The following is a 72,089-nucleotide window of genomic DNA, read 5'->3' on the forward strand; positions in this document are numbered from 1 at the left end:
AAAGTTTGCTAATATGTTGATTTTGTAATATTGTTGAAATATTAAGTTTTAATCATAATAATTGATATTGTTATAAAATTATTGAAAATGTGCATTTTTGGCACTTTTTAAATATTTTACCACTAATTAAAATTGAACATTTTCTAATAATAGAAATAATTTTTAAAAATATAATTAATGTATTTTTAAATGACTTTTTGTAGAGTCATTTTTAACAATAAATCGTCCTTAAAATTACAACTGATGTTTTTTATTGATTTTTTTTAAAATATACAAATAATTTAATAAGTTTTTGCTAGTTTTTCAAACATAAAAGTTAGATGCCCGTGTGTGGATACATAAAAGTTAGTCGTACAACTTTACTGTAGTGATATTGTTCACGTAGTTCTAGGAGTAAAAGTTAAATATTCTTACTCCTGATTTTTTAATAGTCTCTTCACACTCTTTTAAAAATTATATTATATTAGTGTAATTTGATTTTAAAAATAATTATTATTATTATTAGTGAAAATAAAAATATATTTATTGTAACAGCGTTTAAAAAAAAACAAAAAACAAGAGTTTCTTTCTTTTACTTTTTCTTTCTTATCTCCATTTCTCTGTCTCTCCATATTCTCTTCTTTCCCTCTCTCTTAATTTTCTCTCCCAATCTTCATCTATTTTAAAATCTGATCAGACCACGTTGTAGCTAGCGAGTTAAAGAACATTTCTACCCGATCAGATTTTTAAACAGAGTAAGTTCATTTTTACTCTAAATATCCTTTGTTCTCTATTTTTCCTTAGGATTTAGTCATCAATCTTGGTGGGTCTGTTGAGAAGTTTAATCCTCTCAACTTATTCTACTATATACTGAATTTTTGTTATGTTTGGATAATTTGCATTAGGTCCATAAATCTTGAAGCTTATCCAAACGGTGGGAAATAAAATTCTAAAAGTTGCTTAGAAAGCAGTAAGGGAAGCTAAATTTAATTTTTAATAGCACCCTAGTATAGAAGATCTGAATGCGGAAGGGACGTGGTCCCAATATTCAATTTTCTTGCAGGGATGTTGTGTGTTTATATATTAGGTTGTTTGTTTATATATTATTTAAATTTGTAAAAATATTATATTTTGATGGTTTAATATTTAAGTGTTGTTCTTTTATGTTAATTACACTTTTGAATGTTGTGGATCACTTTTTGAATGATATTGTATGACAAAATGGTATGAAATTGAATTCATACATTGGGATAATGTATGGACTGATGTTTGTTGCGTATTAAGTATTGATGCCTATGTGGTAACAGAGATCTCCGATCTTCATTGAAGATCTAAGTCACATAGACTAAGATATCAGGTGGTGAGAAGCTGATGGGGGAGTTCATGCACACCGTGACATATGAGATGCACGACTTGGGTTGTATTGAACTTACTCTGATCATTTCTGATAAATAATAAAAAATCAACTCTTAAAAGAACAAAGATGAGACTAAATACAATAATAATGACAAAATAAATTTGATAGAACAAAGATAAAAAAAATAAACTAATAATATAAAGAAGACAACTAACACTCTAACAAAGACTATTACAACAACTATTTAATTGGATCAATTAATTTATCATGGACCAGCCTAATGCAGATAAGGACAAAATCTTATATAAAAAAGGTATATAGATTTTTTAAAGTTTGTTAATATGTTGATTTTGTAATATTGTTAAAATAGTAAGTTTTAATCATAATAATTGATATTGTTATAAAATTCTTGAAAATGTGCATTTTGGAACTTTTTTAATATTTTACCACTAATTAAAATTGAACACTTTCTAATAAATAGAAATAATTTAAAAAAATCTAATTAATGTATTTTTAAATGACTTTTTGTAGAGTCATTTTTAACAATAAATCGCCCTTAAAATTTTAACTGATGTTTTTTTATTGATTTTTTTTAAAGTATACAAATAATTTAATAAATTTTTGCTAGTTTTTCAAACATAAAAGTTAGATGCCCGTGTGTGGATACATAAAAGTTAGCAGTACAGCTTTACTGTAGTGATATTGTTCACGTAGTTCTAGGAGCAGAAGTTAAATATTCTTACTCCTGTTTTTTTAATATATTATATAAAATTGTATAATATTATAATGTGATCAATGTGAAATAATTTTATATTTTGAGTTTCAATGTAATTTAATAATATAAAATAGTTTATTGGTTAATCTAGAATGATATATATATTTTATGAAATTTAATGAAAATTTAATATAAGATTAAAACAAATTAAAAAATATAATTATCCTATCGTAACTCTCATATATTAAGGTAAATGTATATTTTATTATAATATATTGTATTCTTTATATTGTACATTATTGTACGTAGAAAATATAATTAATTTATATCTAACATAATTATATAGTTATATCTTTTTTAGTTTTTATTTTTTATAAGTTCTTATAGAGAATTAATAATATAAAATATTTTATATATACAAAGCTCAATTAAATTTTAAATCTCTAATAAATTTGAATATTTTTAATTAAATGTTGATTAAAAAAATTATTAAGTATTTTAAATTTTTTTTATTTAAGATTTTGTGTTTGATCTTTACATTAATTTGTTTGATCTTACATTCTGTAATTAATATTGACATATTAATTTATTATTAATTTGTTTTAGATAAATAATTGATTTAATATAACAAATGATGAAATATTTTATTTTTAAATAGAATTTAAAAAAAAATACAAAAAGTTTAATTATGTTATTTTTGCTTTAATTTCATTAATAATTGGGATAATTGAACATGTATTAGAAGAGTCTTAACATGTAAATATTTTCATTTTTCACAACAACTCTTCTTTCTACAAAATAAAGTTTAGAATAGAGAAATAATGTCAGTGTTATTCATATTTATGTAAAAGGGGATATTAAGTCCTCTTTGTTTAAATCGAAAGACTATTCACAAGAGACAATAACCATTTATATCAGCTATTTGGATCCAGTGATGTGTGTAGAAATGTGAGGAAGTAAATATCTGTGAATAGCTAGTGATGCCTAACACGAAAACTTTATAAAAAAAAATAATAAAAAAATAATATCTGTGAATAGTTAAAATCATGTCTCTCTCATAAAAAAACTGTAAAAAGACAGATAAACATGAATAATTTGTTTAATTTATCTCAAATTTTGACAAGCTGATGAAAACAAAAAAAATCAGATCATATTATAAAATAAAAATATTAAATACATTTATAATAAAATAAAAGATATTATATATACATTAATAAAAATAAAATAAAAAATTATATACATAATTCATTATGTATAATATAGTACATAAATTTTATTATATAGTTAATTATAAATTCCATAAGGCACTACTACTAGTCTCCTACTGAGTTAGTCCCCGGAAACGAACTGAGCTAGGAGACCACAAAATAGTTAATTATAATAATATAATATAAATTATATAATATAATAATAAAATAAATAATAATAATATAAAATATTTCTATATTTATAATAATAACAAATATTATTAATATTAATAATATAAATTTTTAAATAATATATAAAATTAATTTATAAAATAATAATAAAATTATAAATAATAATATTAATTAAAATAAATTTAAATAATGATAATAAATACAAATTAAATAAAATAAAATTATTAAATAGTAATAAAATTAATACTATTTTATTTTATTATATTTATATCAAATATTTAATAATATTATTATTTATTATTAATAATAATAATAAAACTATAATATAATAAAATAAATATAGTTATTTATATAATTTTTTTATATCATATTATTATTTTTATTAATCAAAAAATAAATATATAAATTAATTAATGAGTTTTTTAAATATAAAAAAATTATAATCTTAACCTCTTATTAATTAAAAAAATTAAAATTTCAATCACACTCAACTCACTCATTGTAACTCACAAATTTATTATTTTTATAAAAAAATCATATTTAATGATAAGAAACTCATGTTTTTTTTAAATAATTATTCAATTATAAAATTTAAATTAACTCAATTTTATATAAAAATATTACTTCATATTTTATTATTAAAAAAATTTAAAAAACAAAGGTAAGTTTGTAAACTTATATTTTACACCTTTAAAAAAAATTCAAAATTTATTCACAGCTATCACACCACTCAATAAACTTTTCTCACAGATCCACTTTAATATACTAAATCCAAAGACACTCATTTTCTTCACACATTCATCTTAAATCCTCACACATCCACTCCATCATATTCCTATACATTTACTTCCCAATTCAAACACACCCTAAGAATCTACAAATTAGAGTATTTGGTCACGACGATCAATCTGAATGTTGTCGCGGATAACACAATCAAAATTACAAGCTTCATTCAACATGAAGGTGTTAACAACATAAAAAAGAACAATATTGTCACCAGCACAACAATTGTGTTTGAGAAAAAAAATAACAAGTGTATCAATTAGAAGAAACGTCAAGAGTACGCAATGAATTGTGATTAGAGATTATAAATTTAAGTCACCTCCTCATCATCAACACATCCAAACGAAAGTAAGCAACTAATCTGACAACATATTACCTTTGTCATAATCGTGAAAATACACACAAAAAAATGACAATAGAGTACAACAATATCAAGCATGCGATCGAAATTATGAAAAAACTTTTGAAGTAGAACGAACGAGATGACTGTAAAGGTTAGAAGTGAGGACAAAGAACAAATAAAGATTTTAGGTTAAGACCATGATCATTGACTTTGACTTAAGGATGAGAATGGAAAGAATATTTCAATTATTGAAAATTCAAAAAGAGATTTGATTGCTAGAGACCATAAGCTAAATAAAATTATGAAGAAATTAAGTAAAGAATAAAGTGAGACTTTGAAATTGAAGGAGTTGATTAGTGAGAAAGAGAGAATAAGTAAAAGAGTTTTCGATGAAATGAAATTGGGAAGACTTAGGTTAATTAATAAAACCAGAACTATAAAATATAAGACCAAATATTTTTTTTTGAAAGAAAAATAAAATAAAGATATTTTTTGGATATTTAATATAATAATTTTTTTAATAGATGTTCAGTTGGTTACACTCAAATGTTCTAGTTATTTATAAGTTGTATATAATTATATACCGGAGTTTAAGAAAGGTGTTTTGGAAGTTATATAATTGGTTTCATTGTATTTTTTTTAAAGCACTCTACACCTCATTATACATTTTATCAAACAAGTTAGTGAAGCTTTTATGCAACAATATTTTTAAGAATTCAAACCCAAGACTCTTATTAAAAAAAACAAATCATGCGTAGATGTTACATTAGAGTTCATAATTATCCAAATATGGCAGATCATGATTATAAGTTGGTAAACTAATCATACAGCGATGAACACAATCCTCGAAGAATAAGTGCATAGATTATTCATTTCTTAATATACCTCACGCAAATTTTAGAATTATGAAATAAGAAGAAAGTGAATTGAATTTTTAATAAGTTAAAATAAACTGTTATATACAATAATAAATAATTTGATTCTTTGATAATAGAGAGAAAATATACATAACAAATTGATAATTACAAAAAGTTGTCATTCAAAGTTTAGAGAGTTTAGAAGAGACCTACTGAAACCATTGTATTTGGAAAAGGAATTCCAATAATTTTAAGAAACTAAAATAGAGGATATTTGAATTACTTGTAATTGATTTTTTTAATTTTTTTATAGGGTAATTAAAATATTTTATATTTCCTTTTATATAAAGTAACTGAATCTTTCTTTAAAATAAAATTATATTTCAAAGATATTGATTTAAAAATAAAATTTTAAGATTAAACTTTATAAACAAAATATAGTCAAATTTAAATATCTAAGTTATATAGAAAAATTCATATATGTGTATATATGTATTCATATATGTGTATATAATGAGAAAGTGACTAGTTGTGAAATTTTAATTTTCTCTTTTTTTAGTGAATTTCAAATTTCATTATTTTAGTTATTTGAAATATCTTTTAAGAAAATCATAAATTTCATTTTTTAGTTTCCTTAAAAAATTCAAAAATTTAAATTTATCAAATAAATGAATTAATTTTTTAAATACCTCATCTAAACGCACTATATAGTTTTTTTCATAATTAAATAAGCTGCATGGTTCTATGATAGCAATTGATGAGAAAAATAGAAAATCAGGCTATTATTATTCTGACATATGTTTTACAGCATGCAAATTGGATGGAGCCATTCATGGGCTTGTCACCTCGAACAGTAGTCACATATGGGTTTCTTTTTGCACTTCTATTTCCTTAACCATACTTCCTAAATTTTTGTAATTCTTTTATATAACTTTGTCTTTCTCTCCTTATCATAACATTTCTAATAGGTGTCATTTATGAGTAAAATATTATTTTAGTATAATTTTTACAAATATAAATTGTTTAAATGGATCTCATTCTACCAAATCGCACTACTTCTATGCATCTGTAACTGTATTAGTTTGGTTTCAATCAGTCTCGCAATAAACCACATTTTTATAATTTTTTATTTGCCTTTCCATTTTTTATAACTTAAAATATTAATATAACTATTGAAGCATTGTATTTTACTTTTAAGACCTATAAAGACCTTTTTTTTTTTTATCTTAATCAAAACCCTATTATTATAGTATTATATCATTATATCATATCAACTTGTTGTAATTAGGGTTTGTTGTAAAACTTTGAACTTAAATTTAAGATATCTACATAATAAATGTGCTTATGAGTCTTTCATATTTTTTTTTAGTGTTTCAGAATTTTAAATCCCAAACTGTAGTCTTTTGACTTATGGGTTTTAAAACAATAAAGAATATTCAGTTCCTAAGGTTTTGTTCTCCTATGTTCCTCTTCTAAACACTTGGATAATAATTTTTAAGAGAAAATAATAATAATAATAATATACACTTCTTTATAAATTAAAACTAATCTATTCTTAAATTAAACAAAAAAAATTTACACGTTGATTTATTCATAAGTTATTTTAATTTAAAAAGAATAATTTATTCAGTTTTCCGCACTGAATTTTATTATAGAAAAACACCACCTAAACCGTATTTTAAAAGGTAATTTTAACCCAAAAAAAATTCATTAATCGTATTTTGAACCACGACTTTTTGATATAAATTTTTTATTATAAAACAGATTTGATATTTCAAAATTTCAAAACAAAATCATATTTTAAAACACAATTTTGTTCATATTTCACAATTTAATTTACCCATTTTTGCAAATTTTTTTAAAAGTCCCTAAAAGGTAAAGAAAACCTAATTTATCTGTTATACTTCTATACCTCAGGAAAATAAAACAGCATCGCATATTCTCTTCCTCAGTACCTGGAAATAACAGTAAAAATCAAACCTAAACTAGCAACAAGAACTTGTGCGATGTTGTTTATTTCTTCACAAATTTTTGAAGAAAAAGAGTAACAAGATGGTATTCATGAATAGTAACGAAAACGTGAATTAAAAATGAGCATAAAGGAAAGAAAACACATTCAAAGCTTACATTACTAGAATAAAAAAAAAGTAAGAACTTTTGTTAAAAAGAAAATTAAAAAATAAAATACCTTGACAAGTAATCGAGTATATTAAAAGAAATCATTGCATCTTGTCTTTCCATGTCAAGTAATTAAAGAGACTACGCTTATTATCCTGAACAGCAGGTGATATATTTTCTACGATGACATTACCGTCATGATCAATTCTGTAAGAGACATCAAGTCCCTCCAAAATCAGGTGATAAACGATTTCATTGGAATTTATACCATTCTGCTCTCTTTCATGTACTAATGTTTCATTTTGGTGCTCATCTACATCAGAAGCATCGTTTTCTTTCTTAAGTAGTGCATCATGTGGCCGATTGCGTTGACTCAATGACCGAATATCCCATGAAAGAACCTGCTTTATCAAGCTTTGGAACTCACTTGGTGATGCATACAATGACTTTTTTTCCTGTAGTAAACGAGAAATAAACCCATATGAATTGGCATTATAGCAAGAAAATAATGTATTCAGAAACATACACATTATGCAATAACAATATAAAGCAGTAATTAAAACTTCAGGGAGTTCAAGATCTGAATAATTTTTAATAATTTCACTTCAAGATATTTTCGGTCTTTCTCTCTTTTAATTAAGGGTCCTATTGACCAACAAATATAACTAGGGTCTGATGACTTTCTCTCAGACGTTTTGTAATATAAAGTGAAAAGGGCGACCCAATGCATGAGGCTCCCTAGTCCCAACAAGTGGGGTTAGGAAGGATGCAAGTGGAGAGTTTGTTCCAAGGATTTGAACCCGAGAGTTCTAAGTCAGAAGGTAGCAGGAATCTTGCTGTTGCACGACCATGGCTCATCCTCATTTTGCAATATAAGCTAAGTAAAAACAAATACTAAAAAACGGTTGCAGATAATTTTGGACTAAAAATGATCACAAAATGCATGTTACTTTTAAGGCCTTTTAAAAAAATGTTAAAAAAACTTAATAAGAAGCTAAAATAATGTATAAAACGCTAATATTAGCAAGTAAAACCCATACTAAATAACTAAGTACAATGTTAAAATTGAAATAGTGAGAGTAATCAAAAGCCAAGACTAAGTATGGTAATCAGAGTCATTTCCCTTTAATTTAAAATATGTACACCCCTGAAGAAAGTTGAAAACATGAAAAGTTGAATTATATACTGATGGGGTGCATCCATTCTGGCTAACAAAAATAATTTTCAAATAAATAATTAATTGAGGCTTCGCTAAGTTTAGTCATTACAATTTCAAGCAAGGTCACTTCAGGTTCAGCCCCTGATTTTCTTTTTCCTTATTTTTTCATTTGAGCCACTTAATTTACCATTTCTTTTCAATATGTTTGGTTTTGCATTGAAACTAGCTAACAAACGTATTTTACCTGAAGAATAGTGATGTATATATTGGCAACCTCTATCAAACAATTGTAAATGTGACATATATATAATAATATATAATAATGTGATGTATTGACTCTAAATCATGATTATCTAGTAAAGAGCACAATGAACTGTCTACTAGAGAGTGTCTAGTAGTTTTAATATTAATTAGACCATCTACCACTTGTATTAGATGACATTTTGTCTTGACTGTCTTTGCAGTTTTCTGTTATTTCATTTCCTTAGTTCTATATAGAAAACTCTATATATATGCGATATACAAAATATTAAGAACGTACTTTGTGTATAGAACCTTATGTTATAATACAGTTGTTTTCTTTCGTTATTGTTCTTGTATTTTTTCCTGTTATTGTTGAACGAACCCAACAATTGGTGTAGTCTAAGAGGAACAAAAGGAAGAAAATCAAGAAGAGCAAGGTTTAAAGGCATGGTCACCATGTTTGACATTGAGAAGTTTTCTTATGAGAATAACTTCAAATTATGGAGGATTAAGATTGAAGTTATCTTGATACAACAAGAATGTGCTGATGATATAAAGGGTGAGGCATACATGTCAACGTCATCATCTCAAAAGGAGAAGATTGACATGATCAACAAAGTCAAAAACCACATAATTTTGTGTCTTGGATAAAATGCCTTTAGGGAAGTCGCGAAGGAGATAATTGTTGCGTCAATGTGGACCAAATTTTAGTCATTATATATGACAAACTCTTTGGCACATAGACTCTATTTAAAGCAACAAATGTATTTGTTCAAGATGACTGAATGAAAATGATGGTAGAGCAACTAACAGATTTTAACAAGATTCTAAACTATCATGAGATCATTGAAGTGAAGCTCGAAGATAAAGATAAGGCTTCACTGTTTCTTAACGCTTTGACGTTTGGAAAGGAAAAGACCATTCTCTAGAGGAGGTTTAGACCTCAATTTGGACTAAGAAGCTACATAAGCTTCAAGAGTCTAACGGAGATGATAATAGGTTGAGTTTGAATGTCTTGAAGTCAAAGAACAAGAAAAGGAGGGAGGTGAAAGTGAGGAAGTCAAAGAATTCATTTGATGACAAGGTAGAGGGCTTGAGTACTATAATTGCCACAAGAGAGGTCATTACAAAACAGACAGTCCAGAAAAGGAAAAGAATTAGAGGGGTAGAAACTCTCATTTCAAAAGTGAATAGCTTGATGTTGCAGTAGAATTTGATAGCTACGAGTTTGTGAGAGTGTTAGTGGCATTAGTGTCAAATACACAAAGAAGTTGGGACACAGGTTGCACTCATCACATGCATCCGATGAAAGAGTTCTTTGAGACCTTAGAACTGAAAGAATGAGATGTAGTTCTTCTTAGAAACAATTTAGTCTATAAGGTGCAAAGCAGATATTGCAATATTTGAGGAAGTGTTCAAAAGCTCAAGACAATTTTTTTTGTCTATTAGTATCTTTATCTTATAGATTTGTCAACCACATTGAACAAGGTACTATAAGGATTTTAAAGGAGCATCTAGAATTGCTAAGGAGGTAAAACAGTGAGAACGTGTGCGTCTGTGGCTAGTAAGAAGATGCAAGATAAGACAAAATTTTGGCATCTAAGATTAAGGCACATTAGTGAGAGAGGTTTAGTGGAGCTGGGCAAACAAAACCTCCTAGGAGGTGATAGTATGGAGGAGTTGGAGTTTTGTGTTCAATGCGTACTTGGAAAGTCTCATAGATTAGAGTTTGAAATGAAACTAGTAAGTATATATTCAGTAGACCGTTTCAGTATGCTTATGCAAACTTGTGGGGTCCAACACGAGCTCAGACTCATGGTAGAGGGTCTTATTTCTTCACCATCATAGATGATTACTCGCAGAGGGAGTGAATTTATATCTTGAAAAAAAAAAGACTGAAACTTTTCAGGGATTCAAGGGTGGCACACCATGATTGGTTATCAACAGGTAACCAAACTTAAAGTGTTTAGAATTGACAATGGATTGAAGTTTGTATTAGAGTAGTTTAAAGAGTTTGTATCATGATCATGAAGAGCACAAAAGACCGTCTACTAGAGTGTCTAATGGTATTAAGATTAGTTAGACTGTCTACCATCTACCACTTGTAATACTTCGTAGTTTTCAATTATTTTGTTTCCTTAGTTCTATATATAGAGAACTCTTTGTATATTTTACATTGAGAGCATACTTTGTGTATAGAATCTTCTATTATAATACTTTCATTCTTGTTCTTGTGTTTTTCTTGTTACTTTAGAACAAACCCAACAAAGAATATTTTACTTATTTTCCCGTATTAACTTAAATGTTCATATAATTATTATAATTATAACAAGGTTGTATATTTCATAAGAGTTGTTAAAATATCATTTTTCTTCCGTGAAAAAATGTTAAAGAAGCAAGGAGCTGTTTTGCAATCATTTGGAAAAGCAATTCTATTCTTCTTAAATGAAAACAAAAGTACGGAGTAAACATGATGCATTTAGTTAACAACTCACTGCCATTATCCAGCAATTTTCGAGAGCTGAAGTGAAGTCCTCCGAAAGGCTAATAGACGCTACAGAAAGCAAGTTATCCTCCTGAAGAAATACAAATTTTTTAAGATGAGATATTTCATTAAACTTCTATAAAGAAATGTAAGAAAATATAGTATTGCTCAAGTAAATTTCATTGCTGATTCTAAATGTACACCATAGTATGAAGCTTCAAAATAATCAGAATACAAGAGTACAATAGTCTCATTACCAAGTAAAAGGTAGAGATGATTTATTATATATTATTTTTCTCAAATGGGAAGATTAAATTTGATATCCAGCTAACAATTGTTTAAAGTTACTTGCAGTAATTGAAAATCAAATTGTTAAAATATGTTATACATTAATTAGAAAAACCAAACCTAATAAGCAGTGAAAGATATAGCTAAAAGGAAAACGGAGCATTACTGTCAACCAATTTGGCACTGTAGCTTCTCGGATGCTGTCACAATATGGTAGGTAAGGCTTGAGATCAAGCACTGGCTGTTGACAAGATTCGGAAGTAACATGATTATGCATTTACTTAAAAACATAAAATTCACAGCTAAACAAATACCAATATAGTATTCCACTAAAGTTAAGTTTGCATAAAAAGCGGGGACTGAAAATGGAGGCTTACAGTTCCATCAACCAGATCCACACCAGAGAGCAAAACCATATTTCCCTGTACAGCCTCTACCTACAGTATAAAATGAAAGTTACAAATTAGGTCTGTACTTTTTGTTTATTTGAATACAAAAAACGAAATTCTAGGGAGTGGATGGAAAAGGGAACAGAGACAACATGAGAAAAAAGATTACATTAATGAGACCCTGCACAGCCGTGACACAATGTACTGTTTCTTTTAAAGTATTACCTTGAAAAGATATTTATATATACCCTATAGTTTGGGTGCACAAGAAGTAATCACGGAGAACTAAGAATTTCCTAAACACATAATAATAAGGGTGAAATTCAATTTCCTATCAGGAGTGTAGCACAATTTCAATGTGTCACTATCATTCCATGATCTGTGGTTCATTTGTTACATGACTGATTCATACTTCTTCTCATCCACTCTTAAGCAAAATGACATGTGACAGTCACATGTTCATTACACAAATCATTGTTGTTGCTTGGCATCAACCTGCCTCAAAACATTGCAATTTTCTGATGAATATCCTTGTCACGTGCATTTTCAAAATGTAAAACAGTACTATATAGTTTCTTAACAACACACCACACAGAATTCATACTTGGGGCTAGGGGGAATAACCATCATACATACTACTGAAACTATCAATTCATAGATAGACATTGAGTCACTTATTTCATAACATATGCAATGACTCCAGCAACAAGGGTGTGAAATCCGATGCTGTCTTGGGAATGAATGCAACAATTTAGTAATGCTAAGAGGAATCACAAAGCAATCTAAAGATAACAAAGGATAAAGTGATATTTTCTGAGACACACTGATTTGCTGGTCTCCAATATTCAACAATATGCATTAAACCAGGGAGATATCAATCAGTGGAAATGTCATTTGTGAGAAGAATTATCTTAAGTCACAAAACCAACAAGTGTCCTTACCTTCGCAACTGTGAGTCCGATGGGGCATGGACGGTGTGGGGATCGTGTGGCAAACACTCCCTTTCTTCCACCCTTCAGTCTCGGAACCCTCACCTATTCATCCACCGATCCATATGAAAAGACTTCTATAAAACAAAAATTAACATGGCATAGCTATGACAACGTAGATTAAGGTTATGTTTGAATAAACTTCTTTTTAAGTATTAATAAAGAAGCAAATAAAAACATAAAATGAATTAATCTTCTCACGTATGCTAATTTTGACTCATGCACTTAAGTCTCATGGAAACTATCACGTCTAACTTTACAAAAACTAAAAATACACAAGTTAATTTTGGGTCACGTCAGAATTTCAATTCATTATTTCTTTTGATTCAACTTAAAATGACTAAACCTACTACATTTTCTTTAATATATAATAAGCACTCAGAAGAAGTTATAAGCTAAGGAGATGTTCATGTGAAAAGGGCCCAAATTATTAGTTGAAACCAGACGCACACACCTTGGCCTTGAACCCTGATTTAGACGGATGCTTCCACAGCTTCTCAAGATCCGTATTTAAGTGAAAAACATACAGAATCCAGCAATGAGAATATTCCTCCAAACCCTCAAGCGACGCCGGCGGAACGCGAGTAGTGTTAAAAACCAAACACGCCCTAGCAAGTGGCACGAGTAACGGTTGCCTCGGCGTCCCGTTCCTGGTGGAGAAGCAGGAGTGGACGATACCGATTGGCATCATGGGATAACAGGTGAGATTTAGGTTTTGAGATTGAGGTTGCGATTTTGTCACTTCTTCTCTCAAGGCCTGCAAATACCGGAGTCATGAACGCAATTAGGAACGCATAAAGTAGTTGGATGGAAGAGAGAGGTGATAGAGACCTGTTGAGCCCTGATTCGGCCTTGCCTTTCGGAGGCGCATTTCTCAGAGCAGGACTTGAGAGATGTCTCGAGCTCCTCGATCTTGGAGTTCAGATTATTCCATTTTCTCTTTAATGCGTAGGCTGCAGAATTCAGTGAGACATATGAGGATGGTGAGAGAGTGATTACAATCGGAATTGAAATAGCTTATATGTACCAGAGATGGTAATGGCGGTGAGTGTGAAGGTTATGGCGGTCACTGTCAACCATTTTGTTTCTGAAACGTTGCCGCGCATCACTTGCCAGCTTCGGGTCAAAGTAAAATCACTTCACTTCTATCTCCTACATCTGAATTTATACTCAAAGGCAGATGTTGGTATCTATCTGAGTTTTTGTTTTCTTTAAATTTAACTATAATGTTCATATAAGTTTAGGGAATTTTTCTGATAAAAAAAAGTTAAGGGAATTTTTACTCTAGCAATAACAATCAAGTGGTCTTTCAAAGCACGAATATTCTGATCGAATGATTTAAAACAACTTTTGTTTAGAAATTTACATATTATGTTACTAAACAAAAAATAGTCATATAATAAAAAAAGTAAATTAATAATTCAAAACAATTCAAACTAATAAATATAAATAATTATTATTATTTTCATCAAACTAAATAATTTATAAATCCTTATAACATTCATAATAAACACATTTTATTTGTATCTATTATCTAAACTATATACTGATATTATTTTAATTATCTTTTCATTTTATACATATATCACTTCCTACGTCTCATAAAGAAGTACATCTTCTCATCTCAAAACTTAGAAACATCATATTCATATTTTATTCAATTTGTCACATAGACATTTAACAACTATATAAAAATATTTTGTACTTGTCACAACATTCTCTTCAACACACTTGATAAAAATAAAGAACATTATTCATTTATTATGTGAAAAGGTAAATTCGCATGACTTATAAGACTCGATTTTTTTTTTAAGCTAAATTATAGAAATATAGAATTTCCATTAAATATCAATACTTGAAACATTTATATTTTTAAGTCTAATAACCGAATATAATCACAATATAATCAAACATAGTTATAAATCATCAAACTGAATCCAAATTGTAAAACAAATTAAATACATATTGCATTAGCCAATAATACAATCACAATTCTTTAATCATTTCAAACAACACTCATAATAGCAAATATTAATTAAAACAAAAATTTAACATAGTTTCATCCAGTATTTCATTGACAGTATAAATTAATCTACAACACAATATCAAATAATCTTTAACCATACAATGTCTTTACATTAAAATACAGTTAATATAACTAAGTCACAACCAAACATTTCAATACTTCACTGTAGACTTCTATAAAACATTTAACTAACTTTTCTTACTTGACAACAAGTGAGTATAGCTAAACTTCAATAAGTCTTGTTAAATATAGAAAACTCAAATATGCTTTGAGAAAATCCTAAACATCAAATTAAATATATTGCTATGACCTTACACTATAAGATAAGAGATGTTATTTTTTTCCCAACAAACTCCACTTACAAGAGTTCTCTAAGCATGCAAATCATTCAAATGTAAACAACAACAAAAATGAAATAAAGAGTAATTTATTCGAATCCAAATTGTGATTAGATTATCTTTTATTATCTACTAATTTCACTAGTGTAAAGTTATAGTCTCGAAAAATAATGAGTAGTGAAGTCACAATTATAAAAAGAAAATAAATTTTAAAAAAGTTAATATTTTTTCATAAATAAAATAAAAATAATAAAATTATTTTATTTATAAAGGTTTTAACTTAATTACTAATAAAATATTTATAGTTCATCACACTACTAATCTTCAACATAATTTTACTATCTCCTTGCATAAATCAATTAATTGTTTGAAGGAAAATTAGGCACAATTGAACGATTTTTATATTTTTTAATATGAGTAAAGACTTTATGCATATGTCTATAAGCCTCGTTTGTATTGAGGTGAAGAAAAGCTAAGAAAAATGAAATTTCACTATTCACGTAAAAAAAATACAAAAATCGAAATAATAAAATGTAATAGAATATAGAAATCAGAAATGGAAAAATTTTAGATGTTCTAAATTTTTTCGCATTGTTGGGAAGAAAGTTGTATAGGTATATATTTATTTAATTAATTAATTTTAATTTACTTTTTTATCCTTTTTCATTTTAAATTTAAATTTTTATTTAAAGTAAAATTACAATTTAAATATAAAAAATATAATTAAAATTATAAAAAAAATTATTATAAAATAACATAATTAATTATATTGTATATATATAATAAATTATGAATATAAATAATACTAATAAATGTATTTTTTAATAAAAAAGAAATAAATTTATATAATAATTATTAATTAAAAAAGTAAAGATAAAATATAATAATGTTATTTAATATAAAAATAAGTTATTGTCAAATATTTATAATTATAAATATTTAAGTAAATTTTAATTAAAAATAATTATAATTTATAAATAAATAAAATTAATTTTTAACAATTTGTAAATATATGAATAAATTTGTAAATTTACATTTTTATCAATTAAAAAAATACAATTTCAATCACATTCATCATATCACTCACAGATTTTCATACACTTTTTTCACATTTTTCACTTTATTTACCTTAAATCAAACATTCTAACTTTTTTTACACTTTCTCTTCAAATCATTTCAAATCCACTCCCTCATTTTCACTGTCTAATAAAAAAAAAGCATAAAAGTAAAAAGTATATTCATTTGTATTTGTGTAATTTACTGTGCTTGTTCTACTTAAGTAAAAATAGATTTTAGACGTTTATATCTTATATTATAGTTTGGCTTGGATTACGAGGCAAAAAGTGAAAAAATAAATTACAAAAAATAAAAAATAAATAAATTTAAATTTGTGTTTTATTTTTAATTAAACGAATAAAATACGTGGTTCTATTTTTATTTTATTTTTCTCTTGTTTCACCTATTTTTTTTTCAGATTTACTTCATTTTTAGTGATATCTATTTGCTATTTGCTGTCCCTTAATTTACCAACCTAACAAGGGTTTACTTTATAGTTATACAAGTATAAAAGATAATGATATACGTGTCACAATTTTTTATTACATTTTAATAATTTTATAAATTTTGAATATTTTAAATTAATTTATTAATATTATTTGTTAAATTTAGTATTTAAAATATTTTGTACTTTGTATAAGTAGATGTTGTATAAGTTTGGAATTATTGATATAATTTTGTTATTTATTATTTAAAAGATGTTACTTTAACAATGCACATGAAAATGAATCTTTATAATTGTTATGTGACATAATATAATTATAAAATTATTTTAGTTTCTATTTGTAATTTGGTGTATATCTATCAACATATTTACATTCTTATTGTTTTGTTATGTCCAGTTCGCGTTGATAAACTTGTGTTTCTCTTCTTTAACTAATAAATGAGTTGACTTTAGAGTTATATAATATTGAAAATGAAAGAAGATCAGTAGGTTAGAAAGATGAGAAGAATAAAATAACCACATTATGTAAACTCTAAAATATAATGGATATGTTTTATTATTTAGTGAAATTTTATGAAAAAGTTAAATATTTATTATATCACTCAATTCTAATTTGAGATATTTAAATTTAATAATATATTTTAAAGTTATGAGATTAATAAGAATTATTTATTTTCAACTTTGTACTAATTTATGGAATTTAAGGAAAGATGGGGAAAAAATGGCTAGAGAAGGAATATAAAAGTTAGAGACAAGGAGAAAAGATAAGACTGGGGTACCCAAGACTCGCCTAGAGCTTGCCTAAGCCATTGAAACGCGTTGAAGGACTCGCCTATGCGAACCAATATCACTCAAGCAAAATCACTCCAAAGGTAAACTTGCTCTCTGAACCAAACTCGTGCAGCCTCGCCCAGAACTTGCAGGCTCACTGGAGTTTGACAACAAAGTTGGTTTTTATTTTCTCTAATCTCGCTTGAGTGAGCCATATCTCACTTGAGTGAGATGTCATTTAACACAAACCCAATTAGGTTAAATAAGGGCGGAAGGTTGAGAGAGATGTGTGATCCAAAAAGGGAACCAAACGAAAGAAACCTTAAGATTGTGTTTGGATTGAGGAGTGGAAGTGTGAGGATTTGAGAGAGTGAATGTGTGAGGATTTAAGAAAAAAATGTGAAGAAAATTAGACTCTTTGGATTAGGATATGTCAGAGTGGATTTGTGATGAAAGTTTATTGAAATTTGTGAGTGATGTAATGGTTGTGAGAATATTTTTATTTTTTCTAAAGGTGTAAAATGAAAGATTACAAATTTACCCTTGTCTTTGAAAAAAATAATCTAATATTAAATATTTTTGTGTAAATTTGAATGAATTAAAATTATTAGTAGTATAATTCAATATAGTTCAATAATTAATTTCTAAAAAAATACGAGTTACTTAATGAAAAAATAATTTACATGTAAAATTTTGAATATATATAAAAATTGTCAATTATTATATAGAAATAAGTAATAAAAAATGTATAAATTTTAAAAATATAATTAGAAAATAATTTTGTATTAAATGTTAATTTACATTTGTAATAATAATAAGAATTATATAATTTGTTTATTATAAATAATTATATACGTTTGTCTTATATGAAAATTTTATTTTATTATTAAATATTTATAATTATGATTATTTAATTTTTTTAAAATATCAATAAATATTTTGGTTAGTTAAATTGATGAAATAATTAATATTTGTATTTTTTTAATTAATAATATTTAATTTGTATTATATTACATGTATAACATAATATATATTTGATACAATATAATATTAATAATAATGATAAATATGACTATATTATTATGAAAAAGTGAATATATTTAAAATGAGTTGAATATTTACATATATTTATAAAATAAAATTTCAAAACCAAATCACCTAACGATCCCACCACCACTGCCACGAAGAATCTCAAACAAACTACAAAATACAACAACTACAAAGCAAACAAAATCCTAAGCAAACAAAATCCTATACAAATTAATAAATCAAGGATGTAATGACTTTTGCGCATGTAATATGTAATGATTATCACTAATTTTTTTAAAATAATTTATTTAAATTCTTATATATTTTGATTGATATTTATTTATAATATTTTATTTTTATTGAGATTGTATTATATTTTATTTTTAAAGTTTAATTTTTTATTCATGATTTTGATATTTATATTTGAGTAAAAAAAAATTCTAAGCATCATACCTAAATGATAATTTTTAACCTATATAAATGATAGAAATCAATATTTATAAGACAATTTTAATAATTTTGTATGAAAAAATTAATATGAATAATTTTTATATGTGTGAGAATTTCAATTAAAATAAAATATTATATATTTTTATTCATTGAAAATACAGACGACTGAAAATGATTAACTTCAATCTCAATTTTCTCCATTGAGTGAACTAAATTATTTATACAATTTTAATTTATGTCTTAATTTTTATTTAATAAGATTATTATATTTTATATTAATAAATAATAATAGAAATGATGAATTATTAATAATGAAGATTTATAGTTTTTAAAAATTCAATTCCATTAATTGTCTTTATTGATAGTTGTGATTACGTTACAATTATATTTCAAATAAAAAGTAATTATTAAGTGACCTAAAAATTAATTGATTTTGAAGAACGTATTTAAGATTAGAAGCAAAAAATGAATGAAAAGACACCTTTAGTTTGGACCGACATCATCGAATCTGTCTGAATGGGGGAAATAGTATCGCGAGTTCATGGTGTCAATCTGAGACAGCTTCATAGTGTTTTTGCGTTGGTCTTCATTATTTTCGCATTGCAAATTCAGTGTTGGGTTCGGATAGAAGCGAAAAAAGAGCTGGAGGACGGATGTGCATGCAAAATCCCTCCTCTCTCTCCTTTGGATAGACGGATGAACGTGGAAAACATCAAGTTTGAGGTATTTTTTTTTAAATTTTCCTAGAAAATTAATTGTTTTAAATTAAAAATATTATATTAAAAATATTTTATAATATTTTTGTAATTTACCAAAAAAATACAGTCCCAAAAATAAAATAAGATAGAATTACTACTATTAAATACTAGCGGAACAGGTATTTTTAAATTTTTTTATCATAAACACGTGTATTTATATATATTTTTTAAATATTATTATAAATTTGTACTGTTTTATTTTAATATATGTAAAGAAATATCGTGCTTTGAAATAAAATTAATAAAAATTAAATTTAGATTCAGTAAAATAGAAAAAGAAAAATAAACGAGTGTGTGTATACCGAAAAGAGAAAAAGGAAAGAGTGAAAAAATGAGAATGAGATTGTGACTGTTTCTTCCTGCACCTCCATATCTTCTTCTGTCACCTCCATACACAACATGAAAATACATTTTTATCCTTCTTGTGTCACCCCATAGAATAGTTTCCGGATTATGTAATTTGGAAACTCATTTAAAAAAGACTTCCGGACTACATAATCCAGAAGCTAAATAAGACTTCCGGATTATGTAATCCGAAAAGTAATCATGCATTGAAAAAAAGGCTTCCGGATTATGTAATCTGGAAGCTAATTACAAATCTGAAAAATGACTTCCGGATTACGTAATCCAGAATATTATAGAGGGGCATTTTTGGAAATTTAAAAATTTATGGAGGTGAGAGAAGAAGGTATGGAGGTGCAGGAAGAAAGAGTCTGAGATTGTGTGTTTTCAGATAAGAGAAAAGAAAGGGGAAAAAAGAAGTATTACTTGCAATAGATACATTGTTTAAAAGATCACTGATAATTTTAACATCAAGAAAAATTATTAAATATTAAATTGATAACTGTCATTCTTTGAAGAATAAATTAAAAGAAATAAATTATTAAATTAATATATTAAACTAATTATCATTTGTTTATGGAAAAAAAATAAAAAAGTTGTGTAAAAAAAAGTTTATTAGGAGAATCTATTATATATTGTTATAGATTATAGTTAAAAAATATTTAAAATATTTATTTATTTTCTCTATTTATTCTGCGTATGAGATATTATTGAAGAATAAAAACTTAAATGCAGCAGTTAAAAAAAGTTAGAGCGTTATTCATATTATATGGGAAGGAAATAATTATACTATTAAGTTATTTCGGAAAAGAGATGTGGAATAAAGAATTCCTCTTTAATGGGTTTGTTTTATAAAACTACTTTAGAAGTTAATTGGGGTTATAAGTTTGATAATGTTCACTAATTGAATTTTGACTGTTTGATAATAAACTAATGGATAGATGTAAATATCATCCTTAATTGATCTATTGAGTATTAATCATATTTTTTTTTAAATTTTTGAATTATTTTTAATTTGAACCATCTAAAAATTTAAAATAATACAACAAATATAAAAAAATATAATTATTAAAATAAATATTCAGTATTTTAAATGTTAAAATTACTCTTGAACATCTATTATAAACACTCCAACATTGTATTAAAACATATCAAAAGAATAAGAAAAAAATGTATTATTATAAAAAAATAATGATGATAAAATTTAAATAAACTATAAATAACTTGTAATGTATAAATTATTAAAATAAACCATTTTAAGAGATACTGTAAAATTTTGTTGTATTGATGAAAGTAGTTTATATAAGTTAATGATATCTTATTAAATAGACTTTATATACAAATTGATATGTATATAAAGTCAACATGAATCTTGGAAAAATAAAACCTCGCTTTAGTTTTTGAATCTTGGAAAATCAAATCCCCCTCCGATCCTCTTCTTGTTAATTCAAAATGAAAAGCTGTTTTTGTTTTAGAGGCAGGTATGATATTTTGATAGTGGAGTGTAACTCTTTTTATTTTACGTTAGACCTCAATTTTGTTTTGTTTTGGACAGCACACTGAATGCAGATCAACCCATTGCTGTACCACGCCGTTTTCACTTTTTATGTCATTTTTCACAATTTGATTTTCCATCACTAAAACTAGAAGATAAATTTTGCAGATGATTGTTTCGAGCAGAAAGTGAAAAACACCGCAACCTCGCAAGTTCAACCATTACGCATGGCGAAAGATTGTTCAATAGAAGGACCAGTAAAAGAGGAGTTCACTTACCAAGCTGGATCCGCTCCCTTCAAGAGTTGTCATGCTTCTACCATTGTTGAGGTCATGGATACAAAAATCTTTGCCCATCAAAAAATATTTTATCGATTTTTTTTGTCAAATGAGCCCAACACCATGTTGTTCGACTTTTGTAGGTTGATAAGGATCATTTTTTGGTTGCCTATTTTGGGGGTTCATTCGAGGGGGCACCTGATGTCAAAATATGGGTGCAGACTTACAAGGTAAAATGTACGCGCTGTATCCCCAAGTCTTTCAATTAATGGGAAACTGGGCGTTCTCATATAGTTATGCTAATTTTGGTGTCTGATTTAGGGGGCTTTTACTTCTCTCTTTCTATATTTTACTGTTTGATTACAAGCTGTTTGCTTTGCCTGGCAAAGTCTGCATGTTGTAATGTAGGGTTGCTATTAAGTAGTTTTACAAATGTGTCTAAAGAAAGTGGTAACAAATTTTGATTTCTAATCTGTTTGTCAAAAACTGTCTTTATAGTTCCACATCTGTAGGAAGGATGTACTGAACTCTAAATTTTGAATGCTGCGCTAACTTTCTGATCACAATTTTGGTGGATAGAATGGGAAATGGCAAGCACCTGTAATTGCTGATGAACAACCAAATGTTCCTATGTGGAATCCGGTACTGTTCAAACTTCCATCAGATGTGCTACTTCTCTTCTATAAAATAGGCCAAGAAGTTCAGAAGTAAAGTTTATAACTTGTTGTCCTCGTACATCTATTTTTCACTTGACATTCGTTGCTGCAATGTTCGCATACATGGTTGTTGTTGAGACAGCTAGGTTTATCATTCCTCATTGGCTGATTGGCATGCATTTATGATTTTTTTTGGTCCAATTTCACTATCCAACATTATGGACCTAACCTAAGTATATTTGGAAATTTCCATGATAACTCTTTTTCCTCTTTCGTTTTTTCGTCTGAGTAATAAGTCTTTATTGGAATTTTGATAACAACATACATATTTCTAATTATTAATTAGTTTAGTAAGTCTGACGAGCATTTTATCACCTTAAGTGAAATTCATGGATGGTGCGGGCTTTTGATTCAGACAAAACTGTGCTGCATAGAACAACATAAACTTTTTCATGCATATTATTGTTTTTCCTTAGTAAAATCAGTGAACTGGGTAGTTAGATTAGAATCATATTGTTACGCAAGGTTGGATTTACTTAGGCTATAACAAACTTCTAGAAATGGCAATTGGTGTGGAAAGCATAGTGGTAAAATTAATGGCTGTGGGATATAAGTGAAGAAAGGGGAAATGAGAGGGGAGCGAATCAATTTTGGGTAGTCTTGTGTGGTGTTGTCGTAGGGCAGAGAAATTTTCCTTCTCTGTTTTGTTTTCTTTCACTATCAATTGCCATAATTTATGCATATTACCACTGCTCTCTGAGTACTAGTTTTTTCTATTAATCTGCAGTAAATTCAGTTCCTATCAGATATATTGATAGAATAGTATAAGAGATGATTTTCCGCGTGAAAGTTCATATTTACAGATAAAATCTCTAATTGGTAAAGAAAAAGATTATAAATTCACATGGAAATATTTCCATGACATATATATCATGTTGGAAAGATATATTCATAATTCATTGTAACCCCATAGTAAGTCGCTGTGCTGCCATTAGATTGAAATCTTTGAATGATGGCTTTGTCTGGACTGAAGATGTTTATCTAAGAAGTTGTCTCCCCCCTTCCCTCCCCTCCCCTCCTTCACCATATAGGACTTTAAGTAATTTTAAGTATATTATTTGTCTTTCTCTTTTAATGAGAAGTTTAATTATTTCAGGTGGAGTGGATTTGTGAAACGCTCATATGATAAAGGCATGACTTGGACAGCAAGGGAACAGCTTCCTCCTGGTATATTAGGACCTATAAAGAATAAGGTACATCAGAATCTATTTCACTGAACTTTATCAATAGCAAGAGGTTTGAAATTTGTAGTTATATTAAATTTATTCTTCACTACTGATTTTCCTTACTTACTATTTGTCAGCCCATTTTACTTGAAAATGGTAATTTAATTTGTGGATCATCTGTTGAAAGCTGGAACTCCTGGGGCGCCTGGGTAGAGGTGTTAACTGAATTCATCCTAGTTGAGCGGTTTGTTTCAGTGATGGTTAGAAATGCTAGCCTGCTGACATTTATTACTTCTTGTGTGCAATAGGTAACAGAAGATTTAGGCAGGTCATGGAGCAAGCATGGCCCAATCTACATTGAAAATAAACCTCTGAGTGTGATTCAACCAGTACCTTATCAGACTGCAAACGGGAAACTGCGTGTTTTACTTCGATCCTTTGATGGCATTGGTAGAGTATGTATGTCAGAATCATCTGATGGTGGCAAGACTTGGGGATATGCAAAACCTACTCAGCTCCCCAACCCAAATTCAGGTCAATTTTGTGAACTATATTGCTTTCAAACTTTTGCTGCATAATTATGACAATTGTCTTAACTGAACAGTAAGAACTAAGTTGATCATGGATAACTTCAAATTTGAAGTGTTTTGCTACACCTCAGTATCCCTTCATTCTTTTGCTACTTGTCTATGTTGTGCATTAATGACACATCTGTGTTACCTTGTTTACTAGGTATTGATGGGGTTAAGCTTAGAGATGGACGCTTATTGCTGGCTTATAATACTAAATCGAGGGGTGTGCTTAAAGTGGCACTCTCTAAGGATGATGGTGATTCTTGGTGCGAATTTCTCACATTGGAGGATACACGGGGAATGGAATTCTCTTATCCTGCTGTTATTCAGGATAGTGATGGGCGAATACATATCACCTATACATATGATAGGACACAAATTAAGGTACAAACTATTTTTTTTTTATGGTAGTTGATTTTAAATTGACGGTTTCGGTTATTATTATCATTGGAAGATGTTGAGTTTCCTTTTGTGAATTAATCTGCAATTTGTTTCCTGCATTTCCTCAAAATATTAACCCCTATCTTCTTCTTTTTTGGCAGCATGTTGTTCTTCGACCAAGTTGACGTGGAGTAAATGGTTTCAATTTCGAAAACGCAGAAACAACCAAGTTTTTTACTTAATCCATCTACATTATCATATAGTATTCTTTGTTCAATAAAAAGCTAACTAAAGTTTGGTTGTTGGTGTTTCCTTTTATTCAAAGTATGAAAAGAAATTAATAATCATTGTCAGCTATTATTTTATATATAATTTTTTTTAAAAAAATATTTTGATTTTTAAAAAAATTGAAAAAATTAATCTTCTGAAAAGAAAAAACACAATTATATTTTGAGTTCTTTAAAAAATATGCAAAACTTAGTCCTAAAAACGTATTAGTACTTTTTCATCCATTATATTTTAATCCAGTTCCAGCTAATGAAAAAAAGACTATTTTTGCACCCTTTAATTCATTTTAAAAATTTCATTGTTTAGATAACATAAACTTGTAATATTTTTTTTTGTCAATATTTGGAATTTAGTGTAAATTTATAAAAATAAAAATGGTCATATTCAATAATACAGGTTTTGTGCTATCAACGTATTTTCTGTTTGTTACATAAAAATAATACTAAAAACTGGACAAAAAGGAATTAGTATTCTTTTATGATTAATAAAGGATAAAAAAACATTTATGTTTTGTTTATAATTAAATTTTACGTAGTTTATTTAAGAACTATAAAAAATAATTGTAACCTACTGGAGTAAAAAAACAATAGTGTATAAAAACGTATAAATAGTATCATTGAGATAAGTTACATATTAGGAAAATATAAATACTTTATTAATGAATATTTTCTTTCTCTCTCTAAATTTAAGTGTTATAAAATGAAATAAAAATATGGAGTAATTAAAACAACCTTTTTTTTTTGTTTCTGAGCTTGTGATGTGTATGATATCAAACTTTTTGTAAAATTCGGCGAGTTTTTGGTGGGTGAATTGTTGACCGTAATCAGTGATGATGACATGAGGTAGTCCGAACCGGCACACAATGTTTTTCCAAACAAAATTTTGGATATTTCGTGCGGTAATGGTCGTCAAGGGTTTGACTTTTATTCATTTAGTAAAGTAGTTTATGTCTACCAATAGAAATTTACATTCTCCTTTACTTGGAGCAATGGTCCGACGATATCCATCTCCCACTTCACAAATGGCCACGGGGAGAGAAAGTAATGAAGATTCTCAAGTTTTCGGTGAGATAGCTGCCATATTTTTGGCACTTAACGCATTTCTACACAAATTCAGTGCAATCACCTTGTACAGTCGGTCAATAATAGCATGTTCGTAGAATTTTAGATGCCATCGTTCGAGCTCCTGAATGAGTGTTGCATACCTTCATGTATCTCTCGCATGACATAGGTGGCTTGCTCGGGAGTGAGACATTTCAAGAGTGGATGAGTGTAACCCCGACGATAAAGGTCTTGATCTATCAACAAAAAACGGGCAGTCTGTTGTTTCATTGTTTTTTCTGAATATGCTTCGCTTGTCCCGTCAATTAGGAACTACTTGATGGGTGTCATCCAATATGGTTGAATATCGGTCGCCATACATTCTTCCGAGCCAACACTAGGTTTGACCATGGTTACGTAAATTATTGATCGAGGGAGTCATTTTTTTCTTGTGGTTGCTAAGAGGGAAAGTGTATAAGCTCGGGTATTATGTTCCCGACGGATATGCTAGATTGTTACTTCATCAAATTTTGCAATCAAGCCTTGCACAAAATGGTAATACTGTTGCAAGAGAGTTTCTCGCACTTCAAATTCTTCTTTCAGCAAACTGACCACTAGTTGTGAGTCGCTTTTACATAATAGCTTTTTCACTTCTAAATCAATAGCAAGATTAAGACCAAATATGATAGCCTCGTACTCGGCTTGATTATTTGACGTATTGAATTCAAACTTCAAAGTTTGTTCAATAAGAATATCACCTGGTCCTTCTAACACTACTCCTGCACCACATGATCTGTTGTTGGAAGAGCCATCAACATGTAAGATCCACTCGGGGTTCTCTGCCTCAGCCGGCTGGGGACTGAGCTCAACTGCGAAATCAGCTAAAGCTTGTGATTTGATTGCCCCATGGGTTGATATTAAACATGAAATTCTAATAATTCTATTGCCCATCCTATCATTCGTCTAGCCAAGTTTGGCTTTGTTAGTATTTTCATAATGGGGTAGTCGGTTCTGACTATAACCCGATGATTCTAAAAGTACATGTGCATTCATCGTGCGGTTATCACTAAGGCCAGGGCAACCTTCTCAATCATTTGACATCGAACCTTCGCGCCGTGAAGTACTCGGCTAACAAAATAGACCGGTTGTTCCTTTGTTTCTACTTCTTGAACTAAGAGCGCGCTGATTGCATCTTCTGACACAACAAGATAAACAATTATTGGTTCCTTGGCGATTGGCTTTGGAATGACTGAAGGAGTCACCAAGAAAGTTTTCAATTGGAGGAATATACTTTCGCATTCGTCCGTCCATTGGAATTTAGATGCTTTACGCAATAAGTGCACAATAGGCTTAGTTTTTTCTACAAGCTTCGATACGAATCTTGAGAGGGTTGTGAATCAACCGATTAGTCGTTGGATTTCTTTGATATTGCGAGGGCTACGCATCTCAGTGATTGATTTACACGTCTCAGGGTTGGCTTCTATACCTCGATGGGTAAGCATAAAGCCTAAGAATTTCCCTCCTTCTACTCCAAACGCACACTTGTCGGGATTGAGACGCATGCAGTGGTTGCGGAGAGCTTGGAAGACTTCCTGCAAATCTTTAATGTGCTGCTCACATGAGTCAGACTTGACGACAATATCGTTCACATAAACTTTGACATTTCTCCCAATCATGTCTTGGAAGACATAATCCATCAATCCCTGGTAGGTAGCTCCAACATTTTTGAGGTCGAATGGCATGACTTCATAGTAGAAGTTGTCAGAATTAGTCCTAAAAGTTGTTTTCTCTTTGTCTCTTGGATGCATTTGGATTTGATAGTATTATGAGAATGCATCAAGAAAACTGAGGATATTATGTCATGTTGCTCCATCGACAAGTCGATGGATGGTCGACAGGGGATAGGAATCTTTAAGACATGCTTTATTAAGGTCAATATATTCTACACACATTCGCCACTTACCATTGAATTTCTTAACCATGACCACATTGGCTAACCATGTGGTATAGTGTGCTTTTCGGATGAAGCCAACCTTCATCAACTTAGTTTCTTCCTCGCCCAACTTTTGTTTTTTTTTTTGGTTCTTGGTCTGGCCTCCTTATAAATAGAGAGGCGATGTGAGATGATGTCAGGACTTACCCCAGGAATATCAGCGGTTGTCCAAGCAAATAGGTCGGTATTGTCAAACAATGTTGTGTTGACCATCTTGCGATCGTCCGGTTTCAAAGATGTCCCGATGTATGTTTTATGATCGTCATCACGAAGGGGTAAAGGTTGAAGGTCTTCACCTGCCTCCATGCGGGCATCGTCGAGTAGATCTACGAGTGCAACCATATGTTCTGTCGATCTCCTATCTCGAGGGTATCTCTTTGAGGATCGGCTATGCCTTCTGGAAGACCAACTGTGCAATGATGTTTTATACAACCATCTGGTAGGTTCAACTCTTAAACTCGCAACATAACATTCACGAACGGTTTTTTGATCCACATCAATGTAATTAAAATCGCGAGTAAACTTGCAAAAACGCACGATTCAACGATCCAGGAGCCAAAAACGAGTTGACTCGCATGGCGAATTGGTGCTGGAGCGGATCGCACCGCGTCGCCGCGGAGCTCACTACCTCGCTACCTCGGAGGCCATCTCCGAGTCGCCTCGCACTGTGGCGCGGCACACCTTAAACCCTAAAAAAAACCCTATTTTGTTTTAATCTGATGCAGCCTGGTGCGGCCCAATGTGGTCAGTGCGGCCCAATGCGGCCAATGCGGCCCAATGTGTGTTTTTTAGAGTGAAACCCTAAAAAATTAAGAAAACCTAAAAAAAATAACAAACCCTAATCAGCACAGTACCTAATGCACCCCATAACTTCATTGCGACCGATCGCGACGCCACCGTCGTGAACGTGCTCCTCATTTCTTCTCTCTCATTCTCCATCACAGTCCCGTGCTATTTTTTATTCTCCAAGATAGTTCCTTCTATTATGGATTCAGGAGGTGGGGACAGTACAAAAAAAGAAATTATAAAAAAAGATTGGGGGTATTTCTATTGATGGGAAATCAAGAAACGTGAAGTGTAAATATTGTGAGAAGATTTTAACTGGGGGTATCTATTTACTAAAGCATCATCTTGCATGCACTTCAAAAGATGTTGGAGCATGTCTTGTTGTCCCAGAAGAAATTAAAAAATTAATGTTGGGTACTGTTTCTATGCTACAGCAAAATTTAATAAAAAAATCTATGTTCGGAATAGACTTCGAGTCTACAACAATGGTATTCCATTTAATGTAGCAAGGAGTGAAGAGTTCAATAAAATGGTTGAAATGATTGCCAAACATGGTCTTGGAATTAAGTCACCATCATACCATGAAATCAGGGTGAAATATTTGAAGCAACAGGTTGAAAAAACCAATCAAATATTGGAAGAACATAGATTATGTTGGAAAAAATATGGTTGCAGAATAATGACAGATAGGAAGAGAAGAACCATACTTAATTTTCTTGTAAATAGTTCAAAGGGGACTGTTTTTTTGAAGTCAATTGATGCTTCTGACATATCTAAGACAACTGACAAAATTTTCAAGATGACGGATGATGTTGTTGAAGAGGTTGGGGAAGATAATGTAATGCAGATTGTAACTGACAATGCAGCAAATTACAAAGCAGCTGGGGATCTCCTAATGCAAAAGAGAAAAAAAATTGTATTGGACACCATGCGCAGCACATTGCATTGATTTAATGTTGGAAGATTTTGAGAAGAAAAACCACTCCATCAGGAGACCATATCCAATGGTAAGAAAATCACAGCCTACATCTATTCAAGAACTAGTCTTATTTGCTTGTTGCACAAACATACTTAAGGGATAGATTTAATAAGACTGGCTAATACTCGTTTTGCCACTTCTGATTTAACTTTGGGATGTTTAAATGAGAATAAGAAATCACTTATTAGGATGTTTACATCTAAGAAGTGGTAATCTAGTCAGTGTGTAAAGACTAGAGATGGAAGGCTTGTTGAAAATTTGGTATTGAATAAGGGATTCTGGTCAAATATTTTGAATTGTTTGAGGGGTGTTTTTCCCCTAATTAAGGTGTTGCACATGGTGGATTCTGATGAAAAACCAGCCATGGGTTTTATTTATGAAGAGATGGACCTTGCTAAAGAGAAGATACAAAGTCTCTTCAGTGGAGTTAGTAAAAGGTAAATAACTAATTACCTTTCACTTTTATTTCATTCCTAATCTTTTTTAGAAATATAAACTTTGTTTCTATATTTATTTATTTACTTTTATCTTACTTAGTTACACTCCGATTTGAGAAATCATTGATCAAAGATGGGACAACCAATTGCATAGGCCATTACATGTTGCAGGCTATTATCTAAATCCCATATTGCATTATCATCCGGATTTTAAAGCTGATTATGAGGTGAAACGGGGAATGTATGAATGTTTAGAAAGGATGGGAGGAGACATTGATGAGATAACTAAGATTGATGCCCAAATTGAGGGTTTCAAGAGCAAATCTGGATTTTTGGGTAGTGAAATAGCTCAATTGCACTCAAAACAAAAACTCCAGCACAGTGGTGGGAACAATATGGTGATGCACTTCCGGAACTACAAAGATTTGCAGTTAGAGTTTTGGGTTTGACTTGTAGTTCATCTGGGTGTGAGTGCAATTGGAGTGCATTTGAAAGGGTAAGCATTTAAATTTATGAGTTCATTTTATAATTAGAATTTATAAAGGGATAAATTTATGATGTTATAATTATTTAGGTCCACACGAAAAAAAGAAACCGTTTACACCAGAAGACCATGAATGATGTAGTCTTTGTGATGACTAATTCAAGATTGATGAAAAAGAAGGATGTTAGGAACACAAAAAACTACAACATTGATGAGCTTGCCTCTGATGAAGAAGGGACAGTGGAAGATAATGAAGCAAATGATGTTGAACTTATGGATTATTTGGATGAAGTTGGAGAAGTTGAACCTATGGATGATTTGGAGGTTCCTCCAATTGCTGCGGATGATGAAGGTCATGGCATAGATAACATTAATGAAAATGAAGATCTTGTAGAAGAGAATGATGATTATCCTTCAATCAATATGTATATGAAGGATTTCCTTGGATAGTTTAATTGTATTAGATATTTATGAACTTAGTTGTTTTCTGTATGAACAATTTATGATTTATGAAACTGTTTCAAGTTGGGTTATGTATTAAATATTATTTTTCATATGTTAGTAACTCTTACGAGTCGAGTTACGATCCTTGAGTTATGATCTTTTAGCTCCTTCCCGATCCTCGTACGAGTTACGAGTTTGACTACATTGATCCACATGGATCGTCACGATATCCTTGGCCGTGGATGGGAATTTCATCGCCAAGTGGGGGGTGGAGACGGTCGTTCTTAAATGGTTAATGGACAAACGTCCGATCAGTACTTTATATGAAGTATGTGAATTAACCAATAAATACCTGATTTTTATGGTTTTTTTGAGGCACTCTTCTTCGCCGAACGTAGTATATAAGTCAATATATCCTCTAGTATTCACTCGCTCTCCTGAGAATCCAACAATCTGTTCATCATATGACTGAATGTTTTCTTTTGGGATCCTCATTTTCTTGAAGGTTTTCCAATAAAGAATATCTACCAAACTGCCTTGATCTACCGGCACTTTGGTAATTGTGAACTTATCTATCTCCACAGTTATCACCATAGGATCGTCTTGTGTTGGATCTATCGCCGTGAAATCATCATCAGTGAAAATAATTGGGGGTATCCGTGGTCGTCTTTGGGTTGACGTGGAATGAACTGATTGTATGACTCTGAGATGCTTCTTTGTAGCTGAGTTGGAGCACCCGTTACCTGCGAAACCTCCAACTATGTAATTGACTTCTCGTTGGGGACACCGAGTGACACCGAGCCGACTATAGTGTTGATGACTTATTGGACTCGACGTCTGGTTTGATTGCTCCTCTTAAGGCTTTCACTCCGGGGTTGGATCCTTCTGATCGGGCTTTCACTTCGTCTCTGCCTTGGCGGTCACTGATTTTCATCACGACGACGAGAATTTCCACCCCCGGATCGCTCGAATTGTCCTATAGGGGGATACCGATCCTTCTGTGGTGAGCGATGTGTAGTGGTGTCCGTCTTTATGAATCTGCGGAAGTTGCCCGCTTGGATAAGCTCTTTGATTTTATCTTTTAACACCTGACAGCCTTCGATCGTGTGGCCATAATTGCGATGATACTGACAATGTTTGCTAAGAAATCAGGATCCGCGATTTTATTTGAATCGGTCGGTCCGACCTGGTCCCGGTCAATTGCTTGTATCTTTTTCTTTTTCTTTCTCCTTGTCAACACCTTCAGCTTGATGACTTCTATGGTAGTCAACATGCTCCTCGATCTGCATGAATTTGGTGGCTCGGGTTCTCAGTTCATCCATATTTTTTGTTGGTCTCTTAATTAAGCTTTTTGTGAATCGTCTTGGGCGGATGGCTCTGACCAAATGATGCATGACTATCTCAGGCATCAAGTTTCTGATACCCATGTATACCTTACTGAATCTATCCATGAATGCTCATAAAGACTCACCTTTTTCTTGCTTCACATTAAGGAGGGACATAGAAGAAGTATGATGTGAGCGACACGTTGCGTACTATGTGATGAACTTTGTTGTTAAGACTTTGAAGTTCCCCACAAAATTGGTAGGGATAGGTGGAGCCATCATAGGGTTTGATAGTTAACCTTTTCCACTTAGGAGGAAGTTGTGTGTCAATAATTTCATATGTGAAAGGGTGCCCTCTCAGATCCTCTTCATTGTTTAGAGAAATATTGTTTCGGGAACTTTGGTGGGTTTGTTGAGTCTGGATGTTATGAGGAGTTTGACGAGTTGGAGGGTGCAACGGTGGTGCTCTAGATTGATGGGTTTGTTCCTCCCCGTTCATGGCCCTCAATTCGCCGTAGAAGGTTTTTGTTTTGTTCCTTCAGGAATGATATATCCTCTTCTTGTCGACGTCAGTCCTCGTCATTTTTCAATTGATCTGCCATGCTTTTTTTTGTCGAATCTCCTCCATTTGTGCCTAGAGGGTTGGATCATCGCTATCTGCTCGTCTGCCATTCGGTCGTTATTAGCGTTGTTCCTTGTGGACACCATTGTGGTTGGGGACGACTTGTTATTGAAGATTGAATACTACCTCGGCCCCACGGTGGGCGCCAATTGTACTTGTATGAACTAAGGGGCTTAGATAGTACCTGTGGTTGGATGCACAATTGTTTACGTGTCAATGGTCTCTAAATCCCTTTAAGTCTCCTTCCTTCAACTCTGATGTTCAGTCGTCTGGTCGGGGTACCTGCGATTGCACTCCGACACTCAAGTCAGTGTTATGATATAAGTATATTTTAGTGAATGGGAAAAACATACCTTACTACTTTCACAAAAGGTTCTATTTAAAGTGCCTGGTTCATGGGCCTGGATCCTTATGGGCTGGATCAGTTGTTAAATGACGTGCATGGTGATTCCTTCATATCTGAGGTGTATCTTGCAGTTTATTTTGTTATATTAAAGATATTTTCCGTATATTTCAGAATGTGGATTGACTCATTCAAAACCGTTATGTTGTTGTTGCGTATTTATTTACTCTTTTCTTTTATGTTATTTGACTCGAACGTCTGGTTACAAGACCGAGACAAACTTATTCGGTACCTACCGGTACAAAACAAACTCATGAGAATAAATAAGAGCATAAATTTATAAGAACTTACAATTTAAAAAATAGTACAAACTAAATAGCACAATCACATAATTTTTTTTTTTACTATTATATATTCAAACATAAAATAAAATATAATATTACGAATAAATACAAAAGTAAAAGAAAAAATATTTATACTATTATCATTGTTTCATAATAATAATCTTTTAGTTTAGAAACTAAATACTCAAAATAAAAATTTGCTGTTGGGAAATTGCATCTGCTAAAAGTCTACTATTTTTTCAAACACTCATCCCAACAAAACGAGGGTTGTCTAGAGATGAGAGACCAAAATAAAAGAAAAAAATTACCAATAATTTAGAAATTAATAATTTTCATTTATCGAGAAACTCAATTTTACAACAAAATATTTCGTCATTGAATTATATAGTACAAAATTTTTGTTTTCAATTGTATAAACACAAACATGCTTATCGTGTGCAGTAGATTGCAGAATATTTTAATGAACATGCATAGTGACATAGTAACATTGAGCATTCAATGCATAAAATAAAATGAATGGGTTTACGATTTCATTTGAAAATGTGGAGGGCTGATATTTAGTGAATTCCCAAACTGAATAAAACAAAAGAGTTAAAGAATTTTTTTTATATAATATTTATTAATAAAAAATTTAAAACAAGTGATGTGATAAAATATATATACACGAATATAGTTTTACAGTATGTAATTTCTTTCCCACATTCGCTACAGTTTTCCTTGAAGGTGTCAGTAAGAAGAAGCGTGGAAAGTGGAACCATGTCCTTCTTTCTTACCTTTATATATTTGGTGTTCATAAGCATGGTTAGCAGAGCTCACTCCTTTTCTGGGTATGCAAACGCCTTCTTCCCTCTTTGAATCTTTCATTCAGCTAAAAAAACCATTATTTGATTTTGTTGATTTCATAAATTTATTATCTAGTGTTCTGTATCTTTTCTGGTTCAAGTACATGATTATTTTTATGTTGCTGCTATTTGCTTATATCTACTTGATACTATGCGTTTCTGGTGTCTGCTCTAAACTGAAACTCAAGTGAGAAGCAATTAAGTCTCACGGTGAGTTCTTCAATAATCTAGTAGTTTGATAAGATGAAGTTGCAAACTTATGCAGGCCAAACTCTACAAATTCAGGTGCCAAAGGCTTAAGAAATAAAACCAGTGGCTACATAAAAGGGCCAGTTGTGGAGGAGTTCGTTTTTCCTGAAAGATCAACTCCTTTCATCAGTTGTCATGCCTCTACCATTGTTGAGGTGGTAAATTACAACATAGTTTTTTTATCTGTTCCTTGTTTTAATTAATTAACATAACATATTATATCTATTTTAACCTCTGTAGGTTGGGAAGAGACATTTTTTGGTTGCCTATTTCGGGGGCTCCTCTGAGGGGGCACCAGATGTAAAAATATGGCTGCAGACTTATAAGGTAGATAGTTAATTAACTCATCATATTTACATTGCCTTTTATTTTTTTCTACTCATAAGAGACTGGGCACACTTGTGTAGTCAGAATTTTAATGTCTAACTTGAAACCTAAAAGTCGTGCTTTTTTTTCCAATTTTTCCTGGTTTAGTTCTCCTTTTTGGTTTGTGCCTACAGTACATAAGGTCTATGGATTACTCTGGCGATCAAAATTTAGTGGCATGTTGGAGGTTCTACTTGGTTATCATCAAAGAAAATGCTTCTTCCTGTAGAACTGAAATTAATAATTTATTTAGTACATTTTTTATTTACAGAATGCATAAAAAATGTAGCTTTGAAAGTACATAAATTTCTAAGGTGGAACATGTGGATACTGAATAATATGATTTAAAATCAGTAATCATTCTTGTATAAATTGTTTCCTGTTCCTATCATTGTAATATTGGGGGCATACTTAGCTCTGAAGTTTTGACAGCTCGTTTTGGTTTGTGAATTCAAATTTTGTTGGTAGAATGGCAGATGGAAATCACCCATAATTGCTGATGAAGAACCAAATGTTCCTATGTGGAACCCTGTACTGTTCAAACTTCCATCAAATGAGTTACTGCTGTTCTACAGAATAGGCCTGGATGTTCAGAAGTAAAGCTTTCAAACCTTACAACCTTCTTGTGTGTGTGAGTGGATGTTTGTTTTGCTTGCAGCCATTTTCTATTTGATGGTAAGATAAGATTCCTTTTGTGAAGAAATTGCGGAACAATTGAGCTTAATTTTTAGAGATATTATCACAATTGGAAGGAGTAAAACAATTAGCACAGCATCTCCCCATTTTCTGAAGAAAACAAAACCAGAGGGAATAATTACTTTATACACCATCAAACTTGTTCCTAAATTTCCTTTCTTTTGTACCTATGTCCTGCACAATCGAGATATGATCCCCAATTTCGGTAAAATGCTCTTCCTTTGTAAAGAGGGAAGTGTATCCTTTGTTGTTATACAAAATTGCAATTATAAGAATATTTCCCTCCTATTTCGTTATTCTGCAACATCCTACATAAAGTAGGATTAATACATTGACTATGATTCCACACTACTTCAACTTGATTTCTTTGTGTTTTCATGGGTGCTTTTGTATCTTTTTATTTTTAAGAATCTGTGAAATGTTCTATTCAACAAGGAAAGTTAGAGAAAGTTGCATTCCAGTACCTAAAACGGAATCCCTGTAATAAAAAAAAGTTGGGTTGAGCTAGTGATAGCACCATATATCATGCAATGTCTACATTCCCAAATATGAATATGTGACAAACAATCCATTAACTAACATGTTTTGGTACACAATCTCTCTATGTGGTGAAATCAATATTGAGTACTGAATATAAATGGAATCCCTGTAATAAAGACGTTGGGTTCAACTAGAGGTAGCACCATGCATTATGGAAAGTCTACATTCCCAAATATGAATATGTGACACTCCATTGATTGAGATCCATGTTTTGCTACTCAATATCACTCTGTAGAAAAATGTAGGTAACTTTAAATCGGTATTAATCTTTTCAGTAATAGATACCACCACGATTTCTTTTAGGAAATGCTTATTTTAAATTACAATGAGTTGTAATTGAGGCACAGAAAATCTGGAAATCTCTTCATTTGAAACTTAAGTTTTATAGCAAATAATTGTTTTAAAGATGAAATATCAATTCAATATTAATCTTAACATGTTTTTGCCTTCTTTACTGAATCAAGCGTTTTATCTGGATCACTTTGGTAGTCATCGTACTCAAATGTATGAGGCTCTAGTTAATTTCTAACAAATGAGAAGAATTTGGTTGTTTAATTTCAGGTGGAGTGGATTCATGAAACGCTCAAATGACAAAGGAATTACCTGGACAGAAAGAGAACAACTTCCTCCTGGTATATTAGGACCTATCAAGAATAAGGTAAAACTAAAACTACTAAGTAATATTTTGTCTGCACCTTTGGCCTTGGGGTTTATAACTTAGTCAGGTAAAATTTATGTTTTTGGTGCTGAAGTGAATAACTGTTTTTCAGCCTCTCTTGCTAGAAAATGGTGACCTACTCTGTGGATCTTCTGTTGAAAGCTGGAACTCATGGGGAGCATGGGCAGAGGTGTCTAATAGAACTAATTAATTATGGTCATGTAATTGCTTGCAGTTGATCTTGATTAGCTGGTTAACTTCTATAGCTTTGGCATGATAGCAGGTTACAACAGATTTTGGCAGGACATGGAGAAAGTATGGCCCAATTTTCATTGAAAACACACCTCTTGGTGTGATTCAGCCAGTACCATACCTGACTGAAAGGGGAACACTGCGTGTTTTGCTTAGATCCTTTAATGGCCTTGGTAGAGTTTATATATCAGAATCCTTTGATGGTGGCAAAACTTGGGGCTATGCAAAGCCTACACTACTCCCCAACCCGAACTCAGGTTAATTTCCAAACTATTCTTGATGCTTGCTTAAGTATTCAGGTGGACAACAAGAAAAAGTTGATCTTGAACTGCTCTACTTCTGAAGTTGTTGAGTTATTTTCCTTGTTTTTTCTGTGATACACATGTATTTTACATCCTCATGCATGCATCAGTAGCTCATTTAAGAAACTTCTTTTGTTGCATTAGGTATTGATGGGGTTAAGCTGAGTGATGGCAGAATATTGCTTGCTTATAACACAATTTCAAGGGGTGTGCTTAAACTTGGCCTCTCTGAGGATGATGGTGAAACCTGGCACGAGGCACTTACATTGGAGGATACATTAGGAATGGAATTCTCATATCCTGCTGTTATCCAAGCTAGTGATGGACGAGTACATGTCACCTATACATTTAATAGGACACAAATAAAGGTACACCTTAAAATTTGTATAGTGAGTGTAAAGTTTTTTCTGTTGATAGCATTATTCTGCAAGGCCCCTGGCACTCGTTTCTTGATATGACTAACCTTATTTTCTTATTTGCATTTTGTACAGCACGTTGTTGTTAGGCTAAGGTGATGCATGCCAGCTTGTTTTTTTGTAGCCAAGCAGAGAAACACAAGTTCTTCATGTCTGCAACCTATTAATAAAATTAAATAGAAATAATTTTTTTATACTAAAATTGTTATCCTTTTTTTATTATACCAAGAGCAAATATTGTATTTTGCTGTAATATTTAACTTTTGATATTTTATTGTTTGACAACTTTCTCTTAACGGATTATAGGAAAAAAAGTTGTCATAGTTTTATGACACTAATAAAAAATAATTTTTTGTAACTTTTATTAGATATAATACCGTAAAAAAGTTATATAAAAAGTAAATTTTGTCATCCGAGTCGATAATTTATAATTTTATGTTAAAACTGAACAGCGATTCATATTTTTAAAAAATATTATATTGTATTGATTTTGATTTATATAAAACATATCAAATGATTTTATATTGACACAAAATTTTGTATATATAACCTATGTAAAAAGAAATTTTAATCTAACGGTGTATTTAAAAAAATATGATCAGTTAAAAAATAATGAATGATGTAATATTTTGTAAGAGTTCTACCAATAATTTGATTTTATACTTTTATTATTGTAGAGTGGGAAAATAAGAAGAAAAAGTAAAAATATGATATTATGATGTTAAAGTTTTAAATATGATTGGAGCGCAGCAAAATAATGCCGTACGGGAGTTTTGTTCTAAATAATTTTACTTTGCTTCCCGTGAAACTATTGTGTCTTCATCAAGTAATCAACTCATCAACCCTCTTTCTAGTAGTACTTCCCAACACACACGGGCCTAAACCTAATAAAGGTTCTTGATTCTCTTAGAACTCCAGTTATACGATTAAGGGGCAATTTTTTTAAGTTAATTCAAATTCTAAAATTTCAAAATATAAACATACAATTTAAAAATGGAAACAAACAAACCTTACACCTTTTGTTGAAGGGTAATTTTGAAATTAAAAGATTTATGTAGGTGCAGGGAGAAATTGGCCGATAGAGGGCTTGTTATAAACCATCCAATGGGCCTCATTTAAGGTAGTTAATAAAACAAAACCTACGAAAAAAACAACAAAAATGCCTCCTTATGAACCACGTGATGGGCCTAGGCCTATAAATTGAGTAATTTAAGATGACAAAAAAGAGGAACAAAAAACAAATAAAGAGGCCTCGTTATGATTCACAGATGGGCCTTGAGAAATGATAGGACGACGAATAAAGAAAAGAAAAAAACAATCAGAAGTTTGTGGTTGAACCTAAAATTCAACGCCTCAAGCGAAAAAGACGTAAAAAATCATTTAGTTGAAGAAACATACGTAAGGGAACTAAATTTGTGGTGGTCAGCGTGAGACCAAACTCAGACCACAGAAAGAGGGACATCTAATCCCCTAAAAAATAAACAACGAGGAAATATAGAAAATTAAAAAGAAAGTCTTAACATTATTTATTGATTTTTTTACACGTAAGTCAGGGATATATTTGTAAAAAAAAAACATGAAATTAACATTTCCTATACAACAAAGAGGACTGACAAAAAAGGTGCAGATAAAACGATTGTCTTCCTTAGCTTAAAATTCATTCAAGAAATTTATTACCACGCCCTTTGCTTGTTTAAAAAGAAAGAAAAAAGTAAAATTATTTTGTAAAGTTAATTTCATGAGTGTTAGAATTTGGATGGTTAGAAGAATGAGAGGCTTAGCGTATCTTAATGAAGTTGGTTTTGAATGTTTGATTAGGAGGAAGAAAGAGATTTTGGACGGTGTATATAAGGAAAAACGAGATGCGTGACAGTGTGAGATGTTTCTTAGTAGAGAGAAGACACGTATAGAAAGTGAGAACGTGAAGTAGTAGTGTAGCCATGCAGTGTTGTGTCGGTGGCATTTTTTCAGGGGTTTCCTCCGTTTGCTTTTTTTCACATTTGCACCAACCCACTTCACGTTTTTGCATTAACTGCCACGTACTTGTCTCCCTCCCTCTCCTTGATTGGTGGACTTTGACTCCACTGTTGTTGGTCGTTTATTTAACGTGGGAAAGATCTTGAATGAAAAAGAATGTGAGAAAAGGATGAACCACGAAAACAGAAAAAATGTTTATTTATTTATTGGTATTAACAGAGAAGGAAAAGTCAAGGGCATGGTAGCAGCAGTTATGTTGTAGCATAAATGCATAAGCCTACCCTATCCTACCACTCATGATAGTTTCGGAAAGAAAAAGCCTTACAAATGTACTAACTGTTATGTGCATCTCTCTCTCTTTTTTACTCTTTCCCTTCCACCACCAAGCCACACACTCAAAGGAATCAACATCATTGCCCTGCTTTTCACTACTTTCTCACCTCAAACTTTCTCCTCCATTCACCTTTTTTAATCTTCTTTCTTTATTCCCCTTCTTCGCACCACCCTCCTCACTGCTCTTTCTTTAAATACATCCCTATTTTACCATATTTACAGTTTCACATCATGTAACCAAACCTTTTCAAAATATCACCCTCTCTATCTCTTACTTACCCTTAAATCAGGAATCACCTCGTGCATCAAATCAAAACTATAATATAACTCATTTCTACCCCACTTTTATAAATTTGATGTGGAAATTTCATAATACACACGCTTTCCGGATTCCACAAACATCTAAAAATGATTCTTTACAAAAAGCTGCACATAGCAAAAAATCTGTTGGTTTTATGATGACTCTCTTAATAGTTGTTAATGGTGGATTTTTATCATAGTTTATGTTTGGTACTGTATGGAAATATACTTTTCCTGCATGCAACAGTCATTAATTTGAGGAAAGCTAAGCTATTTAACTTTGGGAGGTAAGACTAATAGAGTGGGTAGCAGGACATGGTTCAAATTAATTTTGCAGTATTTATGAAAGTTTGGTTTCAAATTTTAATTTTGGGTGCTGAATTCCCATTAGGGCATGCAAACAATGAGATTTGAGAAAGAAAAACAGGGAATTGTGTGTGGATGAGGGTGAGGGTATAGGAATAGGACAAAGACAATGATTATGAGGAAATTTCAAAGAAGCTACCAAAGAATTTCAGATGGTAGTTTTGTACTTTTTCTTGTTGGAAAGTGGCGACTGATTGTCACAGTGCTGACACCAAAGGATTTTATACAAACAAACACCTGGGTTTAGTTTACCACAGTAAATTCTCATTATTATTATTAAATTTGTTATGAGATTAGAAATAGCCAAAAATATATAACTTGATTTGGAAGAGAACAAGTGCATATTGGTTTTATTTTACCAGATTTTAATATTAATAAAAAGTTTGCTAATAACGAATATAGACATCGAATTAAATGAATGGTCCCTCAATCTTATCTAACATTTTTGAATTTGAAATTGATTCTTTTGATTCTACATGTTATAGCTTCAGTCAAAAAAAGTTATATGGAGAATATCCTCATATGTTTATACAGAGAGAAAAGTAATACTATAAAAATATAAACATTATAAGACTTTGCTATTGACAAATATAGATACTACATTAAATTAATCATACCTCGATCTCCAACATTTGAATTTGAATTTGATACTTGAGATTCCTCTGTTATATATTATATATAAAAAAATTAATATGGTTATATTTAATGAAAATCACGCATCAATTAAAAATAATAATATTTTATAATATATAAATAGGTGTAAATTTTATTTTATTAGTTAATTTTAGTTAAATTTAAAATTTACTTGTTAATAATATTTAAGAAAGATTATTAAAATTTTAAAAAATAACGTGTATAATAATTTTTTTGGTCTTTAAACTTTTTCAAAATTTAACTTTTAATATCTAAACAACTATTTTTTATCATCTTTGTCTCTGTTTATTTTTCTAATATATTTTTTTTTGTTAATAGTTTGTTTTTGCTATCAAATAATCATTAAAAATAACGTAATGATCATGTTAATTGTTCAAAAAATGTATTATGCTATTAGTGGATCGGACAAACATTAATTAAGAAGATAATAATATAGAAATTAAAATCCATAAAAATAGTGTTTAATGATTAAAAATAATTTTTCAAGTAAAAGGTTTGAAAATATATTAAATTCTAAACAAATTATAAAATGATGACATTGAAACACCACAACAAAATATTTAAATAAAAACTAATGTTAGAGACAAACTAATTAATTACTATTTAACTAAATTAAAGATTATTTTATAAATTAAAAAATATTGATATCTAAAGTAATTTTTATTATTAATAAAAATTTATAAAATAGTTTATAAAGTATCTAACCATTAAATACTAAGATTTTAGCTACTTATTACTTTATATTTTAAATTAGTCTTTATTAGTCTTTTAGAGATTAATTTAAAATATTAATAATTAAATTCTTGGTAGTTACTTTATATACTAATTTATTATTTTATAAATTTATATTAATAATATAAATCACTTTATATACTAATAATAATACTTAATTTAGTTAAGTGAATAATTATTTTTAGTCTCGAAATTTGATTACTAGTGACTTTTTTTGATAGTGTAATTATTTCTATAATAAAAATAAATAAAAGTACGGGAAAGTTAGGTATGTTTCAAAATATAATTTAAAAATTACTCTTTGAAATAATTTTATATCGTTATGTAAAATAAAAATCAGTGTAAGATAAAATTGTTGGCTTTTATAATGATTTTGTAGCATAAGTTTATTAAATTTTTTCGTTTTCATAAACTTTGTTAAATTTTTCAAATACTTTTATTAATTTTTAGAATAAAAAATTATTCTATTGGTTCCTTTTTAAAGTTTTGTTTAAGATTTTCTAGAGAAATTCTTAAATGTAATAATTTTGTTGGTTTAATAAAATATTTATAAAATTTTCTATTTTATTATTTTTTATTTTCATATAATAAAATTGACAATCAGATAAAAAAAATTAAAAGAAATTACACTTAAAAAGAAAATGAAAATGATAAACGAGGGAGCATTAATTGTAGTTTAGGATTAAGTATAAAATAGGTTTATACAGTGGTGTGATAATTAAACTTATTTTAATAAAATTATTTTTTATTATTTAAAACTAAATTATATGTACTAAGTGTTATAAATATTTATAAAATAGAATTATCTGATACTTAATTTAATGATGGTTCAAGTCAAATCATGTCCATAATTTGCTGCAGTTAAGCTGAACTACTTAGCTATAAAATCATAAACACGAGGTTCTTGCAACCTGTACAACTGCAATTCTAAATCATTTATTGCTACAACTACTACAAACCACATTATTTAAATTTGGACTAGAGAATGGAAAATAAAAATTATTTAAATTAGACGATTTTTTTCTTATTATTCATAGATTTATAATATACTTATTTATTATTTATTATTATAATATTTAAAAATTTAAATATTAATAGAATATTTATGACATAATAAGTATATTAAAAATATCACTAATTTATAACATAAATATGCATAAATTTATTATATATATTATAATCGATCTTGCTAAACTATCCTCGTTTCATTTTTATTTTCTTTAAAGATAAATACAATTTGAAAAATTGACTTGAAATTTGCATCTTTGTGTGTAGATAAGAGAGGAAGGCAGATCCACGCTCCACTCTTAATCCAATTATAACATACATGATTCACATAGACATATTTTTGGATTTAAGTAAAATTAATTATTTGTAGACCTATAAAAAAGTTATTTATATTTTTCTGAGATTTTATTTATATATATGTGTGTAAATTATCCTTAATTTATATTTATTGAAAATTATATTTAGATTTAAAAATAAAGATATTACTAAAATAATAGCATTGACTACAGTTTAGAAAATTAGCATTTATTTACATTTAAATTAAGCAAATTTAATAAAAAGTTGTATAGAAGGCCTACTCTATTCAATTATTTCAAGAGAACACCCACCAGGAAGGTGACATTTTCATTATCACATATCTTTTTCATAATTATAAAACTATAAATATCTTCCTTATAATTTAAATGTCTTTTTTGTTTAACACATGTTTAATTAATTATAAATTGATATTAATTTATAATTATAGACATTTTTTCTAACTATCTTTAAATTAAATAATTATCATAATAAAATATATGAATACAATACTTTTATAAGGAAACTAATATTAATTTTGTCTTTTCTAATTTTTAACTGTTTCTTTTTCTACACATGTCTAACCTTTATTTTTGTCTTTTTTTTTATTTTCTGTAAAATGACAAACATCACAAACAATTGATTTGTTATATTTAACCAAAGAAAAAAAAATATTTAACCAAAGAAAATTTAGTCATTATAACATCAATACATTTGTCATAAACATGTCACAATCGAAAATGTCAAAGAGTTTCTAGATCAGTAACACCGACATTAACAATATTGATGGTATGTGCATATTTGATGAGTTTGATTTGAAGTTTTCAATATGACGAGATCGTGAAAATATAAAATCTATTTTGCATCTTAGCTGAACCAATTATTTTCAAGGAGTTCTTATCCTGAATGTGACAACATTAGACTTAAAGGTAGAACACAAAATAAATTATCAATCAATTTTGCTACTGAAAGTCGATTACAATTGAAACAAAGAATATACAAAACATTGTCTATCAAATGAATTTGATTGAGAAAAACATGATTTAATGACATGAATTTGATTGAAAAAAACATAATTTAATGATTTTTTTTGTACTGGTTAGATTGATATGTGTTTAATTAGTTAATTGAATATTAATGAATTGTGGAAATATAAGTATATATAAAGTTTTAAAACACTAAATTACCTATTTTGTGTGCTTGTGTGTTGTTTTCAATATGTGATACACATGCAAATGATTTATCAAAATGATATTAGTAGAAAAATAAGTCAATAAAAGGGAAAATTTACTTCTTGTATAATTTATTTTCTCGAGACATGTATGTATTTATAATTCTCTCTACCCAAATAAGTTTATTTTGAAGTGACTTTACAATGTACCCTAAATATTATACACGCGTTTATTTTATCTTGTGATTAATAGTAGTAATGTAACAGTTAGTGGGGTATTTTATAGATTATGTGTTGAATTATGGAATGTATGGATGAAATATTCAACTTTTAGTGATAATATAAATCTTATAAATAAAAGTATCAATTGGTAAAATAACGAATATATATGTCACTTATTCAAATGTAGAGTCAATAGAATTCAATGGATATGCATAACACATGTTAGTTATTGGTTCTGATGAAAATTATGTAATATTTTAATGGTCAGATATACCTAAAGATATCACATATACCTAAAGATGCATTATTATAAAATTATTAAATAAAATCAATTTTTTTAAAAAATAATTAATTATTATATTAACTTAAATTAAATGTCAATTTAGATACTCAAAACATTATTGATATCTAAATTAATTTATATCATTGGTGAATAATTTTTAAATTAATATTTAATTAATTACCAAAGTTTTAACTACCAAATTTAGAATATAAATAATTACTAACTAAATTTTTTTAACTAATTTAAAAATTATTTATCAATAATTAATTTAAATATCAATAATTATTTTAATCTTTAAAATAATATCTAATTTAATTAATATAAAAATTAATTATTTTTTTGTCTCTTAAATTAATTTATATTTAATGGTTTTTTTTAATAATATCACATGCATATAACATGTATTGTGTTGTTAATATTAATATAAATAATGAAGTTTGCAAATAGCTTCTTTTTTAAATTAAAATAAAAATAAATACATAATTTACAATATTAAATTTTATTATCATATTATTTTAAAATATAAATATATAATAATATAACTTAAATTATTAAATCTTATATTATTTAAAAATATAAATATATAATAATATAACTTAAATTATTAAATCTTATATTATTTAAAAATATAAATATATAATAATATAACTTAAATTATTAAATCTTATATTATTTAAAAATATAAATATATAATAATATAACTTAAATTATTAACTCTTATAAATTAATTTTTAATTAATAATTATAATGGATAATTTAATATAGGTAATGTTACTTTTAATTTATCTAATTGAATAAATAAATAAATTGATCGATTCAAGACTTAGAAAGAAAAGAACTAGTGAGAGAGAGGTCAGAATTTTAAATCTGCTTAATCATGTTAGGCAAATGTAGACGAGAAATGAAACTAAGGAACTTTTTATCAGCCACGATAGCAATTAAAGTATCATCTTTGTTCATTTAATAAAAAAAATTAATTATATAAAAGATATATCAACACCAATTAAAATCATGAAAAAATATTTTATTTTATTTTTAAGCTTATAAAAATTATTTAGGTTTTAAGTAACACTTTATGAGAACTTTCTATACAAAAAAAAAAACACAAGTAAAGTAGAAAAAAATAAAATATGGTGAAACCTATAAAATTTTATAATTTAGTATTTATACTGGCATAGTCGGACGACTCTGAGTCGGTCAGAAGTCTGAATCATCTGACTACACATCCACAGGAAGATCACGTGACAATATGTGGCCGACCGACCCATAAAGACGAGTCATGGGTTGACCAAGTCAATAGGGCTAAACCATAATTAAGAAGTAGTTTAGAGCAACCTTAAACACGAACCAATCTAGTCCACCATCGAAGGTCCATTAAGGTAATAAAAATAGGCTCAAAATTCAAGAACCAAGTCTGTCATTATCTACAGTACTCTGACAACCGAGTATCGACACCCTAACTGACTTGATCGTCGGTGTGCCTTCTTCAGGTACCATTCGAGCCTGTGCTACGAGACGACCAAGAGAAGAAAGAAGAAGCAGGAAACCAAGTGCGGAGACGACTAACTGAGTGCAGAGTCGAAGCAATCATTCTCTAGCCCCAATACCCGTTCGAGAAAAGTATTGTTCATTAAATAAGTGACAATCACCCTAAATTTTTTTCTATCTTCTGCTCCCAACTTAACCAAAAACAACAAACATTTACATTTCACATGTTACTTTTTGTGACTAGCTGAAAAAAATCTTTCAAAAATAAATTGTTCTTATTTTATATTTACCTACATTTTCTGGATAATCTTCCCCTTTCAATCTCCCCTTCAAATGAATTTTATCTAAAAAAAAAATTAAATAAATTTATGAATAGTATCAATAATGAAAAAAAGTTTATATGACAATTTGAATAGTTCTTTGTAAATTTTAAAAATGCATGCCCTGCAATATTTCATTTTAGTTTTAGATATATAAAAGAAAGATTTAAAAAGCTAAATAATAGTTTGATAAACTTTAGAACATTTATATTTAATAATGTCCCCATCACTTTTACTTAGTAATAAATAATATAGCATAGAACATAATTTAAAAGTGAAAATAATGGATTTATAAAATATTTAAAAAATGATTCCATATATAATGTAGTTTTATTTAATGAATTTTTGTTGTGACAGCAATATGTTTCCTTTATTATTTGGCTGAAGGTGTCCTCATATTAAATATGGTACCTAAATTCATAGATGCATTCAACAATGGATAAGTAAAGGGAAATGATGCAATTATGAATTTAGTTGAAAGTAGTTTAGGTCTCAATTTATATTGAATGCATTATGGATCTGTAGGTCCTATAAAAATGAATGAGAACGACAATGATATGGCTAGCTTCCAATGTAAAGATGGTCTAAAGTACTAGATGCGCATGGCCATAACTTTACTCAATGTTCACTCCACTCACTTCTTAAACTATCTTCAACTCTTCAGCCAAATGCTATTTGCAAATACAACTTAGCTCAACTTCCTTTATTTAAGAGTTGTTTATTCTCCAAAGTGAAAATAATAATTAAGGTAAGAAGGAATTTGAAACTACTTCTAAAAATTTCAATACCATGACAAGTCCAAAACAACAAAATCAAAATTTATCACCTTCTGTTCTAATATATCAAATAACATTAATAAAACATAATATCATAAGTTTATAGCATTAAAAATTAAAAAGGATATCTTTAATTCTAAGTTGCTTAACATTCAAAATCAAATAAAAATAGTTGAAATTAAATATAGGGAAGGTTTCTTTATGTTTACTTTTTAAAATGTTTTTAATAAAATAAGAAGATTTATGTTTTTCAAATATGTACTTTGTTTAATATGTTAATTTTTTAAAAATATTTTTTTAATAGTTACATTATGTATAACCTTATTAAATAAGTGATTTTAAGAAAAACTATTCATTTTAAAAATACTTATTTTTACATTTAAACAAACTACCATAAGGATGGAATGTGAGTTGGTATGCAATCTGATGCAAAAAGATGCACGATGATTAGACATTTATGTTGTATTTGGATTAGGGAGTGAATTTGTGGGAGGGAGAGAGTGAATTTGAGAAGATGTGTGAGGTTGTTTATATTGAGGGATATTAGAGTAAGTTTGTGAGAATGATTTATTGAAGTTTATGAGTGATGTGATCGTTAGTAGAGAATTTAAATATTATTTTAAAGATGTAAAATTTAAGTTTACAAATTTATCCTTGTTATTAAAAAATATTTAAATAATAAATTATGATATATATATATATATATATATATATTAGTTGAGTTAATTAAATATTTGTAATATATAATATCCATAATTCTCAGTATATTTTAATAAAAAATTAAAAAATATAATACAAAATAAATTTGTATTTAATTGAAACAATATTATTAAATATATTAAAATTTATGAAAATAATAATAATTATTATATAAATTTGTTATTTTATAATTATATATGTTTTTGTTGATATTATAATATTATTTTATGATTTTTATTATTTATAATTATATGTTATTATTAATAGTATAATTAAATGTTTTTGTTACATAAATTTATATGTAATATTTAATATATTAATTTTGTATATTTATATTTTATATTATATACATATATAATTATATTAATAATTATAATAGTAATAAAAAATAATTAATATTATTAATAGTTTGAATAATCACTATATTTTAAAAATAATATATATATATATAGTTGTACAGTGAGTGCATGGAGAGTATGTGAGTAAATTCATTGAAGCTTACGTGACACCCTTTATAATATTTGGATTGAACAGGGGAGGGTGTGAATGTGTGAGGTTTATTTGGATATATGGATGGTAGAGTAGATTTACGAGGATGAATTATTGAAATTTGTGAGTGATGTGATAGTTAGAAGAAAATTTAGAAATTATTTTAAAGATGTAAATGTAAGTTACAAATTTATCATTATTATTAAAAAATGTTTGAATAATGAATTATAATATTTTTTTTAGGTTTGAATTAATTAAATTTTTGTAATATATAATATCCATAATTACTTGTATTTTTCAATTAAAAATTTAAAAATATAATATATATATATATATTTGTACTAAATTGAAATAAATTTATTAAATATATTAAAAATTATAAAAAAAATATTTATTATTATATATTTATTTTATATAATTATATATGTGTTGTCGATATTATAATTTTATTTTATTATTTTCATTATTTATAATTATATGTTGTTATTAATATTATAATTAAATATTTTTAAAAAAATTAAATAAATTTATGTAATATTTAATTTTGTATATTGTATATTATAATAAAATACATCCAGAAGGATATTTTGGTAAAATGCAATAATCTTACATGGAATCAGCACAAATATCTTCATTTGTGTGAAGATTGAAAAACCACTCTCACCCTCTCCCCATCCACTCTCCCACTTTCAAAATCACTTAAACAAACATAAGAAGCCTCCCTCTCTCCTTCCTCCTCATACGTGGAAATAAACATAGATGATCGAAAAATGAAGTCCTTCCTCTCTCCATCCACACTAGCCCCTCCAAATCAACATAACCAAACATCTTTTCCACCTACTCGTCAGTCCTTCCTAACATGGCCTCAGTAGAACCAATCACAACATTAGAAGTTAATCTCCATAATCTGTAACTCATATAGACTAAAGTATGGGCTCATTTGCTTTGTCGCACAATTGGCATTAATTTTTTAATATTTTATTATTTGTATGTCCTATATAAATCAATATTTTTATTTATTATTTCATTAATATCATATATTCACAAGTGAAACTTAATTTTTATTTCATGGTTTACTTTAATTTTTTTTAATATATTTTCTCATTGTTTACTTATAGTAAATAGTAAATTTGTACTCTTTTAAGTTTTTTTTTTATAATTTTTATACTTGAAGTAAATCTCTATTTTCATGAAATATATTCAAATTTAGTATTAAAAAACTATATATATATATATATATATATTTTTAAAATAATTTATGTGAGCCGGTTTACAAAATCTGCAATTATACATAATAGGTCAAACTTATTAACATGCAAGTCTTATGGACTCGGTATTTTTTACAAGCAAATGTAGAGTTGGTGCACATTCTCTTTTCAATCAATTTGTTATTTTATGAAAATATCTTAAAAAATATGTTGTTTAATTTTATGGAGGAAATAAAAAAAAATTAACACTAATATATATGTAAGAATTTCGCATGTAATAGTCAAAATTCGTAGATAAATAAACTTTACCTATAGATCTGTATGTAATATGGGTGTAGATAATTTACCTACGGACTGTGTATCCATGGAAAACGGAAACAGAAGTTTATTTTCAATTATTATTTATATCTATTTTTAGGATTATTATTAACAATTATTATATATGCTATTATAATTATTATTAATGTTAAAAATAAATTGTAGCAGATGATGGTACTCGAAGTCAAATTTCTTGAATGACCAAAGAAGCTTTGACTATTACACCAATCAAATTTTTTTGTCATGTTAAGATTATTATTATACTTAATAATATAATTATCAATATTAATATAATTAATAATATAAAATTATTAATATTATTCATATATTTAATTTCATCATAGTACTAATTTTATTATTAATATTATAAATAATAATAATATTATTTTTATTAATATTATTTATAGTATTAATATTAATATTATTAGTATTATTATATTAATATTATTAATTTTATAATGTTAATAGGATGGTTACTTATTAGTTATGAATATTATTTATAATTATTATTTACTATTATTAGTTATGATATTATTTATAATTTTATAAATTTATATTATAATAATATTTTTAATATCACGTATATAATTATTATGATTAATATTATTTATATTATTAAAAAATTTAAAACTATTAAGATTATTTATATTCTTAATATTATTAATATTGTTAATAAAAATATTTATATTAATAATTAATAATAATTTTGAATTTATTTTGGATTAAATTTGTGTGTAAAATTTGTGAATAATGTAAAATTTATCTACAGATAGATATATGTGAGTAATAATCTGTAAGTAAAGCTAAATTTATCTACGGATTCAGATTCATGGATAATATTCGTAGGTAATTCTGAATTTATCTTTGGATTTTGATAAGTGAAAAATATTTGTAGATAATGTTGAATTTACTTACGGATCAAATCAGCGGATAATATATATAGGTAATGCTGAATTTACCTATGGATTTAGGTTTATAGGTAAAAATCTATCAATAAATATGATTTTTTTTAGTTTAAGGAAAATTTTATTTTCTCTCTCTATTCTTCTACTTGTATTTTTCTTTTGTCTTTTCACTCGGTTTCATATAATTTTATAAAACCAAAAGAAATAAAAATATTAAATAATTTATATTTTTAAATAAATCTTATTTTGAGGTTTAAGTTTAAACAAAGTTTTATTCCAAAAAAATAATAAGTGAAGCACCAACGAAGGAATCAGGAAACCATTCTCAAAAGCCAGTAAATGAGACAATGACATAATGACATAATTGGTGAGGTGAATAAAATATTCCATAAAGATTTAGTGAAGGGGTATTGGTTTTATATCCTTGTATGGTCACCACATGAGTTTTAATTTCGTTAGTATCTACTACTCAACATTAATGGTAGCAAAAACATTTGCTATTTACCTAACAATGATTATTATATATAATAGAAGCAGACGGTAAGAGATGTGAATAAAAAGAATACTGTAACATTAAATGAATTTTACTTTTGAGTATTAAACTCATCACTAACTTTTACAAATTCGAGTTCCCAATCAAGGACAAATAATAATAAAAACCTTGAATGTTTTATTAATCTATGTTTTTATGGTACAATGGAGGTACAAGTTGTGGTATATGATAACTTGTTTCATACCTATATGATGGAGGAGCAATGGGCAACATTTAGTCGATTATTTTTATAATGAAAGTGCAAAGATTGGAATAGAGATAACAGTGGTGGTAATGAAGATGAATATGGAAGTTCATTGAATGGTCGGATGCTGGATTGAAATAATAAAAATGATTTAATTAGGAGAGTAATACAAGGAAAATGAGACTATTAATAGTCCTTAGTATATTAGAATGGGATTAGTGAGGTGTTTGTTGTAAAGAATGTTGGTAATTATCACTGAATGAATTGTTGTAGGTCCCTTGAAGGGATGGGTATCTTAAAGATTTGTCACAACTTTAATAAGCACATTTTTATAAAACCCTGCTTTTAAGGGTTAGAAGAATCTTAGTTGAAGTTGAAATGAAAGGATTAGGTGGGGGTGGTGTGGTTAAAGTGTATTACGTAGGCAGCATGCTATCTTTTGAACATGGAGAATAGGGTAATGGTGACTCAATTTTAAGGTGAGAAGAGGTTTTGTTAATTTGTGGTAGAAAGCTAGCTAAAAGCTTGTGTGTAAAGTATGGGAAAGATATTGATTAATGGTGTTTGAACATGAAGAAAACCTGAGCACCATTAGTTAGTGGGGAGAAAGTAACTTTTCATCTGGCTTCATCTAAGTGGGTTTTTCTATAGTTAGTAACACTTTAAGGATTCCATGTAATCAAAAAGTTAAAAGTAAAGAAGATGCCTTGTTCATTCAAACAAAAGCTTTTTGAGGTGGGAATTTGGCATCTTCTCCTTATCCCTTATGTGACGAAAATGGAACAAGCATAGAAGAATTAAATGGAATATATATATATATATATATATATATATATATATATATATATATATATATATATATATATATATATATATATATATTATAGCCATTACACGGGGCGGTGCTCCTCTCATCATAAGGACCTAGCTAGCCTTTTATGAGTTCCTATTCATCCATGACTCATATGGAGCCATTATGTTAAATAATTCATATACCCCACAACACCATTCATAAATACCTACCAAGTATTTTTCATCTTATATCATCAAACCAAAACTTCTCATCTAAAACAAGTATATATTACCACCATTTTTACCAATAAACGATTCCAATTCAACATGTCTTTCAAATATGGGTGTGTATGCATCAAGATTCAAGATAGTTAATGTTTTTTGAAACTTTTCGAAAATATCATTTTTCTAGAATTATTACTTTTTAATAGATAAATAAAATATGAAAAACATACAAGTTCAAATTTTCGAGAAACTAGCTATTATTTTTCTACTATGTTCCCTTGAAAATATTGAAGTACATCTCTTGGTGTATTCAACAATATAAATGATTTAGGTGAATAATGAACCTGCATGTGCATGTGTGAATGGATGAAAAAAAACTCTTAATTAAGAGCTGCATAAAATTAATTACTATTTTTTTCATTTTTAAAGCAAACAATTTCTTTTGCTATATGTAAGACTATAAAATTTTGTAGAGATAAACTTTTAAATGATAAAAAATAAAAATTTTATAAATAAATTATAAATGTTTATTTTTTTATTTTATTATAAATTTTATCTTTTTTAAACTATTATTTTTGAACTTTTTCTAAAAAGAGAGGATAGCCATAAATTTTTTTATGTTTTGATATAATAAAATGTTGAGAGGTAGAAACACGAGATTAAGTTTAACCGATCAAATTCTTAATTTGAAAACTTAGTTAATTTTTACTAACTCTAGAGTGTTTTGTTAAGAAACAATGTTATTAGTGTAGAGTTTAATATCTGGATTACTATAAAGTTTTGTGGAAAGTTTTAGAAATATACAAGGAAGACTTTGTTTATACACATGTTATCTATTGGTAAGAGAAGTTAATTTTAGTATCTACTTCAATTATATATTGAACTTAATATGTGAAATGCAAGGGTATATGATTGTATTTATTTGACTATGAATATGCATGTGTTTGAAATTCAAAGTATATTTTGAGAGTAAAAGTTAAATATAATTACATTGTATATGTAATATGGTTAAGTAGTTATTTTGTATTGATTATAATTGATATGTTATGATTTTTCATGTGAAGTTTGTACTCTAGATTGATATCACTAAAGCGATGAACTACTACTCAAACAATGTCCAAGCGGTAAATCATGATTACATATAGAGCTTAAGCACCTAATACAATTCTTCTCTTCTAAACAGTTGAGGTTCATGCATTGAGATAATGATGGTTCATGAGATTCTGGAATGTGAGATCATGCACCTACTTGTCAATGCTCGATTACCCAAACATTTTGAAGCAATAGAGTTAGCGATTTTGGAACTTGTTGGATGATACAATTAGTAGTATCAATTAAGTATTGGAATGACACTCAAGCATTGGATGAATGTTTGAGGGATGGAGTGGTATAACCAATTTCTCCATCTAGATTTGTATCACTTGAGTAGTGTGAAACTAATCAAATAATAAAGTTTTCCTCATTTAGAGAGTCAAAATCACATAAGTGACATATACTAGATAATATTGATGATGTTAATGTTAATATATATGTGTATGATAAATTTGTTGAGATTCATGAGTAGTATGATAATTGATGATGATGGAAAGATGCATGCATGTGTGTGATATACATTGTGTTGTATATAATAAGTTATATATGTATTATATGTTGTCAGGTATGGTGTCCCTTTTGGATGTGTTTTTTTTTATGGATGTGTGATAAGGATACACAAATGATATTATTGACCTAAGGATTGTAACATAAAGTATAAATCATTAAGAAAATGAAATATCTTATGTTTTATTAACGATATAAATCCAAAAATAAATATTTTAATATCTCTAATTATAGTGTTCTCTTCATCCATAACAGAAAAAGTTTACATGTGAAATTCAAAACATCAACCATTAATTTTAATATAATGATTCTTATTAAAAAAATTCACTTAGGCCATTTTTTATATACAACCATATGTGAAAATATTTCACAGATTAAGAATTTTTAGTTATTAGGAAGAAATGAAAATATTTAACAACTTTAGATTAAAGTATTAATTATTCATATTATGTATTTAGTTTCAAATCTTACATGTGATTCTTTTTAATTGCTCATGACTTTTGTAATTTGTAGATCACTTCTTAAATTATTAAAGTTTGAGTTTAAACATGAAATTAAATGGTCTGTTTTTCTTTTCTTAAATAAAAAGATTGTGGGCAATTTGTGTGTTTTTATTTTCTTAAATAAAAAGATTGTGGACAATTTGTAGTTAAACATATAATTTAATTTTTAATTTTTATCTGATCATTAAGATTAAATATTTTATTTTTTATTTTTGTTTTGTTACAAGTCATTTTTTAAAAATTTGTGCGTACAATTATGACAATGATGATGAAACTCAATATCTCGCACATCTCAATTTTCTACAACCCAGACTGACCCTAATAGACTATTTTTTATTTATTTTCACTATAATAAAGAATTCTCTCCAAACCGTTAAGTGATTTTTACGACATACTGGGCCTTTTTACTTGTAAACGACAAAAGAATATTAAGAGTTTAATGTATTAGTAGTAGTGTAAATATTTTTACACCATCTGTTAATAGAAAATAAGGAATTATTACAAATTTCAAAATAACTGTTTAAAAAGTCAAATTACAATGCATAAAAAATGTAATTACAGATAGTGTAAAAAAAGAACCTTATGGTGCACATACTATTTATTCTTACATTAAGCATTAAAAATAGTGGTGCAGTAGAACTAATTTAAGTAATTATGAGTTGTGAAATGGTGTATGAAAAAAACATCTTGTTCACACTTTATTTTCACCGTATAGTTTCTTTTCAAAAAGGAAATGATGGTACAATTCTTCTTCTGCAAAAAGGGGGAACCAACGGTCTTGTTTAACTTGATTGGTGCTCTTCTGCCGACTGATTTCGTCTCTTCAAAAAGCAAGACCACTTTCTTTTATTCTAATCTAAACTTGAAAAAGGGAAAAAAAAAGAAGAAAAGAGAGAGATGGGGGAATAGTTGTGGAAGAGAAGAGATTGAGGGCAGGCACGAAAGTCTACTTGCTTTGAGTGCAAGAAGCTACCAAAAAACTTTTAAGAGGAGATGGCCCTAATTTCTTCCCAGTTGTGAGTGATTTGCTCCTCTATGTGTTTGCTTAAAGTTTGACCTTCATGGCATGATTATCATCCACTTTTTACATATCTTAATAATAAAAAAAAGGGCATGCTAAGGTGGGGTTTGCCTTGCAATACTGAAAAGTCTCATGGGACCTTTTGCCTCATTATATTCCATCAATTAGCCTTTGTAGGACACTTTTTCTCTGTCACCCTATGATCGTGTCAAATTTAAAACTTGTGCAAAATCAGCTTTTCTTCTTAATTTCCAAAATTATTTTGATGAATAAAGGAGAAGATATGAATGGAAATTATGAAATGTTGAAAATGTGAGCATTACAAATATAGAATGTATATGCAGAGAGACTTGTTATTCGGAAATTAAAGGGGAGAAATGAAACAGCATGGTTGAAGAGGGGAAATTAATGTGGGTAATTCACGAATTCTATGATTGAAGTTTGTGTTGTGTTTTAAAGTTTTTTTATGGTTTGTTGTATGAGCATGTAGAAGAAGGATCCTTGGAATATAATCAAAGGGTTGTGTGAGTATTCTTTACTTGGAGGAGAATGACGGGAGTCTTGGAATCATCATAGTTTCTCTATTATTGGTGGGGATGGGAATGGAATTGAAAAGGAGGGCTGGGAGTGGGGAAACTTTTCTCTTGTGAAGAAACCAACTAAGAAGCAACAACACCTTTTGACAATCATACTGAGGTAAATAATTTAGAAAGAGAGAGAGAGATTGAGATTTGAATGTGTGGGAGAGGGAGAAGAAGTAAAATGATGGTAAAGAAAAGAAACATGGCTTGGCTTGGCTTGGCTGTAAGGGAAAAGAGAGTGCAAAAAGATTGAGAAAAAAAGTTTTTGTGTTAGGATGATGAAATCACATAAAGTCTTTTCAAATGGAGAAAATAATCACGGCATCATGCTTAATATAAATGCTATTGCTAGGGACAAAACAGCCAAAGTTTAAATAGTCACAAAATGGAAAAAAAGAAAAGGTTCTCGCCAATGTTCATTGTTGCCCTCGAGCCTTTGTATTTTTTCTTTCCATTCCGACACAATGAAATTTGCGTTCAAACTCAATCAATTAAGATACCCAATTTGCATAATATGGACAAAACATTGTTGACACATTCTCTCGCGCATTATTATTGTCCCTTAACATTATCTTTTTTAGCTATTCAATTCGCACGTTAATTTAATTATTTTCTGTATAACTCATTTTTTTAAAGTTTATTCTGGTATATTATACGTGAGATCATTCCTTTGCTTCGTATCACTAAAAAAACGAGTCAACTGTTTCCCAATATATCACAAATTCGTCATTGACAACAACTCCTGGTCCCCGTTTTAGATAACTAATAATAATAATATTATTATTATTATGAGTTAAGCATCGAAATAATTTATATTATTAATTGATGATAAATTGTTTGATGGTTTGGTCACGAAAACTTAGGTAAACGTGGAAAATGAAGAAGTTAATGTGATCACAGGTCACGAATGGAATACTGGTCTTCCCCGCAGTTGCATCCCAATAATGATGAGTTTGGCGAAATTAAGTTTTGATGAGAGCATGCAATCAATGACACAAACCAATGCTTGGTGCTTTTATGACTTCTTTAGAGTTAAAACAAGCCTCCTATTTTGGATTCTTTGCACACTAACAGTTAAAACACGACGACCTATTGTTGTTTACATGTATCCCAGAGAAAAAAAGCTAAACATTGTGCATGCCTTTCTTGACTCTTTTTTTTTTAGTTTAGAAATAAATGTTAATAATAATGTTTAAACATTTTTTCTTCAAAAAGTTTTTATTGACTCTCATTTCTTATAAACTACGAAAATTGTAAATTTTCAATTTTTTTATATAATGAACTTGTATTTTTTAATATACTTTCCAGAAGTAACACAAATGTGTACATGGCCGCAACTAATTGTAATTTTATTCTCAACCATATGTCACATCACCTCAAAAATGATTTTTATGTTTCAGCAAGTATAAGAAATTATGTATATATTCAAAGTAAATATGAATAAAAATAAAAACCTGATATTTTTTTTTAAAGAAAGAGTTTATATCTTAATTTTATTAAATAATCAAGATTATAATTACTATATATATTTTATGTATATAATGGAATTAATGCCTTGTTCCGAATAATATAAATGAGAAAAATAATCTTTCATAAAATAAGACGTATTTTATATCAAGTTTAACCTGATTAAACGCATGCAAAACTTAGTTGAACCGAATTCTCTGATAAAGAAAGACCTTGTTAGCTAGAGATATGGATTAATTATATCAAAGTCAACTTTACTATAAGTAGACAAATCTTCTAAAGTCTCAATAAAAAAAAAGTAAAAAGTTTCAATGAGCATTTGATTAGGTAAGTTGATTGAGAAATGTAATATTTGGATTTTTAACACTTTATATGATTTAAAAGAAATATTTTAAACAAACCCTTCATATAGTAAATGTTCAACCTTTTAAGTTTGTTGCTATTGTTAAGGTAACAATAACTGGTGTAGAAAAGTTTAAAGAGGAGGAACTATTTTCACTGTAAAACGACGACTTTTCAATTGTCTTTGATGTACGTCTAGTCTTATGTCCAACAGATAAGAAGACGACTATTTAGCCGCCTTTTTAGATTCAGACAAAGAGGGCGGCTATGGTAAAAATATCTTATCTCAATATCCTATCTTTTAAAAGTCTACTAGTGTGAATCCCGATTCATCAATTTTAACCCCACTTTTATTTTCAACCCATTTACACTTGAAAATTGAAACAAAAAACTTAGTAAAGTCAACCTCCCATATCTCTTCTATAAACTCATAGTATGTCATTGATCCAAGTACATGATTTGTATCTTTCAAAGTGGAAAACTGCATTGACTTGACTTCAAGAGTAATACCAGAATTTTAAACTGTACTTTTTTTATCCATAGACTTCGTGTAAAATATACAATTGTTGACTTTGTAACCTGTAGAAGAAATTGCATCAAACTTCAATCTAGCAGCCAACCAGGTCAAGGTCTTCGATGCCTTTGAATCCTTTAACACCTTGTCTTTAAACCAAGGCATTAAAATTCTATTATGTTCCATCAAGACCCATTTCTCTAGTTGTCTAGGGTTATTTTTCTTCACAATGGCTTTATGAGCATTTATGTAAGGTATAACTTATGTGTTATTCAATATATACAAATGTGCTTGCAAGACTTCTGATTGAGATTTGCTTACCACATGTACACCACGTAAACATTTACTTGTAGAACGCTTGTGGTGCCATGAGTTAGCTGGAAGACCTATTGGATTTGCTTTTGACATGTACTCTGAACAAAATTCAATACTTTATCCAGCTATGTTCCTTTCAATCATTGAAGCTTCTGAAAGATCCTTTAAAAATTTTCATATACCGCTCAATAGGATACATCCATCTTAAGTACACTGGTCCACACAATCTAACATCTCTTACCATATGCACAATTAGATGAACCATGATGTCAAAAAAATACGGAGGAAAAAACATCTCCGATTCACACAAGATAACAACAATTTCATCTTCAAGTTCATCTAATTTTAATGAATCAATGACTTTACAACAGATGGAAGAGAAAAATGAGCACAAACGGGTTATGGTATGTCTACCATTTTTTGGTAAGATCCCATGAATAGCTACCGGCATCAATTGTTGCATCAAGATGTGACAATCATGAGACTTTAACCCAATTAACTTCAAATCTTTCATTGACACTAGGCTCTTCACATTTAAGGAATGTCCTTGTGGTACTTTCACACCCTTTAAACATTGAAAAAAACTTATTTTTTCATCTTTTGACATGGTGTAAAGGGTTGGGGGCAAATATGTACATTTACCCATTTCTATCGGTGCCAACTCGCCTTGTATATTCATCTTAATCAAATCTAAATGAGCATTTAGATCATCCTTCGTCTTCTCGTTAATGTTAAGAAGTGTACCAATTAAGCTATCACACATTTTTCTCAACATGCATTACATTTATACAATGTTTGACTTCTAACCTCGACCAGTATGGAAGATCAAAGAAGATTGATTTTTTCTTCCATATGTTTGTCGCGGATGACTTTTTTTTACTTACCGAAGGTATGGTCTATGTTATTTATCTTTTCGTAAACCTCAACACCAGTTAATGGAGTTGGTGGACTACTAGTCTCTTGGTGTCCATTAAAGGCTTTTTTTCAACTTCCAGTAAGGATAGTGACTTCTAAGAAACCTCTGAAGTCGAAGATATATTGTCTTTCTTCCATGTTTCAATTGTTGAGAAGCAGTGCCTTTTTCGCATATTGAACATGCTTTATGACCCTTAACACTATACCCTGATAAGTTACCATATGTCGGAAAGTCATTGATGGTGCAAAATAACATGACATGCATCTTGAAAGTTTCATTAGTAAATCTGTCAAATACTTCAACACCTTGATCGCACATTAACTTCAAATCTTCAATTAAGGGACTTAGGTAAACATCTATGTCATTTCCTGGTTGTTTATGATTGGATATCATCATAAACAACATCATGTATTTTCAGTTCATGCATAATCCAGGAGGTAAATTGTAAATAACTAGTAAAATAGGTCATGAACTGTGATTCGTACTCATTACCAAACGGATTCATTCCGTTTGTAGCTAAACCAAGTTGGATATTTCTTGATTATTTACCAAACTCTGGAAACTCATCATCAAATTTCTTCCATTGAATAGAATCAGCTAGATGTCGGTACATGTCATCACATTTCCTCTCATATGCATGTCATCTAAGATTCTTAGCATCATTTGGGTTTGCAAACAAACGCTTCATCCTTGGAATGATGGGAAGATACCATATAACCTTCATTGGGGGTCCATGCTTTTCTATCTCTTCAATAGAATCATCATCTTTTTGTTTCAACTTATAACGTGATAACCTACACCTCAGATAACTTTTCAACAATTCAAAATCTTTCCTGTATAATATACAATCATTAGGACATGCATGTGTCTTTTTATACTTCATACCCATCAGAGAAATAATCTTTTTGGCCTCATAATTACGATTAGGTAGAGTATTTTCCTCTAGAAACATATCCTTCAACAACTGAAGCAATTCTGTGAATATTTTATCATTTCATCCATTTATTGCCTTCAAATATTTTATCAATCTTAACATCGCCGACAACCGCTTGAAGTTAGTTGATCCAAGATACAATGGAGTCTCTACATCGCTTGAGATACTTCCATATTCATGCGCTTCAGCAAAATACTCAACTCTCACATCACAAATCATGTCCTCCAGTCGACCACCTTGTACTTCACCATGTACTGCATCATCATGGCGGACCCCACTTATTCTTAAGTTACAGAAACACGTAGTAAAATTAACAATTCACTATGTCATGTCCAAGTTGTATAAGATCGAAGAAACTCATCACATAGAAGGTGCTCATCGATTTTCTTAACATCTAGTCTCCTTCCGTTAACACAATTAATGCACAGACACCTAATCTTTGCTCCCTCATGACCATTATTATTGGCGTTACGTTGCGCAAATTGTGTAAATTTTTCTACTCCTCTTTCGTACTCATCAGTTATGCAAACAAAATTAATCCAATTTCGATCCATTACATTCTGTAATAATCATTAAGTTGTTTAGTAATGAGTGTGAAATCTCATGTTTGTTGAGGGTCGAACACCCTCGGACTCAATACCAGCACATATCAATTGTCGAGGGTCGAACACTTTCGGACTCAATACCAAAACGTATCAATTGTCGAGGATCAAACACCCTCGCTATCAATATCAACACGTGTCAATTGTCGAGGGTCGAACACCCTTAGACTCAATACCAACACGATAATTTTATTCTAACCTAACAACTAACACAATATAAATTAATAATAAATACTAAATATAGAAATTAAAAATCATTAAATGAATTATTAAATAATTTAAATCTATCTACCATATAATAATTTAATAAATCTATTCGAACCTAAAACAAAAAATAATTAAAATTATAATAAAAAAAACAAATTAATAACATTAAAAAAATATTTAAAAAAATTAAACTGCCAACCTTGTGCGTGAATGCAACGGTGGTGGTGAAGAATGATGACAACGATAGTGACAGCGACAACAAAGAAAATGAGGCACAACGAAAACCCAAAGACCAACGTTGAAGGCAATGAAACAGTAGGATGTCACCTTCACAGCAATGACAGAAAAGAAACATAAATAAGAGAAACCAAAAATAAAACAAAAAGAAATGGTGAAGAAGAAGTAGAGAGCTCCAAAACAACTTACCCACTCACACGAAGACAAGGCTCAAGGAAAACAAAGAAGAAGCACAGAGCATGAGAGAAAACAAAGCACCAAAGACAAAGAAAGTATGAAAGTGTTACTGGCGTGTTCTAAGTTAGGGTAAAACAAAAGTCTAAGAGGGCGACTATTTGGTAAACCCAATTTAATTTCAAAAATGCTACCGCGTTTTGAAGGACAATGTCTAACCGTAAAAGAGCATTAAGGGTGTGTTTGTATTAGGGAGAGGATGTGTGAGGATTTGAGGGAGTGGATGTATGAGGATGTGAGAGAAAAGTGTGAAGAAAGTGATGGTGTTTTGATTGGGGTATGCTAGAGTGGATGTGTGAGAGAAGTTTGTGAGTAATGTAATGATTGTGAGAGAATGTTGAATTTTTTTAAAGATGTAAAATGTTACTTCGCAAATTTATCCTTAGTCTAAGAGGGCAACTATTTGGTAAACCCATTTTAATTTAAAAAATGTTACTGTGTTTTGAAGAACAACGTCTGACTGTAAAAGCGCATTAAGGGTGTGTTTGTATTATGCTATGTTTGGATTAGAGAGTGGATTTGAGGGAATGGATTTGAGATGATTTGAAGGGAAAGTGTAAAGAAAGTTAGGGTGTTTAGATTAAGGTAAATAGAGTGGAAAGTGTAAGGAAAGTTTAGGAAAGTTTGTGAATGATGTGATGGGTGTAATTGAAATTATATTTTTTTAATTGATAAAAATGTAAGTTTATAAATTTACTATTATATTTAAAAATTATTAAATATGTAAACATGAGATATTTTTTATAAATTTTAGTTAATTAAAATTTTATAAATACATATTTTTTATAAAATCAAATCAAAATCAAAATTATTTTTTATTACTGTTAATATTATTTAATAAATTTATTTTAATTATTATAAAAAATTTAATTTATATTTACATTTATTTTTATTAATATTTTTTATAATTTATTTTATTATTATTATTTTTAAAAATGTAATGTAAAAACTAAATTTTAAAAATGTAAACAAAATTAAAATAAATTGTAAATTAAAATAAATAAATAAATTATTATAAATTTTAATATATAAAAAGTTAAATTTTAAAATGATAATAAATTAATTTAAATTTTAATATCAAATAAATTACTTTATTTTAATATTTAATTAAAATAAAACATTAACATTTATTTATCATTTTAATTATTTATTTACAAAATGTAATTATTAATAAAAGTAAATTATATTATAAAAGATTAATCTATTAAAAATAGTTTTTTTTCAACTTTTTTCGCATTTCTTCGCTGTTTTGAACAGAAAGTTTAAGCAACGATTCTTTCTCGATTAACATGTTTATTCTTTTTGAATTTCACGCTTTCCTCACAATTCTTACTAAATAGTATTTCCGCACGTTTCTATCTGCAGAAACAAACAGGACCTTAAAGAGGGGATGTGTGAGGATTTGAGGGAGTAGATGTATGAGGATGTGAGAGAAAAGTATGAAGAAAGTGATGGTGTTTGGATTGTGGTATACTAGAGTGGATGTGTGAGTGTGAGAGAAGTTTACGGGAGTTTGTGAGTGATGTAATGATTGTGAAAGAATTTGAATTTTTTTAAAGATGTAAAATGTTACTTCGCAAATTTATCCTTATCAATTAAATTTTTTTAATAATGAAATGAGTTCTTTTTTTTTTTTAAACATATTCATAAATTTAAAAGTTATAATTAAAAAAAAAAATATGTATCAAATGTAAATAAGTATAATTTAAAAATTATAATTAAAAAAATTGTATTCACAAAATTACATAAAAATAGGGACTTCACATAATTTCTTAAAATATTGTATTATAAAATTTGAAAATAAATCAAATATTATATAAATAAATAAAAATATTATTTTTTAATATTAAAAACCCTGTAATAATGAAAAATAAAAAAATACTACAACAAAAATATAAGGTAATTAACCATAGAAAATAATTTCATAAAAAATTATAATTAAATAAAGTATACCTCATAAACATAATAATTATACACAAAAATATATTAATATAAACACATAAACGAATTAAATAAAAACAAAAATTTAAGTAATTTCTTAAAATATTAAACATATATTATAAAATTAGAAAATAAATCACATCTTATATAAATAAATAAAATACTATTTTTAATGTTAAAAAACCTTGCAGTAATGGAAAATAAAAAATACTATAACAGTAGAATAAATGAGGGTAAATTTGGAAATGACACATGTTGATGTGACTTTCCCCTGCATTTCTTCATTTTGAGGGGATAAGATATTTATTGTTCACATGTATATCTTCTCATTCTCTTTTCTACAAAATCCTAAATCAATATACCTGATATTCCTTCACTTCTTTGTCTGTGAACCGTATATCCACCGAAACAAACAGAACATAAATGTAGTGTAGGAATAAGTCCTTTTTGTACTAGTGAATACATGGATATTGTTGATTTTTGTTTTGAATAAGTGTCTTAACAAATTAAGGAATAAAAATGTTTATAAAATATTGATTTTATTTTATAACACTAGTGTAAAATGACAAATTAATTAACTCATTCAAGAAAGATTCTTAAAAAATTATCACTTATGCTTGATCAATTTGTTTTTAAAAATTTATTCAACTTTATGATGATAGTTACATCAAATATGTTATTTTGACCAAAATACGATGACAATTGGATTTTAATTATCGTCATATTCTCTCTACAATGATAGTTCAATATAAAATTGTCGTCATATAGAATTGTCATCATAGAGTAGACAATTCAAATGTAATTGTTGTTGCATTTTCAATTTATATTTTTGGCATATTTTATTTTCCTCTTTATTGTCCTTTTATCTATTTCCTTTTTCTCTTTATTCTCTCTTTTTAGTTGACATTATACTTCATCTATATTCTCTCTTCTTGTTTGTTGTTGCTCATTCATCATATTCTTCACTCTACATTTGACATTGATGTAATAGATATTCTATTCTTCATTTCACCTATTGCATTCGCCACGACTCCTTCATTTGTCTTTGTTCTTCATGATGTCACTATCATTAACACACTACATTCACCAGTTGACCTTGTCGTTGATTTGTACTCTCGTGATCGTTGTCGCATTTGCTCACGCTTCTCACCACTAGCGCTACCATCACCACTTTAAAAGTGTCATGATTATATTTTTAAAATTTTATACGACAACGATTCTTCACAAGAATTATCATCATAGATGATATATGACAACGATTTAAACTATTGTCCAAAACCTCAATTTTCAATAACAACTCAATCAATCATAGTTATCAACCATTATTAAAAGGCAATTTAAACCATAATTAAAGATATTTTTCTAAAAAATTGTGTTACAAAGACAATATATTTGTCTCACTTCTTATTCTTACAATTATAAATTTTCACATATATTAAATGTTTAATCCTACTCTTTTTTTTCCAAGTTAACAAAAAATATATCATAAGACCTTCTTCCTTTTTTGTCTTTCTCAATCTTTACTCTACCACTCATATTGCCATTGATTCAAATTGCTCCTCCCTTCTAATTTTGGTTATAAACCTTTATTTTCAGATTACCTGTCTCCTATGGTCCTTAATGTCACTTAGTATAATATATTTAGATATTTTCCTTATTTGATATTCATTCCCTTCTTCTTCTCTTGGCAAACTTTTCACCATGTTCTTAAAATCATTGAACACCCATGAATAACTTTGACTTCGTCAAAATCGCCTGTTAACCCTATTAAGAATAGTATACATTTATTAAAAGGCTAAAAATAATTAACATTATTTAATTATTGTCAAACATAAGAAAAATAATGTGAATTTTTTAATTGATGTGATAAATTGTAATTAGGGAAACAAATAAACAAACATGGATTTTGGATTTTGTATTAGAGTATTTTATTATAACTTATATTTTAACGATGATCTCATGTCAATGGTCTTACCTTCCTAATAACCAGAGACAAAATTATGTTACATGGTGGAAACCTACACCCTGAAATTTTTAATTTACTTTTGAATATATATACATATATATAAGATAATAAATGTATTTAATAATGATATTTTAAAAAATACTTTTTGTTACTTCGGTAAAGTTAGTTTTACTTATTTTTATATTTTTTCCTTATTTGTTTTTAATTTTTTTTATGTGATCATCCGTCATTATAAGAAAATTATTAAATAATAATTAAATTTAGATGTTAAAAATAATTAATTACTATATTAATTAAATTAAATATTAATTTAAAATAGAAAATTATCTATATTTAAAATATTTTTATTATTAATAAAAAAATTATAAAATAATTTTTAAATTGATTACATTCTTTTTACCCATGAAAAGAGAAAAAGATTAAGATTTTCAAGTTATTCATTTCTAATTAGATAAGATGTAAATTCATAATAATTGTCATGTCAATAAAACTTAGTGACATAAATAACAATTTAACCTCTTATTTATATTACTTCATATTTGATTTCTAAGTATATGGAGGAAATTTTAATTAAAAAAATAATATTCACTTTCAGTGATTGGCATTAACCCAAAAAGTTGAAGATTCTGGATGGGATGGGATCAATGAGCCAAGTCCAATTTGTAAGGTCAATGTTTGTAAAAGATGGTGGAGAGTATAAAATTAGAGAATCGTACAATAGGTTCATATAGATTATTTTATTATTCATCTTAAGTCAAGGTAATGTTTCTGTGTGATCATGTGTGATATATACATGTGAGTTGAATCTTTTATTTAATTTGCAGAGTATCTCTTTCAAACAAATTCTTTAATGATTTCGTGCTCTACCCTTAAGTCCATTTGAAATTTTTATTTTAAATAATCTATAATTCTTTGCGTCGTCTATGATTCAATTTTTTTTATTTAAATGTATTATAATATTTTTTTAAAATATCTTTAAGAAAATAATCATTTTAAGTTATCAGAAAAAAACAACAAAATTTTAGTATGTTGTTTTTGTTTAAGGAAATTTTTACAAAAGTTTAGATAAATCATCAAATAACAAACTTTAACTAACAACATCTCTCTTTTACAAAACTATTAAAAAAAGAAAATATGTATACATATATATATATATATAATTTTTAATAATAATTAAACTACTTATCAAAATTACAATTGACCTAGGCTAGTCCTCAAACTTCTAGTATATAATCTAACAATATAATAAAGTCTTAATTATTGTTTAAACTAATGAAAAATTAAAAAAACCTTTAAATGGATAAATCTCTTGATGAAACAAATAATGATTAATATTAAGAAAAAAATTTATTAAAATCGTATTACATAGGTATTAATATATACTTTTAAATAATTAGTTAATGTTAAAAATAACATAAACTTATATATCCATTTAGTCTAATAAATCTAGGTGACATTTAATATTACTCTCCTAAATTTTCAAATTTTTTAATTTTATAAAGGATTAAATTTTACACTCTTTGTGAAAAAAAATAATATATATATATATATATATATATAATTTTTAAACAAGAATAGTTCAAATCTCAATAAAAAAATTAAGGTTTATTATTATTTCTACTTCAAACAATTCATAACACAATTAATAATAATCAAGAACTTATTCAATATCAAAATCAATCTATAATTTATTAAACCATCAAAATATAATATTTCTATAGTTTCAAAATTAAATAAATAAATCAACATCTATTCTACTCAACAAATTCTCTACAATAAAATTAAAGTTGGTAACACGTCACTTTCACATCCAAATCTTCTAATATAAGACTTATTTTGAAAAGTAAAAATAACTCCCTTATCTGAGTTGAAGTAGGTGTCTTGTTTGGATTGAGGAGGAGATTTGTGGAAAGGAAAGAAAATAGATTTGTGAGGATTAGAAGGGATCTCTGAGAGTGTGTGAGGTTGTTTAGATTGAGCGATGATAAAGTAGATTTGTGATGATGATTTATTGAAATTTGTAAGTGATGTGATAGTTTGAGAATATCAAGTAATTTTTTAAAATATTAACATATACTATAAAACTGGAAAATAAATTACATTTTATATAAATAAAAAAAATACCATTTTTTAATATTAAAAAACCTTACAGTAATGAAAAATAAAAAATACTAGAAACAGTAGAATAAAATAAATGATGGTAAATTCGAAAATAACACATGCTGTCGTGATTTTTCCTCTACATCTTTTCATTTTGCAAGGAGATGATATTTATTATTCACAGGTATATCAACTCCTTCTCTTCCCCCACAACACCTTGAATCCAAATGACAGATATTCTCCCACTTCTTTGTTTGTTAACAGTACATCCATTGAAGCAAGTAGACCCTTAAAACAAACATAAGAAGCATCCTCTCCCTCCTCCCTTCTCATACCTGGAAACACCTAACCTATACTAGAGAGTCTTGATCAACGATCCAAATATATCACTAGGACTTTGAATTAAGAAAGACTCACGATGGTAAATGAATTTATTCAAGTAAAAAAAACACTTAAAACTAAATAAAAAGAAAAAAAAAACAAAATTAAACTCACTCCAATCAAAATTTTGATCGTTCACTTTTAATCCGACTAACAAAACTCCAAATATAGTCTTTTGATCTCAGTCTAAAGAAAGATTCAGCTAAAAATCTAAAGAAAAGAAAAAAAAAATTCTACTGAGGATTATATTAAAATAAAATTATGATGGTATCACTTTTACTATAACATTATTTACATCTTTATAGTCATTTTAATTTTTAAATAAAGATTAATAGTGAGTTATTTATAAACTGTTAACTTTTGAATTTGGGAAAAAAATCATTTAAAACTAAAAATAAAGATATATTTATGTTATAAACATGTTATTAATATATTGGTGTAATATTTATGATACTTTAGTTGGATTAAGTTTAGGATTTAGAATTTATAATATTAAGTAAATTTCCTTATTAACACGCTTTGCATTTCCATGAAACAAGGTGAATCTCCTTGTTAACAGACTCTGCATTTCCCTGATATTCCATCCGTGGCGGATTCAAATGAAATTCATCCATTCCTTTCCGTCGGCGGATCGAAATTAATTTTTGTTAAAGAAGATTTAACTATTTGAAAAGAAAGTATTTAGTTAAAATTTGATAGTGAATGAATATTTGAGATTAAGAGAAGGAAATTAAAAGAAACGACAAGATAAGGATGGTTGGGCGGTGTAAGAGAGTAATAAATGCAAAAAGTTGAGAGCTACTGTCTCTTCTGCTTCTCTCCTTTCCAATATCAAAGCCAAATCCAAAGTATCACTTTTCTGTGGGGCCAAAAGAGGAAAAGACTAATGTTTCACGCGTCACCCTTTTCTCATTAATTTCTCTTTCTACCCTCTCACACGTAATCTCACGTAACAACCCCAAGTCCCAACCATTTTCTCCTTCTTTTCACAATTCTACATTTCAATTTTTTAATGGAACTAAAAACTATACTATTTACACAAATACAACTGTATGTAAAAAAAATTATACTTTTAGAACCTCGAGTTGTATATATTTTTTAGATATGATGATTTAAAAAAATATATTATAAAGAAATAAAAGTTTACATCAATAAAATGTGTCAATAAAAAGCTATTATAATTGTTATACATGTAGCTGTATATTTAACTCAAATTGTGAATATATCATTGTCCTTAATTATCATAACTCATTTTAGAAAACATAAGTAGCAAACCCACAACTACAAAATTTTCAAATAACAAAAAAAATATAAATAAAAAATGTGTTTTAAATAAGTATGATCAATATTAATTTTTAGTAAAAAATATTAATCTTACTTATTATAAATTAAAAAAAATTATTTAATAATAAAATACTCTTATAAACATGTCACATGATGTGTCAAAATAGTCATTAATATATCTTAAATGAAAGCAATACATGTCAAAAGGCATCAATGATTTATACGCAAGCGAACATAACTAAGAGTTGGAGTACTTCATTTTAGTTGCATTATTTTTTATTAAATCGAACTTAAAATTGTGCTTCTAATTTTTAAAATATTTTATTTTGAAGTCAATATTTTGTGTCAAATGGACTTAATTCTTTTTTTCACTGTTTAACATTATATTTTATTCTTTTAGCCCTAATATTCGAATTCGAATAAATGTATTTGGCTAGCCTTCTTATGTATTGCCATTTTTTTATAGAAAAAATAAATAAAACCTGTATAATTAATTTAGTTTCAACCTAATGTTATATTATTCCTGTTCTTTCACACACATCTTCAATTAGATGACGTGCACTTATTGACAATATATTTGAAAGAGTTGACTTTGACAATCTTGCGACTCATGAACACTTTTCAATAATCTCTTTAATTATTCAACAAATAAATACCAAGTATTTTATATTTTCAACATATTAAACCTTAATTATTTATTAATATTTGCAAACATTTATTATATAAGGATATAATATTGACTTCCATGTTTCTATTGATCGTCGTCTTTATTTGATAATCTCTATTGCGTTATGAATAAATACTGACAATATTAAATTTGAAAAAAAAGCCCCTTATCGGTAATTTTTCTCTTATGATTTTCAATGTATATTAGTATTTTAATTTAAATATACTTTTTTAAAAATGATCTGTTTCAATTTGTTCACTCAAAGTAACAAATTACAAAATAAACCATAAACTTTTAATCTTTAATGAAATATGGATATTCATTATCAGTTCTGGTGAAATGTGAGGATTAGAAAAAAATTAAATCTAGTCTAGTAGTCTTTCAAGTGCTTAAAATTGTATATGATCATTTAATAAATTCTCAAAAGCCTCAAATTAAAAATGAATATCTTAAAATAAGATTTATTTTTCACATTCATCATTAATAAGTTCTTAAAAGCCTTTAAACTAAAATTAATACATCAAAATAAGATTATATTTACACATTAGTAATCGATATGGATAACGGATAACGTTAAGTAAGTTATCTAGAAAAAAAAAGAGTTAAAATTTTAATTTATTAAATATTTTGTTAACTTTTGAAGTAATTATTTGACTAATTTAGCATTT

General features: G+C 28.3%; 4 protein-coding genes across 8 annotated transcripts; 3 read left to right on the plus strand and 1 right to left on the minus strand.

The window, feature by feature from the left end:
- Nucleotides 1-7,550: 7,550 nt before the first annotated feature.
- On the minus strand, nucleotides 7,551-14,287 carry LOC137807376 (uncharacterized). Of its 2 annotated transcripts, XM_068607993.1 has the most exons (8): nucleotides 14,112-14,287; nucleotides 13,916-14,037; nucleotides 13,539-13,841; nucleotides 13,037-13,129; nucleotides 12,084-12,143; nucleotides 11,873-11,947; nucleotides 11,429-11,509; nucleotides 7,551-7,986 (listed from the first exon to the last, which is right to left on the minus strand). In XM_068607993.1, exons 1-8 carry the CDS (start codon nucleotides 14,188-14,190, stop codon nucleotides 7,633-7,635), a joined length of 1,167 nt encoding a protein of 388 aa, XP_068464094.1. In that variant the 5' UTR covers nucleotides 14,191-14,287; the 3' UTR covers nucleotides 7,551-7,632. The 2 variants fall into 2 exon arrangements, with proteins under 2 accessions (XP_068464094.1, XP_068464095.1); XM_068607994.1 differs by lacking the exon at nucleotides 11,873-11,947 and having other exon boundaries at nucleotides 14,112-14,275.
- A 7,361-nt stretch (nucleotides 14,288-21,648) lies between these two features.
- On the plus strand, nucleotides 21,649-25,254 carry LOC137807377 (uncharacterized). 3 transcript variants are annotated; one of them, XM_068607995.1, is made up of 9 exons: nucleotides 21,649-21,780; nucleotides 21,963-22,123; nucleotides 22,216-22,302; nucleotides 22,652-22,779; nucleotides 23,885-23,981; nucleotides 24,092-24,169; nucleotides 24,263-24,488; nucleotides 24,687-24,910; nucleotides 25,069-25,254. In XM_068607995.1, the coding sequence occupies exons 2-9, from the start codon at nucleotides 22,022-22,024 to the stop codon at nucleotides 25,090-25,092; spliced, it is 966 nt and encodes a 321-aa protein (XP_068464096.1). In that variant the 5' UTR covers nucleotides 21,649-21,780; nucleotides 21,963-22,021; the 3' UTR covers nucleotides 25,093-25,254. The 3 variants fall into 3 exon arrangements, with proteins under 3 accessions (XP_068464096.1, XP_068464098.1, XP_068464097.1); XM_068607997.1 differs by having other exon boundaries at nucleotides 21,662-21,776; XM_068607996.1 differs by having other exon boundaries at nucleotides 21,777-21,882.
- A 4,559-nt stretch (nucleotides 25,255-29,813) lies between these two features.
- On the plus strand, nucleotides 29,814-31,364 carry LOC137805600 (uncharacterized). Its single transcript, XM_068605540.1, has 4 exons — nucleotides 29,814-29,930; nucleotides 30,321-30,430; nucleotides 30,564-30,873; nucleotides 31,005-31,364. The coding sequence occupies exons 1-4, from the start codon at nucleotides 29,814-29,816 to the stop codon at nucleotides 31,362-31,364; spliced, it is 897 nt and encodes a 298-aa protein (XP_068461641.1).
- Nucleotides 31,365-34,677: 3,313 nt separating this feature from the next.
- On the plus strand, nucleotides 34,678-38,671 carry LOC137807378 (uncharacterized). 2 transcript variants are annotated; one of them, XM_068607999.1, is made up of 9 exons: nucleotides 34,678-34,819; nucleotides 35,100-35,238; nucleotides 35,324-35,410; nucleotides 35,918-36,045; nucleotides 37,247-37,343; nucleotides 37,456-37,533; nucleotides 37,627-37,852; nucleotides 38,042-38,265; nucleotides 38,389-38,671. In XM_068607999.1, the coding sequence occupies exons 1-9, from the start codon at nucleotides 34,749-34,751 to the stop codon at nucleotides 38,410-38,412; spliced, it is 1,074 nt and encodes a 357-aa protein (XP_068464100.1). In that variant the 5' UTR covers nucleotides 34,678-34,748; the 3' UTR covers nucleotides 38,413-38,671. The 2 variants fall into 2 exon arrangements, with proteins under 2 accessions (XP_068464100.1, XP_068464099.1); XM_068607998.1 differs by having other exon boundaries at nucleotides 34,685-34,819; nucleotides 37,624-37,852.
- The last annotated feature ends 33,418 nt before the right edge of the window (nucleotides 38,672-72,089 follow it).

The sequence above is a fragment of the Phaseolus vulgaris genome, chromosome 3 (genome assembly GCF_000499845.2).
Source record: "Phaseolus vulgaris cultivar G19833 chromosome 3, P. vulgaris v2.0, whole genome shotgun sequence".
NCBI classification, from domain to species: Eukaryota; Viridiplantae; Streptophyta; class Magnoliopsida; order Fabales; family Fabaceae; genus Phaseolus; species Phaseolus vulgaris.

Excerpts from the sequence above, each read along its gene's own strand:
- LOC137807378 (XM_068607998.1), top strand. The coding sequence starts at position 34,749 with ATGTCCTTCTTTCTTACCTTTATATATTTGGTGTTCATAAGCATGGTT. Across the intron at positions 35,239-35,323 it reads ATGCCTCTACCATTGTTGAG|GTTGGGAAGAGACATTTTTT; the intron begins GTGGTAAATTAC and ends TAACCTCTGTAG. Across the intron at positions 37,344-37,455 it reads TAGGACCTATCAAGAATAAG|CCTCTCTTGCTAGAAAATGG; the intron begins GTAAAACTAAAA and ends ACTGTTTTTCAG.
- LOC137807377 (XM_068607997.1), top strand. The coding sequence starts at position 21,752 with ATGAAAAGCTGTTTTTGTTTTAGAG. Across the intron at positions 22,303-22,651 it reads TATGGGTGCAGACTTACAAG|AATGGGAAATGGCAAGCACC; the intron begins GTAAAATGTACG and ends TTTGGTGGATAG. Across the intron at positions 23,982-24,091 it reads TAGGACCTATAAAGAATAAG|CCCATTTTACTTGAAAATGG; the intron begins GTACATCAGAAT and ends ACTATTTGTCAG.
- LOC137805600 (XM_068605540.1), top strand. The coding sequence starts at position 29,814 with ATGACGGATGATGTTGTTGAAGAGGTTGGGGAAGATAATGTAATGCAG. Across the intron at positions 30,431-30,563 it reads TTCAGTGGAGTTAGTAAAAG|ATGGGACAACCAATTGCATA; the intron begins GTAAATAACTAA and ends CATTGATCAAAG. Across the intron at positions 30,874-31,004 it reads ATTTGCAGTTAGAGTTTTGG|GTCCACACGAAAAAAAGAAA; the intron begins GTTTGACTTGTA and ends ATAATTATTTAG.
- LOC137807376 (XM_068607993.1), bottom strand. The coding sequence starts at position 14,190 with ATGCGCGGCAACGTTTCAGAAACAAAATGGTTGACAGTGACCGCCATA. Across the intron at positions 13,842-13,915 it reads GCCGAATCAGGGCTCAACAG|GCCTTGAGAGAAGAAGTGAC; the intron begins GTCTCTATCACC and ends CGGTATTTGCAG. Across the intron at positions 11,948-12,083 it reads TGGATCTGGTTGATGGAACT|CCAGTGCTTGATCTCAAGCC; the intron begins GTAAGCCTCCAT and ends TCTTGTCAACAG.